General features: G+C 31.2%; 4 non-coding genes across 4 annotated transcripts; 3 read left to right on the top strand and 1 right to left on the bottom strand.

The window, feature by feature from the left end:
• Nucleotides 1-23,888: 23,888 nt before the first annotated feature.
• On the top strand, nucleotides 23,889-23,961 carry TRNAA-AGC (transfer RNA alanine (anticodon AGC)). The gene has a single exon. It is a non-coding gene; the product is annotated as a tRNA-Ala (tRNA).
• Nucleotides 23,962-51,003: 27,042 nt separating this feature from the next.
• Nucleotides 51,004-51,076, top strand: TRNAA-AGC (transfer RNA alanine (anticodon AGC)). The gene has a single exon. It is a non-coding gene; the product is annotated as a tRNA-Ala (tRNA).
• A 5,426-nt stretch (nucleotides 51,077-56,502) lies between these two features.
• On the bottom strand, nucleotides 56,503-56,575 carry TRNAA-AGC (transfer RNA alanine (anticodon AGC)). The gene has a single exon. It is a non-coding gene; the product is annotated as a tRNA-Ala (tRNA).
• A 6,563-nt stretch (nucleotides 56,576-63,138) lies between these two features.
• Nucleotides 63,139-63,211, top strand: TRNAA-AGC (transfer RNA alanine (anticodon AGC)). The gene has a single exon. It is a non-coding gene; the product is annotated as a tRNA-Ala (tRNA).
• The last annotated feature ends 8,878 nt before the right edge of the window (nucleotides 63,212-72,089 follow it).

Below are 72,089 nucleotides of genomic sequence, written 5' to 3'. Positions count from 1 at the left end.
TAAAACTAATAAAACCATCGTGGCCAGTGAGGATTTGAGTCAGTTCGCAGCCAACTTGCTGGACAATGGGCTATCAAAGCCTCGTATTTACAAAGTAATAGTGAGGATTATTTAACTTCATTTAGTAGATATTATATTTTGTCAATTAGTTCGGTAGGTTGGCAATTCTAATATAAATGTATGTAAAATTAATCGTTGGAGAAAGGTCAAAACGATCAAGTGACATGTAGCCATCTTTTCACTAGAGCAAAATCAGTTTTTTTTTTAAATTATAAAAAACTTTAATGGCGCGATAATAACGAAATTGAAGTAAAAATGCAAAATATGATTAAATTTTTCTTATTCAGATTACAAAGTAATATAAGTATACAATATTACTAGTGAATACATTTTTTATATAAATAAAGTACATATATTTATATTAACGTTTCCCATTACGTAAAAGAAAAAAAACAATTCTTGTGTACATAATGGGGAGTGACGTCTTACAATAGTTTGTTTATTCAATTAAAATTATTTTTATTTTTAGGATTACACATAAATTACAAAAAATATATATAAACAGTGTTTTTAATCAGTGCTACACAAAGAAGAATTATAAATATAACTTTTCACTTATTTCTTAAATATATTGTATTCTTGACTGTACCTTTTGTTTTCTTTGTTCACATATATATTTTATGTATTAAATAAAAAACTTTGATTGGCTCTTCTGTGAAGATGGCTACACGTTTGCCTTTAGTACTTATTGCCTTTCCACCGTCAATATTACATTATTCTAAAAAATATCGTCTGCAGTTTCCCGCAATGGTTTTTGCTACTTGCATAATTTAATGGGGTAAGTTTTACATCCCCTTTCTTCCCTGCGGCTGTAAAGCTACCCCAATGGGCATTTTCACAAAATTTATTTCACTAGAAACAAAAACATTTTATAATATGAAAATTACGAAGGTACCTTTTAAGATCATGTATTCGGATGGCAGAGACGGGGAACATTTTCAAGACGGTTATATTGATTTTTAGTCATTTACTCGGCTTTTATTTTGTAAATTTACTTTGTAATAAACACAGGGAAGAATGCAAGAAATACGGATGTTCAAACGTAGAGAATGTGGAGAACATGAGCAGACAAAAGACCTGTTGGAAGGTTCCAACAAAGATGGGCCGACGACATTTTATCGATAGCCGATAGAACATGATTGAAAAAAGCGAGGGCTAGAAGGGAGTGGAAACGTTTGGAAGCGAGAGAAATAAAAAAAAACATGGAAAAAATTTAGTTTATTTTATTTTAAGTAAAATTATTACACGACAGGTCATTATAAATGTATAAATGCCCAGACATCCATTTTCCCCTTTCCAAACGGTTTCCCATTTATGGTATTAGACTACTACAAATACTTAAATAGAAATATAATTATTTAAATTCTACGATGAAGTTCAGTGATTTTTAAAAATCAAATTAAGCCAAAAAAAGAACATATTTGTGTATCGTATTATCAGCTCCATGATTTTTTTTTAAAATTTTAAAATTACTCAGCGTGTGCCGTCACAAGTGCTCTTTAGTGAGTTCTGCTTATTGCTGAATTGGCTTTTCGTAAATCGGAAATCTTTCATACTCTTCTATCATTGGTTGATTCGGAAGAACAAGTGTCATCGATCAAAGTCATTTGCATGCTAGATATTTAAGCTATCTGACAAAATATGATCTTTTGACACCGAAATTATTTGGATTCTATAAAGTTTGTTATTATTTTTGAAAGTTTTATACTTCACGTACGTCGATTCATTCGCCATAACTGCAGAGTACTGCCATCTAGTGACCAAAAGTATAACTAAACGATTGCTCCCTTAGCAAAAAAAACTTAGGTAGGGTGCCTAAGGCTATACATTATATTGAATACTTATTGTATTATATACTCGGTACATTGCGGTGAAAATTTTCAAACATTTATGGGACTCAATTTTAATTAAACTGTTTTGTTAATCAATGATTCACTGTAGTTGGTTAGTTATTAATTTATTCTACCTCATGTTCTGAAGGTATATTATCTTTAAATATTACACTTTTTGCGGAGAAAATATTTCGAGGTGAATCGAAAGCTTTTTTAAAGCCATCGAAAGTCAAAGATAAAAAAATTATATCAAATTGAAATTTAAGAAACTTTGGTTATCAAGTTATCAACTTAATTAAATTTATTTTTTATTTTTATTTATTTATTTACACCTTTTATAAAAAATACAATTTAAAGTTCAATTTGCCCAGCTAACAAGGGTACATACCCCGTTCCAAGCTAGGCAATTACATTATAATGTATGATAATAGTTAACAAATTAATAGAGAGCACAGACTAATAAAATATAAACTTACTCGTATACACATTTTGATACATATACATTCACACATACACATATATACACACATACATACACATGTACATACACACACACGTACATACACCCATGCGCATACACATACATACATTCATAAAACAAAGACAATTTATTTAAAATGCGAAACTTCATGGTTACCATCTGTATATATATTTTTTAAAATTATTCTTTATTTTCATATTTTATTTTCGACTTCCAGTAAGAATCTCCAATCCGTGGCATGCATCAACTTTTCTGACTCCCTACGACCAATGTCGTGAAAGAGCGAGGTCAACACCTTCCTCAACTTGACAACACTCCCGTCTTTCTACGATTCTGGCAAAAGGTTATGGACCTTTTAGACTACGTAATAGTGTTGTCTCGATGCCAGAACAGTGTTGACCCCTTAATTTATTTATTAGATACGTTTATGTACATTACAAAATATAAAAATACAAAATGTCATAAAAAGAAATAAGGATATGCGTATCAATAGTAAGATCAGCATATACAAGACACGTGTAAGACCCGTCATGACGTATGCCGTGGAAGCGAGGGCTGACACTGTTCGTACCAAAGGACTACTCACAACTGCTGAAATGAAGGTTTTTAGGTCCATTACTGAAAAAACGCTCTGAGACCGAACCTGTAATACTATAATTGGAGATATGTGTGAAATAGAGAGTATTGTAGGTGCAATTGGGCAGATCCAGACGAAGATACAGGAGGGACTATGCGGATAGAATAAACAATGACAGACTTGTGTACACTGGAGTCAATGAAATCCCATCTGGGCAACTTCCACCTTGAAGACCATCCAAGAGATGGAGAAACAGAAAGACTACATCATCTCAGGAAAACAACTAGTTTTGAAACTCTTAAGAGGTGAAGGAGAAAGAAGAAAAATAAGTCAAAATCTAGATCTCAAAAAAAAACGCCGAAGAAGATGGCTTCCCGGAAACCAAAAATTCACCACAGCAAGATAACAACGCTTCACGAACCTGTGACGTTTCAAAGTTTTCCAAACGATTTTCATATTTTTTTTCAAGGGTTTTTGAGAAAATTATTATTAATTATTTTCATCATTTCTATTTTCATAATAATCACTAGAGTCAAGTTTTGTTTGTACTGTTTTTTAATAATGTTGTAAATATTTTTGTTGATGTCAAAATACTTATGTTTGCCGACGATCTGAAGATTTACTGAACTATTCCCTGCTGAGTTTGTGTGCCTAATGATGTGTGCCTATGTAAGAATTACTAACCGAAAATTTGTTTTTTTCTACTTTTTTCTATACTTTTATTTAACATTACTTTTATCGAGTTTAACCATAAGAATTAACTATGTTTTCTTTCTATTATATAACTTTGTATTCAACTTCAATTTTGTACGAATTGGCCACGGCCGTTAGTTATTGTTAGATTGAGACTGTTAGTTGCCATTTTTTAAAAATTATTTGTAAATTTTATTTTATTTATTTGTTAGTTATATAAATTACATATATTTTTTTAAGTAGTTTTTTTTTCATACATATGGGTATTCAATTTTTATAGTTTCTACAATTTTATTAAAATTCAGTTTATTATAATAATATATTATTAATGTGTATATATTTATTGCTTTAGAACAGGTATTTTTGTATCTAGTGAAGCTGATAGGAATATTTTTTTCTAATTTTTACCTGTCAAATTTTTTTTTAAAAATATTTTGTCTTGCAAATATGTTCATCAATTCTTTTGCCAATAAACGCAGTATTACGGCACTGAACTGAACTTTGGCGTGCACTTAAATGCTCTAATTTTTACTGCATGGACGATAACTTTTTCGTCCTCATTAGTGTCCTGATGAAACCGGTAGACACAGAAAAGTCAACAAGTGGTTTTATTAAAATATTTACTAACATTTATAGTTTATCGTTCAAATTAGTTATACGCAATCACACTCACACAAACTTGTATTACTTGTATGATTCGAGACCCCAAGAATGGTTCATAATCGCATTCTCAAATGCATTTGTGGCTACGAAAATTGAATTTCAATTGTGGGGAATAAAATGTATTTCCAATCTGTGCTATTTAGGATCTCAGTAAGGGATGAATATTGGGGAAATCTAAATTATTTAAGCCTAGATTGGGGTGAATTCTACCCCGTGGAGCGGGTGCGGTAATTTCGTTTTATATTTTTTTGATTAAATGCATCCATATATGAAAAATGCTGATTTTATATACATTTTACTAAAAAAAAATGCAAATAAAATTATGCCAATTTTTCACTGCATTCAAATATTTGTAAACACATACATTAATTAAAATTCCAATGTTTTATAAACATTCAAAGGCAAGTAAAGCAAAAATTTTTTAAAAAATTATTGCGACCCAGGAAAATAATATTTTTGAGAAGGAATTATGGAAGTTAACACATTTACAGGGCTTACGTTATAAACATAAAAAAATGTTATCTATTTCTATTGCAACCAATGTCAACATTTTTAACTCCCTAGAGGGCGAAAGCTAGTCTAGTCTACAAAGTAAGTCTACATTTGGACATCGTCATCATCTAACGCTTATCCGCAGATAATGGTGCATAGGGCACTGCATTTTTAAAACAAATTTAGCGTATCTTGATCATATATTACCGGAAGGTAAGGTGATCAGTCTTATGCGTTAGGTGTCAGACAGGAACAATGAAATATTGCAGTTTAAACAATCTTTAAAATTAAAATTTAAGTCTACCTTGCCAGGAGTCGAGCCCGAACCTTAAACATGGTAGGGAAATGCACCAAACACTAGTTTTTTACTTGAGAGGAACCATCGCGTGAAAACATTCGTCCAGGATTCTGATTCACATACACCCTAAACTGTATTCTATATCCACCCGGAAACAAATTTAAATTGACAATTAAACTTACCTACTCAAAATTTTGATCATAAAATGAATATTAAAAGCACTGAATTTGTGATTTTCTAAGCCAAATTATTTAAATGCGCGCATATTTTTTTTGTTTAATATCACTTAAATAAAATGGTTGACCGATTTTTGATTTGGTAAAAGAATTGACATGATTTAAAATTATGACAGGTCATAAGCCCTGTAAATGCCTAGACTTCCATATTCCCTTCTCAAAACGTTTTCCCTCTCTGTTGAAATAAATTTAAATATGAACAACTCCCTAGGGAGAAAATCCAGCCAGTCTGCAAGCATTTGGACATACTCAAAAATTGTTGAATTACTACCTGGTAAAAGAAGAAGTATAAAAATTGGAAAATTGTTTTCAGGCGTTGCCTAGTAGGTGATTTGGTTCAGCCAGATGAATCTCACCAACATCATAAAGGTTTCAGCTCTTTTACTTCACAAAAGTTAACAGATGGAAGAGTTGAGGAAATGTGGATGTTCAAACATGGGCAGAATGGTGAATGTTACACAGTGTGTAAAGTGGCCACTTCAACCAGCCAATGACAGGTCATAAGCCCTGTAAATGCCTAGACTTCCATATTCCCTTCTCAAAACGTTTTCCCTCTCTGTTGAAATAAATTTAAAGATTAGTTTCAGTTTATTTATTTGGCGGCCTCCGTGGTGTAGTGGTCAAGACGCTTGATTCACAGACGGAAGGTTCCGGGTTCGATTCCCGGTGAGAACACAAAAATTAAATGTGATTTTTCTCAAGCCTGGGTGTTCTGTGATGTAATTCACCGCTGTAATTGGGCCTCCTGGCCTGTTGTGGTGCAAAAATAAAATTAAAAAAAAAAAAAATTGTATTTGTTAAAACCTACAAGATTTGACGCAACGCATGTGGATTATAAGGGAGCTTCTACAAAATGTATTTATTACACAATGAATATATAAAGTAACAGATATATTACGGCACTGCAGATTGAACAAAAACTTTTCTAGAATGAACCTTTCCGAAACTTTTAGATGTAGGTTCTGCAAAGCAGATGAGGAAACATTTATACACATTATATGTGAATGTGATGCTTTACATCATAAAAGGAGCCTCATCCTTTGGGGACCACCGATTAAACCTGAGGATGTAAAGAGCTCGCCTCTTACCTAATAACCCGATACTTTATGGATCTGGGCTTGGAGGGGGAGATTTAGCAAAATGTAAGCTCTCACCTTCCACACAGCAGCCAAGTTCTTTATAGACCTGGGCTTGGAGGGCGAGAACTATTCACGGGGACCCGTCACAATAGATCGTCACAGGTCGCAGTGATATCAGGAGCATGAATAGCACTGACTTCTACCTCTAAGAATAACAAAGATAGTAACTGTGTAGACGTGTGTTAAATAACTGTTTACTGAACTAGACTACATGTTGTAACTGACTAAGGCTTTCCGAACTATGTACATGTTGTTACTAAGTATGTTATCATTTAAATATTGTCCAGTGTTCATTTTATTTATGATGAGAATTTGAGGTCATGTACTGATTCCGTGTTTCTCAGCGATTTTACATCCGCTCGTTTTGGCAGTTTGTTAATAGTTAATTGAATGTTCTGATAAATTATTGTTTTCACAGAGGAGGTTTGTGATTTGGTTTTTGCGCTGCCCTTAATGCGATAGTAGGTAGACAAATATCATTAATTTACAGGTGACTTTTGCATTTCAAAATATATATAATGAACAATATTAGTTAATTTCAAGACTGGGTTCCACCCTCTAAGATAAAGAAGATTGCTTTATATCACAAAAGTCATCAGATTGTTCAAACTTACGCACAATGGTGAATTTTACTAAATGTTTAAAGTGGTTACTAACCTAACGAATAATAAGTCATAAGCCCTGTAAATTCTCTTCTTAAAACATAATTGAAACCGGTACCAGGTAGGAGAACGCGAACCTTTACACAAAAAGGCGGACTTATCTCTAATCGATTACCTTATTCAGGATTTTTATCTGAGAGCAGCCATGGAGTCGAAAACACTCGTCCAGGGTTTTGGTTCAGTGTAACATACATAAGTGCATTTTTCATCCGCCTGGACTCTAAGCAAACCGGAAAAGTGAACCAAAACAGTTGCATTTAATTTCGGTGCAAATATTCACAAAAAAAGAACAATAAAATCATGTTAAACTGTAAATATTCTAACTTATCGTGATAAATTCGTATTATAAATAACAACTATTATGATCGTCTAGAGTACTTTCATATCTTCAGTTTAGCTTTCAGAAGGATTTTAGCTGGTTTGATATTCTTGCACAAATTAATATCTAATAATATCGATAATCGATAAACCTTAATGTACCTCGCCGTAACTTGCGTACCAATCCTGTCTTTGCTGTGCGAAATTATAAAACTAAGATCGGATTCTTTTCCCCTCTGCCAAGGATCCTCAGAACAGGGAACGAAATTTAAACGTTGGTTAAAATCGGGTTTTGGTCCCGTGGCTAGTGTCTCAGACTCACAGACCAAAGGTCCGTGGTTCGAATCCCACTCTACCCCAACTTGATTCCATTTTCTAATAGTGAGTTATTTACAACTCATTGAAAATGGCCCTCAAAATTAAATATTTGGGTAAATCATAAGAACGCAAATATTTATTTTTTTAAAAAAAATAAAAAAAATCTCACTAAACAGTACTGTCGATGTGTTCCTACAGCAAGGGCAGGCATTTAAGAAGCAAGCGGTTTTGTCTCTCCTGATTCGCAATGTCACACTTGCAATTTACGCCTAGATTATGCTATTTACAAACTTTTTGTTAATTTAAGTAGATTTTAAGAATGTTTAGATTAATTATACTCATTAATGCCAATCTATTAGGGCTAACTTAAGCCTGTTGATTGACTTAAAAAATAAATATATATTACTTCGAGAACCTTTTTCGAGAATTCTTTGAAATTCGACGCAAATGTTTAAAAAAATAATAAGGAAAATGTAACATTGTACCACAAATGACTTATTGTGATATATTTGTAATACGAATCCCATCAAAGTTTTACTCTGAGAACCGTAAAAGTTTGATGCAAATATTCGCGTTAAAATCTGCTTCGCCATCCATTTCCATTTCATAGAATGCCAACTGATTCCCTTGTATCGACCATATTTGTAATTGAATTTGCGTAAACCTCTCCGATTTGTTATAATTCAATATGGCAGTCCCGATTTCCCGCCAAAATGGCCGTGCGCATCACTTGCTCGGTAAATTGTTTCATAACCTGATTACAGGCCGCGAAAGGGTGGTTCGTGTTTCGAGGTTCATCCCCTGTTGGAAAGAACACCCCGTCGAGAAATACTCAACCGTTTTAGCATTCAGTATTGTTAAGAACTAATTTTTATTTTATCGGGTTTTAACACAAGTTGTGTCCATTTTTTCCCAAATTCAAAAATGAGTACCAAAAGTGAAATAAAATGGTAAAGGTCATACGTCATTGGAAAGGAGATTTTCTGCATTACAAGATATTGTGTTTGTTTCAAATTACATTTATTTCTTTGTTTAATTATAAGCCTTCAAAATGAAATGTCAAGAAGACGAAAGCAACACATATGTATAAGAAAATGGTGAGCAGGTGGACAAAATGTAGAGCTTTTATTATCTTGTAAACTGATTCTTTGATATAATATTTTGTTTTTATTCTTCTTCACGTGTCATGTCGGGTCCCCTCGACGTTGACGATCACTTGGGAGAAAGCTTCCCTATCCCGAGCAGAGGAAAACAGCACCTACACAGTTCTAATCCTGGTCCATGCTCGGATGTTTCGAAGCCAGGAAAGCTGTTTTCTTCCGACCCCTCTACGTCCCTCGATCTTCCCCATAATGACAAGCTAAAGTATGGCATATTTATCACCTCTCAACACATGGCCAAAATATGAAATTTTACGGAGCTTAACAGTGGTGAATAGTTCTCTATTAGTATTGGCTCTACGTAATACTTCATTGTTAGTTATCATATTGGTCCAAGATATTCTTACCATTCTACGGTGGATCCACATTTCAAATACTTCAAGGCGGTTTATAATATTAACTTTTAGAGTCCACGCCTCTTCACCGTACAGCAAGACAGACAATATATAACATTTGACCATTCACTGTCTCAGCTTAAGGTTTATATTATCGTCACAAAAAAGATTTTTCATTTTGTTAAATCCTGTTCGGGCTGCTTCTATTTTGCATTTTATCTCAATGTCGGGGTCTAGATTTTCTGTGATGATACTGTCTAAGTACCTAAACTGTTTCACTCTCTCAATATTGATACCTTTAAGTTGAAGATTAACATTTAGATGACTCTTTCGGCTAAAAACCATAAGTTTAGTTTTGTTTCTTTTAATATTTAAACCAAAACGTTCACCGACAGAGTTAATCTTATCAAGTAGTTCTTGAAGGTCTTGTATATTGTCACAATTAGAACGGTGTCATCTTCATATCTAATATTATTGATAGCTACACTGTTTACTTTCACACCGAGACTTGTACTAATCAGAGCTTCTTTGAAGACCAAGTCAGAGTACAGGTTAAACAAACTAGGCGAGAGAACAAAACCCTGTCGGAGTCCCTTCGCTGAATGGGAATACTTTCTGAAGTATTTCCATTTTTCAATTTAGTAATAGCACTCTGGTTCCAATACAGGTTTTTCATTATTCTCACATCCTTTTTGTCTATACCGCAGCTAAGTAGCATTTTCATCAAAATTGAGTGTTTTACTCTGTCAAATACTTTTTCGTAACCAATAAAACAAGCGTTGATGTCTTTTCTTTGGTCAAAACAGTTTTGCAGCAATATATTTATTGTTGTAAGCGCTTCCCGGGTACCAAAGCCATTTCTGAACCCAAACTGAGTGTCATCTAAATCTCGCTCGCACCTTAGTCTTATTCTGGCCTGTATTATTTTAAGAAAAAATTTCAATATATGGCTCATAGGACTTATAAGGCGATAATCATTACATTTTTTTTGGTGTTGTTTTTTAGGCAATGTAATTAATGTTCGTATTAATGTTTATCTCGTTTTTATATTTCGTTGTTTATATTTCTTAATCCATTTAGATTATAATTTAAGTTATTTTATTACCGAAATTATTAAGATTTAAATTGTTTTAGCATCTTCCATTGACAAAATGAATGTAACAAAAAAGACCCTGCCCTAACACAAGTTTTTTTGAGAGATGACACTTTTAAATATCAATCGATTTAAAGCAATTTTTTTAAAAATGTAAATTTTTTTCTCAACTGTAATTTATTAGAAAACCAGTATGTATGTTTTTTTCTATACTATGTTTTTCCAAATGCATCCTCAGACACAACGTTATTGCTTAGAATTAATACCGTTTTTTTTTAAACGTTATGTCGTTTTTTGTTCTGAAATATTTATTTACAGCTTTTTGTTTTAATTTAAATGGTTCAAAATTTATTAATTATTTATTTATTCATACAAAGACACATATTACAAAAAAATAATAACGTATTACTAACACTATGAGGCCAAGAATCTGGTATTGAGTTGAATAAAACATAATGCAAAGTGGAAACATGGATGATTAAGAATACTAAAAATAAAAATTATTACGGAAAAATAAATATTAATAAACATTTGGCAAACGCGCTTAAAGTATATAAATCTATGTTTTGTCTCGGAGCAGTCTTCTACAATGGTGTCTTCCCTGAGACTTAATCAAAACTTGTGCACTTCTCCTGAACATGACTTTTGTTGTGGAGAAATAAATATGTTCATCCAGGACATTGAATAATCTTGGGGCCACAAAAGATTAATTTCACGAAGCAAAATTCGTACGTGTTATTGGTATTAAATAATTTTAATTACAGCATAACCTCGTTAGAGCATTCTGCTAGGATATTATCTTGTAACCACATGACCAGAAATGTTTAAGTTATTATTTTTTTTAATGGTCTAATATCCAGTATTTTTATAAATTAAAACCATGTCTCAGATGAGAAAGTAAGGAGACATCGAAGCATCGTTCCTTGTAATAATTTTTGCACATTAATCAAGGGTTAAATAAAAGATGCCATGCCATTTTCATTAGACATTGGTATATTAACTAATTTATGTGTCATTGAATGAAAAATCGACAATTTGTTCGACAAATGATGGCGTGAATAGGCATGTATAATATTATCGCTAAAAGTGGGTTTTCTATAAATGCTAAAGTCAAATATATTGTTAATTATTGGTATGTTTAATATAAAAAGTTAATTTTATTTCCTCCATATTCCATCGTAAATTTAATTGTATCACTTAAGTTATTTAATTAATTGAAAAATGTATCTAACTGTCTTTTTGTTCCTATCCAAAGACAAGTGACGTCATCAACAAATCTAAAATAAAATTGCACATTTTCGAATAATTTTGATTCTAATGCCCGTATGCAGAAACAAAACTTAAGGTAGGGAAAGTACATTCTAATTTCAAATGCAGAGAATAACCCGAAGGTGAAGACAATAGAATGTACTGTCCTCACCTTAAGGTTTGTCTCTGGGTATAAGTAGTCTAAATGTTCTAATAGTATAAAAATTGTAAACGTTGTAAACAACTCACCAGTCTTGAAGATGCCTACTTAGGTGAAAGCGCTCGTTGGTCAAAATAATAAAAAGTAAAACTAAACCAAGATGTTTCGTTGATAAGTTTATTTATAATTTTATCATAATCATTAACAAACATTTTAATTAAGTTACAAATAAGACCTCCGTATCCTGTTTAGCTGCGCTAAATTTCAGCCGAATTTTCTCCCTATCAGCCGTTATCTGGCAAATCATCTATAACACGTGACTGCCGAGTGAGTAAGGACGAAGGATTATCCTTCAGGAACGAGTGACCCTACTTTTTTACATAATAATTAAAACATCCATTACAACTTGCCCCTATTTTGGGTGCGACAACTTAATCCTTTAACAATTGAGTCGCGTGCTGCTTTCGAACGACTAGTGACTAAAAAGACACCCTTCGCTCGTTAGAAATTATTTTTAGTTAGTTGAAAATACGTATACTTTTAGTTTACTAACGAACTAATATTAGTATATTTCATCCCCGCGAAGATTGACATTCAATGATTTTTTTTTATCAATACACATTTACCATAAAGTAAAATAGTGAGTTCGCGTATATGTAGACACTGCCACAAAAACAACGCTTTAAATGTCAATTGAAGGGTTTTTTAAAAATAAAAACTGTATAATTGATATTGGAATCTTTTCACATTAACTGCAAAACTGTAAAAACGTATTTTGCGATATTACGCTCAAAATAATCCGAATGTTTCATTAATTTTTAATACGTAATGTTTTTTTGCAGTCAAGGAGAAAATATAAAATTTCAGTTACGATATTAAAAAATAACAAATACAAAAAGCTCGCAACCGGTCTGGACATTGTTGGAACAATTTTCTGCACAATGTGTGCCGTTTTTAATTCTTTTTTAAACTGGGTCAAATCCAAATGGCAACTATTCAACTCTCGTGTAGCCAGTACTTATATTTGGGTGAAAATCCTGGTATCTTATCAAATTTCAAAACACCGAGCTTCTGAGTAAAAGCTTGAAGAGAATATTGGGTACATGATGATTTTATTTTTAAAAAAACATTTTTTCTAGAAAATAGACGCAGAAGCTACCTTTAACTAGTGTCTTAAGGGTGCAATCATAAACCTGTCTCGGAGACGTGCGGCTGATGCCTTCGGAGAGCCTTAGTCCAAGTTGACCCATCTTAATATTAACATATTACAACAGAGATAAAAAACATTTTAGAGAAGATAATATAGAAGTCTAGGCATCTACAGGGCTTATGACCTGTCATTGGCCGGCTTAAGATCGGGTTGTGGTCCCGTGGCTAGTGTCTCGGACTCACGGACCAAAGGTCCGTAGTTCTAATCCCACTCTACCCCAACTTGATTCCATTTTCTAATAGTGAGTTATTTACAACTCGTTGAAAATGGCCCTCAAAATTAAATATTTGGGTAAATCATAAACGCAAATATTTATTTTTTCTGATAATTTTTTTTTTAAAGTGGCCACTTACACTCTGTGTAACATTCACCATTCTGCTCATATTTGAGCATCTATATTCCTTCGATTCTTTCATCCGTGGATGTTTGTGAAGTTAAAGAGCTGAAAATTTATTCATGCGGGTAAGATTCATCTAATTTAATTATTTCACCAACATACTAGGCAACGCCTGAAAATGTTTTTTTTTTTTATTTTATTACTTTTTCATAGACCAGGTGGATTTATCAACAATATTTATAACAGTCTAGCTGATTCGTCCCAGCTCCTAAATAAAATTCAAATGAACTGTCCATCACGTGCCTTACGAAATCACCCAACCTTTCGAATACCTAGCGTCAATACGAACAATTGTCAGAATTTGATTTTACATAGATCGTGTTCCACTTTTAACAGATTCCTTAACCACATAGATATCTATCATACAGGATAACAATTATTTAAAAATAGTGTATTAAATACTTATGAATAAAACTCCTGTTGATCCCCTTTTCTCTTACGCCACTTCACATTACATACATTAATATTGTTTTTTTAATAAAACTTCTCAACTGAAGTTTGTATTACTGCTAAAATCGCTTTAATGAAATTTTATCAATCACCTTTGGTTTAAAATCTTCTCCTTATATTGCTTTTTCAAATTTTAAAGATTACTTTCTATACTTGTTATTCTTTTTTTTATGTCTGCTGCATTTCGTGTTTTTATACTTTTAAACTACTTTTAATTACTTATATTGCATATGTTTATAAAATCAATTTATTGCTGCTCTTACTATAATGTGTCAGTAATTCTGAAGATGTTTTTTAAATTGACATAAAATTATTGTCTTATATTTCATTTAAAGATTCTTCTTCATCGTTTCTTTGAATCCCATAAAAAATGTATGTTTATTGTGTATATTTATGTTATTTTTTTATTTTTTTTACATCTGAGCATGTTTTTCATTCTTAATTTTAATTCTTATATATTAATTACTTTTACAAAACAAATATATTCATTTTTAATGTTACTTCCATTTGTATATGCTATATTCAAGCTTTTAAATAACTTTTTTTTCAACATTAATTAAAAATTTTAAAGAACTTCTTTTCGACTTTTTTTTCCTTCTCTTTTTTGTACTTTCATTGATAACCTTACGTTTAACTATTATATGATATGGAAAATTCACTGGTCTATTAGAGTTAAGTCTAACTGTGTAAAATATAAAACTATGTAACCGTATTGTATGTTTCCTGAATAAAAAAAAATAAAAAAATAAAAAAATTAAAAATTAAAAAAATATATATATATTTTGAGTTTGTCTGAATTTTTGTTGAAAAGGACTGGATTCGACTCCCTATATATTACCTTCTCTAAAATGTTCTTCATCTCTCTTGTTATATGTTAATAAAAACATTGCATTAAAATATGTCGGCATTAATTGATTCTTTGTGTACCTATTCTTCCTAATATCAAACTACGCTGCATTTAGTTTACTAATGCAGTGCCCTATCCACTATTGGATGCGGTAAGAGGGATAATTATGACGTAAGCCCACGATAGGAAATAATATAATGGAAAAAACAAACTACTCTTCTATTATAGGAAGTTTTTTATACACCGGAAATATTTATATTAAATTTGTTTCAAAGGAAGACTACGTAAAGAATTTAGTTATATTATTAATTATCAAGACAGATTTCAATGATTTTAATTGCATTTTCTAACGTTCACCCACAAAATAAATCAATATCTGTAAAACTTGTTCTTTAAATCAATGATTTTCGTACAGATCCGTAATAAATTATCTACAAAAAAAAAAAAAAATTAATCATTCTGGACAAAAAAACTTCGAAAAAAGTGTATTTCTCATTATGTCAAAGTCTTATTGAGTATGGTAATATTGCGTGGGGTGGGGCCAGGAAAATGCTATTCAAGCATTAGAAATTGCACAAAAGTGTGTTCTCAAGGCTCTACTCGGGGTCCCTATCAGCACACCTACAGCTGAGGTGTTTGAACGAGCAGGTGTTCTGAACATCAGACAACTGTATGCTAAGACACTTCTCGTTTACACTCATAAACACGGTGGAAATAAAATTTACAATACTAACATTGAAACGCGTCTTAAAAGAAAACAGCTATAGATGGCACCTAAAATGACAACATCAAAGGTCAAAGGAGTCAAATATACCTTGGACCATGAATATAAAACAATATACCATTTGCCACAAAAGCAGATAAAAAATTTGAGCAATTTAAACTATTTGTAAAAAAATGGCTAGTTGATTTGGGTCCCGAGAACTGTCTCGAAATGGTCACCACACCATAGCAGTAAACTTGTTAATTTATAATTATTTTTGCATTTCGTGTTTTGTATTTGTATCCACACAGTGTCTCTATGAATGTATGTCACATACTCGAATATTTGGCATTTGTGCGGATGTTGGGCCACCGGGAGCTGACAGTAGCTTGTTACTCGACCTAATGTCTGCACAGTAGTTAAATTTGTGAGCTGTACTAATAATAATAATAATAATATTGTTTTCTTTATCTTTCTTTTTATTTTTTTTTTTCTCTCTTACTATTATATATGTATGTATATCTGTGAGGATTTAATGTGAATATGTAATATTTTATATTTATTTTATAAATATTTTTTAGTCACTTTAAGTATAATATATTGAATCATGTAAATGAATGTCTCGACACGGGTTGTGCCCAGTGAGGTATTCATATTTTTTAAAAAAGTTTTATGTAAAACGTGAAATAATAAATAAATATAATACGATACTTCAGAACTACTTGTCAAAAAAGCAAATATGTTGCGAACGGGCATTTTTTATGAAAATCATAACACCAATAATAGTCGTAATATCTCAACTTCCGATCCGCCGTTCGATCCACGTGCCTCTTTGTCGGGCGTTAAGCATTACTAAAGGGCGGACGTCATCTACCCCCGAATGTCATTGTTGATATAAATATAACCAGTAACAATATAATAGTGTTATTAAAATAATAATTTGATGTGTCAATTGCAATGACTTATCGTGCTTTGTAATGTGATATGAAATTGCATTACGCAATAAAAATATTACGCAGTAAAGAGGGGATATGTTGTGAGAATTTTATATTCAAACTGATTACGTTGACTCAGTTGTGTTTCGTAACACAAATCGACTCAATAAAAAATGGAAATTGATGCAAAATGGATATTCAAACATATGATAAATGTTACATGGTACGTAAAGTGATTGTAATGCAGGGTACATTGATGTCGGTAGCTTAGAAGTGAGAACCCCAGATTTGATATGATATTATATACTAGTTTATTGTGAAACATTGACTTTGGGAGACTCTTGAAATGCTGTTGCCAAGATATGTGAGTAAGCAGATACTGTAGTATGTTGTTGTTGCCAATCAATATACCCACACCTATTATAGTTATCATATAAACCAGCCCATTGGGGGTCATAAGCTCTGTATACGCCTTCTTGTTTTTAAAATTAAAAACGTGCTTTTTTAATATTCTCGTTGATTAATGTTTCGAGTTTTTATTTTAACCTAAATATTTCAATTTTAGACTATTTTCTAAACGTCGTAAGTAATTTGGGATAAAAAGGTGGGAATCTAGTTGTGATAGAGTGGGATTTGAGCGTCGAGCCTTTATTTCGCACTTAAGGAAAACAACTGAATCGGGTTGTGGTCCCGTGGCTAGTGTCTCGGACTCACGGATCAAAGATCCGTGGTTCGAATCCCGCTCTACCCCAACTTGGTTCCCATTTTCTAATGTAAGTTATTTACAACTCGTTGAAAATGGCCCTCAAAATTAAATATTTGCGTAAATTATAAGAACGCAAATATTCATTTTCAAAAAAAAACAAAAAAAAAAAAACTCGGCTTGCTGACATGATTGTTTTTATATATTTTTTAATTTAACATAGTTTCATAAACGATACATGTTTTTTTTCTGATTCAATATTTTTTTACATATTAAGTTAATATTATAAATATAACTTATAAAAATAGAGACTATCTCTTGTACTTGGATAGTGACTTAAACTAATATACTTATTTAGTAATTTGAAGTTATATAATTTAAAATATATACGAGAAAAAAAATATATTAAATAAGAGGCGGCCTCCGTGGTGTAGTGGTTAAGACGCTTGACTCACGCACGGAAGGTTCCGGGTTCGATTCCCGGTGAGAACACAAAAATTAAAATGTGATTTTTCTCAAGCCTGGATGTTCACCACTGTAATTGGGCCTCCTGGCCTGTTGTGGTGCAAAAAAAAAAAAAAAAGAAAAGCAGAAAATAATACTACGGCAATTCTAATTAAAAAAGAATTCTGTTTTTACTCGGGTTCAAAATTAAAAAAAAAATACTTTTAATTTATTTACTGAAAACAACACTATTTTGACCATGAATTGAGTGGAATTATAGAATTTAAATAAAATTTTAGTACCTGAGGAATTTACTTATTCATCTCAAATTTATTTATTTTTCCTTTTTTATAAATTTGTATGACATAATAAAATAAATAAAAATAAGTTTGTTTTTAACCACTTTTTTTCGACCGACCGGTTTCAAATCTATTCAAGCTTCTTTATCAAGGTATAATTAATAATTCTTATCTTAATTATTCTTGTTATTCTTTCTTATTTTATTAAGTCAATGTTTACTTTAGATTGTGCTGCGTATGGAGCTAATAAATCAAGTATTTTTGGATGTTGCGTGATGTAAGTGGATAAGATCATTGAAACAAGAACAAAAAAAGTGGTTGATAACAAAGTTTGTTTTATTTACTTTATTATAATGAATAACCACAAAGTAAGTGCTTCAAATACAAAATTTAAATCATTGTATAACAGAATTTATTTTGTTAATAGTGTCTACTATATGAACATAAAATAATTTATATTGATTTTCCGTATTGAGTGTTGAGGGTTTCTTTAAAATTACTTTGAAAATAATGAATATTTGTACTATTTTAAGAGGGTTAAATGTATTGGCATGACCACCCATATATATGTCTTGGGTAAAAAGTATATGTTTGTAAGAATATTTTATCTTAAATTCATATCTTATGAATTTAAAGTTTTTTAATGTGTTTGAAATTAGAATTCTAAAAAATGTGTTATTCATTTTTATTTTGCATATTTTAATGATATTATTCACTCATTTTTAGTTCCATTAAAATAAATTAACTTTTTAAAATTAGTAGTTTTTAAAATTTTCAAAAAATAAATACAATGATAATATATGTAATATTGTTCTTAATTCTTATGGGGAAAAAACGAAACTTTATCAATTGTGTGATGTTTTGATACTAAAAAAATTAAGTATGAATGCATAGAATTAAGACTAGTCCAGAAACCGCATACGCACATCAAACAGGAGGCGATTCAACTACACATAAATGAGTAGGTTTACGTTTTGACACATTAGTTTCTTTGTAGACGTCGCTCAGTACGCAACTCCTGATTCGAATTTAACCATGCCGTGTTGTGTCCTTTTAAAGTGAAGAAATACTGCAAGGATCTTAAAGAAACAAGATGCAATTACATTTCATCTGTAATTATCAAATGAATGTGTTTGTCACAAATGCATTACTTAAAAATCGAATTATTTTTCCATCTGTCAGATTGTCGAAGAAACAAAATGGAAATTTCGTTAGTGTTGCCAGAGTAGTAAATTTTTTTATCCTACTTTGCTCATATAATAAAAGAAAGAATGAAAAATTGTACCTCGGATTAAATACCGCCGTGGTGGACATTTTGCTGACATTATCTTTAAAACAAAAAAATATTATTTAACGTGATATAAAAATATTCGTTTTATGTAAAATAAAATTTGTTTTATATTTTAAGTTCAAAGTTCATTATTTCAATTACTCTTATTGGATGACCCTTTTTTTATCTACTCTTTTGTATCAATAAATGTTTCCGAGTGAACAATACAACTATATAAAAATTAACAAATTGTTTTTTTTTTACCTTACATTTGTGTTATGGTTATATTCTTCGCGATCTGGCAATATTACTCGGTTACTTCAAATATGCGCGCGGTGAAAGTGTGTCTAACTGGGGGAATTATTGGACACAGTCCGATGTATTCAAATATGATTCTACGCTCCTTCTGAACTATTCTTAATTCTATGTATGAATGTTTAGTTTACACTCACAAATCTTTGTTCGATTAAAATCACAAAAATAATTTTGTTTTGTAGAAGTGTTTTGAAAATTGTACTGTATTATACATGTATTCTGTTTGTATTATAAATCTACTATTAATGGAACATAGAAGATAGTATGCAAACGCACTTTATGCTTTTTACTACGAGTAATTTAATAAATGCAATACTAATAAAAAATCTATTTGTAATTGAATTCCGCAAAAACCACTGCCGAATTTTAAAATTGTATTTTCTACACCGCTTCATATTACCCCGTTTTACCCGCCGTTATCCACCAGTCGACCAATCACAGCCTCCCGCCGGAGCTGTCGTATTCCGCAGTGAGATCGCGTGGCGATTGAGCGCCTTAATATTCCTCCCACGTGACGCGCACGTGACGATCACGTGTCGCGCGATTCAACTGTTTTTTAGCGATTCCGCCATTCTTTACCCGCCACCCTCGTCTATTGGACGTGGCCTTTTCGGCCCGCCGCACGCGCCGCTCTGTGCGGTCTGACCCCAACTATATTTGGGCACGATGTGTGCAAACTAGACTTGTGCCGTCACTGACTGGTGTTGATAGAATTGCCAATAAAACAGCTCACGTGTGGAAGGTCCTTTACAAACAATTTGACAGCTCGATAAACGCGAAAAAAATCGACGATATTTTAAGACAGTTAGAGAATTTTAAAGAAAAAGAAGGTGGAAGTAAGGCATTTACAGGGTTATGACTTGAGATTGTGTCATTTGAGAACACGAAGGTTCTATGTCAACAGTAAAAAACTGAGATACCAAGAGTAAATTATTCCTTATTCGAAATAGGTTTTTAAAAATATATAAATATTTGCGATTTTATCATTTACGCAAATATTTCAATTTTGAGGGCAATCATATTTATTTATTTCGTACACAAATAATAAAAAATAAAATTTAAAATGCAGAAATATTATAATTAAAAGAACACATCTTATTTTTTATCCATTACATGTAAACACTAATAAAATTCACATTCAAATAAAATTATTAAAATTAAAATTAAATTGTTGTAAAAATTAATTTATTAAATTAAATCACATATTTTATTCACATTAAACACAAACAAAATACACATTTAAATGATAAAAATTGTCGAAATTAAATTTTATTTAAATAAGATTAATTAATATACAAGATGTTAACACTAATGGAATACATACTTAAAACTAGAAATGGAAATAATCAAAATTAAATTATTGTTAAAATTCATTTACCAATATAAAAACAATTAAAAAAATTAAATACTTAAAAATTAAATTATACAAATAAACCCTCAAATACCATTATAAAATTGTAAAATTTGCTAATAATATTCATTTAAAATCTATATTTCATACTAATTTATTTGAATTATTTAATTTTGTTTTGCGTCAAGGGCAAAAGTTGAATATTTTTGTTTTTTTATTTCTTTTTGTTGAAGCGTTATTATATGTGAATCTTGTTTTTCCTTGACTTGTTTTTGAATTACATTCGCGGCGATCATGTTATATGTGAGTGGCTATTAGTATTTTTTGTCATATTCATTTTTTTTAAAATTCATGTGAGTTTCTCTAATCGATATAGTTAAGGTGTATTAAATTGTTCTGTCTTTTTATATATAGTATTTTTAATGTTGGAGTAAATCCTCAGAATAATAAGGCGCTACTGCTGTAGAGCCGTCCATGCGGACAAACATCGTTCTAGGATTATCAATAACGAAGTCAGCTATAGTTTACAGCAAAATTATTGGGTGTAGGTACTCAGGTTTAGAATTGCAAGCGCAGCGTGGAACCTCCTGTAATACGTCTGCTGATAAAATAACAATTTGAAACGCTTTTGTTCTATGTTATAATGCCGTCTTTATGTATGTCAGATAACAATTTTGTTTTGATGGCGTTGTAATATATTTATATCTCCTTGATTTCCTGAACGCCATTATAATCAATAATTCTCTATTAGGAAATGGTAATCATGTTGTGGTAGAGTGGGGTATGAACATCGGATTTCTGAATGGTGACTCCGCGACACTAGCCAAAGGACCACAACCCGTTTGGTTGTATTTTGAATGATCAGGAATCAGAATATTCGTTACATTCAAATGACTATACTTTGACATTATTTTGTAAGTTGTAGGTAGTTTTTGTAATTGAGCCAGTTGTAGCCATTTTCAAAAAACAAAGCTAACGGTGAAATTTTGTTAGTTGGAACCCTTTTACTATCAGACGACGACTGGTTGGCTTTAAAAAAGTCTCGATTTTGTCAATATGTTGGGTATGTTTAGCGGGATTGACATAACATTTTTTTTTAAACCGTGATGAAACTGAATAGGTGTGTAGTTTTTCACGATCACTGCTATCAATATGTTTCTTTTTTGGATGATCCTGTGTAAATTGGATTCGTTCCGACGTTTCAGCTACCACTGCAGGAGCCATCTTCAGGGTAAACTCTGTATTTTGTAGAAAAAAAAATGTGTTTATGGACTAATAATTTACACCGTGTCGCAATCGGCAGTTCCTACATTCCATGTCATTTTTGTATTGCGTGGTGCCAAAAACACAGTTGAGCTTAATTTCAGCCCGTCGTCTTTGTTTATTTATTTATTTGTGTATTTCAATTGCCTCTTTAATTATTTGTTCACTGAAATTTCTAGGTTTAAGCAAAATCTTTGGTTCGAAAACACACAAGTAAAGATGTCTCCTGCAATGATAGCCGAAACGTCGGAACAAACCCAACTTACACGAGATCACCCAAAAAATATACATACATATATAGATGAAGCTGTTGAGAAAACTTATCCCTTCCAGGAATAAATGCCGCTGGTTTTCTCCATACCCTCATTTTCCATAGAGGGCCGACACTCACGCGAATGTAATATTCAAACCATGCATGTATAGGGATGCGAAAAATTAATGCAGAAATAAATTATTACTTATAACCAGAAAAGTGAGTGTATATAACTTATTAGGATACATTTCATAAATATTTTTCAAACGGCGCTCAATTAGGCAGTAAAATAATGTGACCAATTTTCCATAATCAGTTAGCTGATGTGATGACGAACCGAAACGAAGGCTGACGAAGTCTGACGATGTCAGCCGTGTGCGGGAACGTGTGTCAGGATTAAATAAAAATTCGTTACAATGGTGGACAATTTCGCGGATTTAAGTCCGAAAAAGGGGAGCAAAAATAAACAAAAGTAAAATACTGTGACACGGACGGCATAAAGAATATTTTTCCAAATGTTATTAAATATTGTATATAACCACTTACCGACTTTTCAATGTCTACCGGTTTCGAGACGTACCCGTCTCTTCGTCAGGACAACAATTAAACCAACATGCAAACCAACATGCAAAACCCACTATGTTTATAAATCATGATTTTAATAAAACTACTGGAGTTAAAATCTTACATTCAAATAATAAAAAACTAACTCCCTATGGAAGAAATATGAAATCGGAAAAACTTAAAACATTTTTGAGAGGGGAATATGAAAATCTAGGCATTTACAGGGCTTATGACCTGTCATTGGCTGGTTTAAGTGGTCACTCTACAAACTGTGTAACATTCAGTAACTCAAAAATGTTTTCCCTCTCTGTTGCAACAAATTTAAATATGAATAACTCCCTATGAAGGAAATCCAGCCAGTCTGCAAGCATTTGGAAAAACTCAAAACATTGTTAAAAAAATATTTTGTTTTAAACTAATCCGTTTTTACTCCATTTTGTTGCGAATTTGAAGGAACAACGTTTTAAAATTACAAAATCGTATAATTTCCTTACTTTTTATAAGATAAGGGATAAAAGGTTTTTTTAAAAAGAAAACTGAACTCTTTCAACTAGAATGTTTAAAATTTATTCATAAATTAGCTGCTGATCTAATTGTAGACGAAGAACTAAAACTTGTAAAAAATTGTAGTAAACATGTACACAATACGAAAATATCATATCATATTCAACATTCTAAAACGAGACAAGGACAATCGAGACCAGGGACTGAAATTATACAGTAAACTACCAGACAAAACTAAACAAAAGACTCAGACAACCTTTCCAAAAGATATATTTTTTTAAGTTATTGTTGTAATTAATTTAAGCGGGGTACGCTGCATTTGAAGTGCCAATGTAGTGCCTTATGCATCTCCATATACGAAAAAAGGTATGTTTAAGATGAATAATGTAAAATATAGTATATAGAAAATATTTGTTGGACACCGATACGACTCGACGTGCCATTAAAAAGATAAAGTGGTTTTAATACAATTAATTTGTATGCACGTAGGTAAAATAGGAACGTAGGTTTGCCTCGATTACTAGTTTACTGCACTGGGACTGGTAGGTACAAGAAAATCTAGACCACTGTCATAAAATTAATATGTAGTATTGTTTTTAGTAGTGGCAGTCAACCGGGGGCGTAGCTCAGATGGTAGAGCGCTCGCTTAGCATGTGAGAGGTACCGGGATCGATACCCGGCGCCTCCAAAACCTTTATTTTTTTTTCAATTCAGTATTATTTCAAACAAAATAGCTATTTATTACATTTATGTTTATGCATAAATGTTTTTTGAAAAATATCATTTAATAACTTTTTTTTATTATTGTTCACCGGGTTTGCCTACCACGCTAGAGATTTCTAGTTCAATTCCCGACACGATTGACATAAACTATTTACAAACAAAGAGTTCTTACATTAAAATATTTTTTAGACCCTGACAAGCACAATTTTTATTATCACATGGACTATCTCTTCGTTCGAGTAATGAAAGAACCGTTTGAATACCCATTCACTCCTCTATTTTTTTTTTCCCCTATTTCACAGTAGTAGCTGCTCGATTGTGGAATAATCTACCAACTAATGTTAGAGACGCCCCTTCTTTATTTACATTGAAATCAAGTTTAAAATGTTACTTTCTAAATGTTTGAGTTGATCCCTTTACCTTTTTCTTTCCTTCCCTTCCCCTCTACACTCTTTATAGTTTAATGTAGATTTTTAGTTAAATTTTGTACAAAATTATAATATTCTGTATAACCTACCTGGAATATGTCTAAGTGTTTGTAATTTACTCAAACTGAACGGTTTGGATAAGTCAATATGCACTCCCCTATATGTATATAAAGTGTATTTTTTAATATTTTTTTTTATTAAAATTGAAAACCTATTATACATAATTTTATATAATATTCCAATAAGTTTTTATAAAAAACTTAAAGGATATGCAGATAACAATATTTATTTACAGACGTTTTTATATTTTAAACTAAAACATTATTTACAAAAGCAGAATAGAAATACACTACAAATTAAAAGGCTGTGGAAAAGTTTTAAAAAAAAACAAAATATACATAACACAAGGGATGGAAATGAATTCAATATGATATATACCTGCATATTTTTTTTTAACAGTATGTAATTATGTGTATATTTATATTAGTTACCAAAGTAGTAGATTTAAATAATAATACATGTAATATAAAAAAGAAAAATCTTCGTTTAGTGTTATTCAAAATGGTTTTAATATTTTAATTATTTTTTTTATTAATATGTGTTGCTTTCTTATTTTTTCTTTTCTTTATTTTTTTACAGGTTCAAAATATTTCTATCACGAAACATTGAATTTTTCAAGTATTTTTATAACTAGTAATATTATTTTTAAACCGTGTATCTTTTTTTTTGACTCCTTAATTTGCAAATAACTGTTTAGTAATAATTTCTTTAAAATACTATATTTTACTTATTTCACTTACATGTATGTATTTTATTGTATGCAACTTATATGTAAAAGGCACTACGTGCCGTTTATTTCAATAAAATAAAAAATAAAAAAGACCGAAAGAAAAAAAAAAGAAAATAATTGAAATGTTTAAAAATTATAATATAATTATAATAAATTAATTATATGCATGCAAGCTGAACGAGTATGATAGTGCAAATGTCAAAAAAACACAAGAATATATATTTTTTTTAAATCAACTATGTATATGTACCCAATACAGGTTAAAAAAGAACGAAAAGCGTATTAAAATTACATGTTCATAATACAAGCTAAAACGGTTTAATATTTAAAATTATATGTTCAAGATTCGCATTCTCTGGATCAACTAACGTTATTTATTCGAAGTACTTCTGGAATAAATAATTCTTCTAATTTGAATTTTGTACTTTAAAATTTTGTGGCAATTTATTTAATTCCTTGAAACCTACGTAATGTAAAAATCTAGTACTTAACTTCGTAAAATTCACAGATCCAATATAAATGTTATGTTTATTATGTAAATACTATGTACATTTAGTGTTAAATAAATAAATAAGCACCTTAGATGTAAGACTGATCATTTGAACTTCATGTAACAAAAAAAATATCAAAATACGCTGAAATGTGGTACAAATTTACTGATCCATCCACCATTGACGCAATAAGAGGAATAGTGATGAGTATGTACTTTTATTTTGTGCTTCCTAATATTTTCTTACAATACATATTTAAACATTAATCATAATACACAAAACAAAACAATTACAATGTATTATCTAGTTGTTGTAGTTGAAACGTTTGTAGACAAGTTATGGATTTTATCAATTTATTCCCCAGAGACTTACCGGAATTAATATAATATGTTTTAACATAGATGAAAAACATTTTAAAGAAGAATCATGGAAGGCATTAACTGTGCGTGTTTAATATGAAAAATATCTTAAAACCCAGTTACTACATCAAAGACCTTTTGATAGGGCATTGCTACCCCAAGGAACGTAGGTATTTCAATCAAGGAAACGCATCCACGGGCAATATCAATAAGTGTCAAAGTAGCGCTGGTTGGTTAAGTTACCCCGCAGAACTCCACACCATTTCATACAAAGGCGCAGTCACGTGACCGAGCCAATATTGGCCGGATAGGAAAGAAAATAAGGGTTGAGCGGTGGGAGAGGGGTGCAATTGAGGTATTTTTCAAATTAAAATTTGATTAGAGTTTTAGGGCTTTTTTATTAAAACAGAATGTTTGGATGTATCATAACTTAAAATGAAAATAACACGCACTCATATAAATCGGCCATAAAAAATAGATACTTAAAAACAACATTGCAATGCAATAAATACCTTTATGTTTTAAGTTAATTTTACTGATGTTTAATAAAATAGGCATGTATTTTTGATGATCAGCAAAATGGTGAATATTTAACACTTTAAATACAAATATAATTTATATTCATATAAGGACAGGCATTTAGCTTTGAAGAAATTTCTTCCTACGTTCCCTTATTGTTCAGTTTGAGAAAAATATAGGAACATGGATACCCCAGCGTCAAGTTATTTGAGGAATTTGAGATCTTAGATATAAGGCAATTATATATTTTTAGAATAATAACGTTTGTGAAAGCAAATTATTCTACCAAATCCCAAAAGGAACACTCCCACACTACCATTAGTCAAACTAGAGGGTGAGTCATGAGGTCTATCACAAACTCTAAATTCGGGCAAAAAAAAATCAGGTTTATGGGCCTCATAATATTTTATATGTTACCCATAAATTGCAAAACCGTGACCTGGATTCAATTAAATAAATTTGCAAAAAATTGGTTACTGGGTTTAAGTCGAGTAAAATCGAAAAATTTACTCAAAATACATTCTTAAATAATAAATAGTATAAATTAATATGGTAAAACTGTATAGTCAATTAACCAGTTGGTAGTAATGTTAATGTTTATTTTTAATAAAAATGTCTGTCTTAAAACAGGCTGTACCTGGTTAGGTAGACTAGACATGGTCCAGAGAAATCTATTACCTAATTGTGTATGTAGTAGATAAAGTAATTGATATTTTTGTGAATAAACCATGATTATTATTATTATTATTCTAGATAATTGTGCAGAATCTTATAATTTTTTACAAAAAATAAAACAAATATTAACTAAAAATTTACATTTGACTCTAAAAAGAGGAAAGGGGAGATAACTAAAACAATTGTACCGAACAAGCTGATTTCAATTTCAATTTATTTATTTTAAAAACGTTTATGTACATTTCAAAATATTTCAATTCATACATAAAACGAAAAAAAATAATACTAAGATTTAAATATACAAAAATGGTAAAATAAAAATACCCAACAATTATAGAGAAAGAATGCTTTCCTCTCTGAACTTTTTTTCACTAATATGAAAGATGTCAATATCCGAAGAGATACGTCTGAGGAAAGACATTGCTCTTCCTACTGGCATTACCATCGGCAGGTTGGTTCTGCAAGCAGGAAGATAAAACAGCTTAAGATGACTATGTCGAAGGTAGTCATTAGGAACATAAAGAAAAATACTCTCCGTTACACCTATGTTGATCGTAATACCACGGATCAATCGGAAAAATACATAAGCAAGTATGCATTTCTTCTTTTCTCCAAACTATTGTAGACAAGCATTCCCAGTATGAAGTCAAACGGGTACAACCACGGATAACATCCGCACTCCCTTAAGTAAAGATACATAAAAAAATTCTTCTAAACCATCTCCAGCATAAGAGAGTACTTCAATTCGTGGGGTGCCCAGATCAGAGATCCGCACTCAAGTCTGCTTCGCACCAATGAGTTATAAAGAAGCCTTAGAACACGAGTATTCAAGAACACCTTAGCTGTTTGGAGAACAAATCTCTACATTTTGCGCGCATTGTCACAGACAGTGCTTATGTGAGTATGAAATTTCTGATGGCATAACATTAACCAAAAATGCTAACATACACAAATATAATAACAAATAACAACATCACCACATCAAAAAAGTAAAGACAAACGTAGGACTGTACTATTGTACTGATAGGAAAAATTACTGAAGACAAATTAAAATCAACCTATGTAAAAAAACACATGCTGACTATACTAGTCAGATGAGACTCAACATGACTAGACCATATGATAATATTTCTTATGTCTCTAACGGGTTTTTGAAAATAATAAGTTAATACAAAAAAAAGTTCATTTCTGAAATGGTATGTATTTCCACAACTAAAAAACCTAATCTTCAGTTGGTATTTCTAAGGTGAGGTCCGGCTATTTGCTTGAAAGCACTCGGCTTACAATGACACCTCCAATAATACAGAAATACAAACGTGCCTATTTAATTTTCATTCCCATCAATGCACGGTCAAATGAACACATCCTTAGGACAAATCTTGGACGAGTCCTACTGACCAAAACACTATCGACGCTAGTCCTTCGTTTGATCTCAGCGGCATCTCTTTGGGTCAGATATGTCACATTGTAGGGTGGCAGCGGCACCTTTGTGGGTCAAATGTGGTACGGCTTGACGGGCGGCAAAGTATAAACCATGTGTTTGGGAATAATTGAGATTTGTTTATGTGTTTGGACAATATAGGGTGGATTACACGGACATAGGTGGTATTTATAAGGGTTGGATCTAGAAAATGAAATATTTTGAAACTAAATATAATTTTAATTTACATTTTTTTGTTACTTTTTTTGTTCTGTTCCATTACAATAAAGAGTTAATTCAGAATTTTTAAAACACGATTACATTTTTAATGCGTTTTTGTTACAATTTATGCTTAAAAATCTCCCTTTGCAACTATTTATTTCTTCATTTCATACATGTTAAATATTTAAAAATGCGTTGAATATGTCCAAATCTTCGTAGACAGGCTGGATTTCATCCTTAGGGAGTTAATTAGATAACTAGGAAGGATAGTTAAACAGAAGGAAAAAAATTTAAAACTTTTTAAAAATTTTATTGTGGCAATGTTTTTACGGCTAGATGCTCTTATATGTTAATAGGATAGTATCTAGCCGTTTGGATTCAAAATTGACAGTTATGTTAGAATTTAATTCGACTTCAAAATTAACTTATTTCTCTCTCGTTACTGGCCACCTCAGAACGATTAAAAACATAACGGTGGGGTGCGGTAGTGTATCTTTCCAATCGCATGGAAGAATTCATCTTCAACTGTGATGTCATAATGAAGGTACCTATGTCACTAAGTGCGTAGATATATGTACTGTGGCGTACGCGTCCCCCTGTTACATATTTATATACCTACCTTAAACATGAGAGCAATGTCTATTTATCAACCGACTATAGCCGAGGTCTAAATCAATACGGAGAGTTCGATGATTATGAGGATCTTAAGACAACTACATAGACTGCCCGATTATATCTGATGAGGATCGAGGGACCTACCAAAGTAAGACAACACGGTATAGAAAGGTAATTGTACAACATACAATCCTTCGTAACTTACTGGATTGGTACGAACAGTGTGAATTTGGCTAATTACAACAATTAGGTGCTGATAAGAGGAATAAAAAAAAAGAAAAAAAAGTAGGTAATGCTCTTTGGGAAGATGCAACGAAAAAAAATGCCAAAGAATTCAAAAAATATATTCAGCAGTAGATAAGACAAGACTCAAGTACTGATTACATTATAATAAAAATAATAAAAACCACTCTTTTGAAAACTACTTATTTATTAGTAATTAAGAATTTAATAAAAAGCATTCAACAATGTTTCGAGTATATCCAAATGTTTGCAGACTGGCTGGATTTCCATCCTAGGGAGTTATTGAGATCTAAATTTATTGCAACAGAAAGCGAAAATATTTTTAAGAAAAAGATCTAATCTAGATCTAATATAAATATTTTTTATAATGTTAGTTTTATTATTAATATTTAAAGCATTAACTTTGTGGTCAAACATTTTACTAAATGCTATTAAATATTCGCAGATAACCACTTACCGACATTTCCATGTCTACTTTTCGGTGTCCTGACGAAGAGACGGGTACGTCTCGAAACCGGTAGACGTAGAAAAGTCTTTAGTAAAATGTTATTTTTTTCCATTTATTTACATTTTTGTATATAATGTTGATTGTATTTATTACCGAATGGTAATTTCTTCCAACCAATCAATAAAATAAAAAATGTGTTTTTATAATTAAAGTTACAGAACATATTCAATGGAAAATAAAAATAAAAAAGCTTAAAATATGAAAATATTATATTTGTAATTAAATAAAACTTTATTTTTTATGTGTTGATTAAGTTTAAAAGGCGCCAAAAATAGTTTATTCGGTCCTGCTGAAGATGTATTTTTGAGTGTAGGCTAGCGCCTTCTTAGGTGCTCGGTAACTATAGATGCACTTTATTTACATGGGTGCATACTTAACATAACAGCTCCCAAATTACGCTTTGAAATAAGCCCACCGAACCATCCTTTGTCATTGTACATACTACTGTTATTGTTTGTGTTGTATTGTATGCGTGTACAGATATACACCCACTATTAGTAAGGTCCATTGCACCGGAAAATCAACCTGAGGAATGTGAAAGATTTAAATTATGGAGAAAAAAGTCATTTGACAGACGTTTTATCAGAGTGGAAGAAATACTTGATTGAAAATATTGGTCCAAGGGGAGTCGGAGAAGTTGATAAATTCGTTGCAATCGCAGTGGTAGTTTCTAGAAAAGTAATTACTTCATGTAATAAAACGCTCATGTCCATGTCGCCACCAAATAATTAAATTAGCCGCTTATCTGGGCAGTTAGGCTGTTTATTAAATGCCGGAATCCAACTGAATAGCAAGGCCGTTCGTTGAATGAATTACGATAGCTCAACGTTCAACGCGTTAACTGGTTGAGAGCTAGCCTTTTGGAAATCGCCAAACCAAAAGCCGCCGGGTTAGGTTAAGATAGGTTGGATTAAGTTTACTAATTTAAAAAAATGTTTTATTACTTATTAAACTGAAACCAAAGTACAAGTTTTGCCAAAAAGAAAATGAGAAGCGAAACTCTTAAGCTCTGAAACGATCGGTATTTAAGTGAAACTACTGGACAGGCAACTAAAATATTTATATCCAACAATCTTTCCTGTGATTTCAGGAAAACGCAGTTATTTGGCTACGGACTGACTCAAAGCCTCACAGGCCACGAAGGTTTTATGAGCTATCTTCACCGTTTTAAGCTCTCAAAAATCAAAAGCTGTCAATGTGATGACGAGACACCCCAAGATGTCCCTCATTTGTTGATGCATTGTCCAATTTTTGGCTTAGAGCGAATGCAGCTCGAGGCGCGATGCAAAAGTCTGGATGAGGACCTAGAAGATATCGTAACAGTAATAAGTCATAAGGACTTATCGCATGAGGTAATATCATGCATGGTAAGAATAGTAAAGGTAATTGTTGAAATAAATAAAAATAGGACACAATATGTCGAACGCCCTCAAAGTGGAACGGAAGGTCTGTTAATGCCTGTCAATAGTCCAGCTTTGGTGGTTTCCTCTTCTGAAAGCAAATGCGGAGAAGTTCCTTAACAAGGCCACAGCCAATTATTCCACTAGATCGTCACACAAGTTAAGAGTCATTAAAACAAACACACCTTTTGCAGTTAATATAGGCCATTTTTTCCCCTTCAATCCGTCAGCGCTTAGAATCTTCTTGGGTTATCCCCGATCACTGGACTACGCAGTTTTTATCAAGTCATGGTAAATTTAATCAAAAATTATTTGTTTTTAATATTGTTGACTCCCCTTCGTGCTGCTGCGGATATCCTAACCAACATCCTGTGGTCTTGTCCCTTTCCCCTTCTCTATGATTACCGAATGGAGCTTCTCGCTACTATCCGTGGCCCTGTTATAGGTCCTGTCGGATATACTAATCTGGTTGCTTCTAAAAAGAATTTCAAGGCTTTGAAAAAGTTTTGTAATCATTTCGGCGAATTGATCATGTCCAATCAATTTAATCCCAGTCAGTGAAGAATCCACTTCCCTCTCTTCTCAATCCAATGAAGTACATATTAGGTACTTCTGGATTACTTTCTTTCAGCACAAAGATGCTAAGGCTACAAGATTTCAGAGAGCGCCTTTGGGCAGCTTTTCTCGTTTGACAACGAGCAAATTTTCCGTGTATGTGGGCACCGCCAAGGAGACTTATGTCCTCAGATGCGGTGTGCGGTATGTGGTGGGTAAGCCTGTTAATATAGGCCTTGTACATAATAAGCAAAGCAAAAAATAAGCAACTGATTAAGATATTTTATTTTTTTAAAACAAAGTATCGAGCTGCATTCGCTCTAAGTTAATAATGTTTGTGAAAACAAATTGTTCTACCAAATCCTAAAAGGAACACTCCTACAGTACCAGAAGTCAAACTAGAGGATAAGTCATGGGGTCTATCACAAACTCTGAATTCGGGCAAAGAAATTTCAGGTTTCGAACATTGTAAAACCATGACCCGGATTTAATTTCTAAAAATTGTAAAAAATTGGATACTGAGTTAAGGTCAAGAAAAATCGAAGAGTTTACTCAAAATACATTCTTAAATAATAAATGGTACAGATTTATTTTGTATAATTGGTTAGTAAATTAACTAGTAGGTAGTAATGTTATTGTTTATTTTTGCATAAAAATGTCTGCCTTAAAACAGGTTATACCTAGTTAGGCAGACTAGACATGATCCAGAGAAATCTATTACTTAAGCGTGTATCTAGTAGATAAAGTTATTGTTATTTTGTTAATAAACTATGATTATTATTATTTTTTTATTTTATTTTATTTTATTCAGAAAAACATACAGTCATACAAAATAAGTATTAAAAACAAAAATTTTTAACATAAAAAGACCAATTAAGTTTTCATAAATTAAAAAGATATAAACATTAAATGTGAAAATAAATAAGAATTTTAAGTGAGAAAAGTATAAATTGTTGACATTTGCGTTTTCCATGGAGGTAATAAATTAAAATAAATAAAAATACCGAATGTACACTCCGATCCATCGACGCACACACATGAACGCACATATAAAACATACACAAACATATACATTACATCCGGCACATATACATAGCATAAACCACTCAAGATGCACATTCAGCAACTATCCCAAATAATCGACCCCATGAAGAATTTTCTGTACAAATGCAACGTGCAGTTAAAAATGTCTACATCAATACTGAGTCCGTTATAATTTCTACAGGTACGTCTAATGAATGAATTTGAGGTATAATTGTTTTTACAAGTTGGTACATAAAAAAGGGAATTTAATCTAGTATAGCAAAGAGGACAGCGGAAACCAATATTTTGTAAAAGATACGGCAAATCAACTATATTATTGAGAATTTTGAAAATAAAAATTAAATCGATCTAAGGCGCCTTTTTTGTAGTGATTCTATTTTAAAATTGATCAAAGATGCGCCGTAATCATTTTCAATGTTCCCAAAACGATATTCCAGGCTCCTTATAAATTTCTTTTGAATGTTTTCAATTTGATTAATATATACATTATATTGAGGGAACTATACTAATACTAATACTAATGAAGCGAATTCGAGTGAATTATTATTAGTATCCTTACCTTACCTTACTTTACATAATAAAGTAAATATTTGTAATAATAAAATCTCATACGTACGTATTATTTTGGCGTAATTCCTACATATTTTAAATAAAAATTTAAAATACGAGATTCTTTATTAATAAAAAGATTTTTTTTTTATTTTGGCTCTTCTGTAAAGTTGCTACAGGTCGCTTGGCATTTTTTTCCTTTCCAGCGTCGATATGTCCATTCATCTTCAAAAAGCAGAGTATAATGGGCCGAAATTCACGCCCAAAGGCGCCGCGCCGCAAGTGTTGAAGTGAAATATACAAACGTGGATCTATTACCAGCTTTTAAACGCATTTTTGCATCTTATCAATGCATTAAGCATGCAATTTAAAGGTGTGCATTGCAAAGGCGTCCGATTTGAAAGGCCTTATTGATCGAAGGTTCTAGATGTTATAGGGATTTTAAGCGATAGTGTTTTTACGGTCTAATAAATGGAGAAAAGCTTGAAAGATGTCTTCTGTGATTGCCATTCTTTAATAGATTCCAGTACGTAAAATGAATAAAGTAAGTGAAATTAAATATTTAGGTGTACTGATGGTTTTCAAACTTACAGTTCATCAAATTACTAAGATATCAAACCGTGAAAGTTTAAACAAACTAACCATGTTACAAAACAAAGCTTTACAAATTATTTTGATGAAAAAAACCGATCCGCAAGTGTAAATTAGATGTAAAAAGAATTTAAAGTATAGCTAAAGTACAATAATACATAAGCAAATGATCATTTTCAATATTAACATATTACAACAGAGATGAAGATCATTTAAGAGAAGGTAATATAGAAGTCTAGGCATCTACAGGGCTTATGACCTGTCAATGGCTGGTTTAAGTGGCCACTTTACACACTGTGTAACATTCACCATTCTGCCTATATTTGAACATCTTTATTCCTTCAATTCTTTCATCTGTTGATGTTTGTGAAGTTAATATAAACAGCTCCCCAGGGAGTTGAATCCAGTTCTTGTCTACAAAAATTTGGACAAACTCAAAATATTGTTGATTTTAAATATGATGATGTTTGTGTAAAAAAAAGAATTTTGGATTTTTTTATCAAAAACAACATGAACATTATTACAATACTAGAGAAAAGGTAAAAATCAGACTCCCATTTAGAAAAAGGGCGAAGTCACAAAATCCTATTTTATATAAGGTATTATAAAATATTATGAAATGGGAAAAAATATTTGTAAAATTGAAAAAAAATCAAAGTTCAAACTAAAGGTTAAGAATAACCTAACCTAACCTAACCCATCAGACTTTGTCCTACCCGAACGTTGGCTTCCCTGCTTGGAAAAAGACTTTTCATTGATAAGTAGGTACCTAACTACTTGTTTGTGATTAAATTCCAAAACTTAAAATTGATTATATTATAATATTTCATTTAAATATGTACCTAGGTACTTGTTTACAGTTGAATTCCAAATCAAAAAATTAATTTTTTTTCAAATATAGCATTCTTTTTGCAAACGTCAAACTCCGGTCGTCTCACCAACAAAGCGGTGTACTTATGTAGGAATACGATTTTAATGCATTGAATTTAATATTATTTTGATGTTACCAAAAATCCAATAAAAAGAAACCATTGGGTATAAATTATAAGGAATTTAAGGACAGAATCTGATTGAGATCCACAAAAAACAATTGCTGTTTGTAAACATTCAAAAATAAACTTTTTTTTTATACAAAAAAAAACAACATCTTTCCATTTTTTTGCAAATGCATTCTCCTCGAATGCAACCCCGGTAGATCGATGAATTAAACATTTATGCTCCTAACTTTTTTTTTACATATTCAATTGAAAATTACAACTTGTAAATGCCTGATCGATCTAATTTATCTGTTCTTTGTTTAGTGTTTTTGAGTATACTTCCTTTATTATTGGTTGTATAAAATGCTGTTTTTATGTCATCCGGTAAATCTTTTAAAGTTTTTAATTAACCCTGAAGAAGGCATAGTATTGCCGAAACTAGTTGGTTGTCAAATTATAAAAAATATAAGTGGTACATAAAAATAAAGTGATCTTATTTTATTTTAATGTATTAAATAATAATGTTCCACAAAGTAAGTGCGTCAAACATCAAAAACACAAAAGCTTTTATTTTTTGCTGTGCATAATTGAACAGCACATTGACATTTGAATTAAGGCAATTTACAGTGTTGCCTCATTTTTTCCCTACATTATTTGAGACCTAAGTCCCAACTCCATGGGACTAAAAGTCAAAAACAGTAAACTAAAATATTCGGAAAATCATCAAGGAGTTGATTCATATACAATCTATTGACTCGTTTTATCTTTGTGCACTTCCGATGGAGGAACCAGAGCTATTAGACCTTCACGCCTCTTTTGTACAATCTTGGCTATTTATTTCATTCTCAACACCACAGAATTATTTGTTTTAGGTCATTTTATGGTCATTTTTGTGGTACGTATCAAACTTCATACACCATGCAACTAAGAGTTAAAAGCAGTTTTTTCGTATGGATTGATGCAGTTTAAAAAAAAAACACCGAAAATTATTTTTCAAAGTGTGAGAATTTTATTTATCTTTATTCTTTCTATGCGGATTCCTTTCAAAAACATTTTGTCAAAGTGAAATATCCGCCAAGGATAATCCTATGTCTGTACAATGGCTAGGGTATCCTGATCTTGCCGCAATACGAAGTTTGCCGCCCGACAATAGGGCGGCAAACGAGGACAACAGAAATGATTTACCTACCGGAGAGATTTAAAACTAATTTAACTTGCATCGATTTTATATTTCTGAAATTTATTTATTTTAATAAACATTTTTGCGTTTAAGTTTGTTTATCTAAATTAAATTAACAAATATCGGTATCTTTCGACGTCCTGAGGGTAAAGAATAGAATTTGGAAGACTGTGGAATCATCTCCCATCCACTGTCAAAGATGTTACTATAGTTTGTAAAATCACGTCTGAAGAAACAAGTTTTTCTCTTCTTTAATAAATCATATTTTCCTCTTCCCTTTTTATTCCTTTTTCCATTGATCAAAAGTATTGATTTAAGTTAATTTGTATACAATTCAGTTTTTTCGAATGAAATTTTTATATTTGAAGCACTAACTAAGTGGTTATTCATGATAATAAAATAAATAAAAACAGCTTTGTTTTTAACCTCTTATATTTTTAATCGCTTCACAATTAGAAAAAAAAAAGAACCAAATGAACAATATTTCCTTTAGTCCACTCCTTTCTAGTTTTGAGCGTATACATCTCACATTACCATAATTACAAGACAAAAATACTTGACTTATTAGTTCCAAACACAACATAATGAGATAAAATAAAATAGGATAGAATTCATAAGTTAAGTATATCTTGATAAAAAAACTTGTATAGTTAAACCGGTGCGTTTATAAACAGTTGTTTTCATTTATTTTATAACAGTTATTTTTAAACATGTTTCGAAATTTGAATTATATATTTGAAACTTTTATATTATTAGTGCGAGAAAGTTCGAAAAAAGTCGGTCATTGTCCCCTGAAGTAGCGTCTGAACCATGCGACTAAACTGAAGTGGATTTTCATCGCTAAATGGCGCTTTATAAATTATCCCAAATAAATAAACAAATGATCGAGATAAGCTGCATTTGGTTGATCAATATAGTGCCCTATGGGTTAATGATGTTAACTTTCATTATGAAGGTGATGTTAGGATTACGACAACAAACTAAATAAATATAATACCTACTATTTCGGAACACATTTTCAAGTTAATCTAAAAAGTTCTCATAACAATGGAGGGTAGAATTGGAATTCACATCTTGTGTATTTCCGACAATGGCGCACAATGCTCGGGACCGCAATCAATTTTCGTTTTGCGAAACGCAATGTTGGGATTACTCGTACCTATAATAATACTTTTGTAAAATAATATCCGAGGCGAAATCATCTTTTTTCATACACTCTGATTTCGGCTATTGTCTGCAGATGCGGTATCTCGAAACCTTTTTAAAAGAAATGAATAAAAATGTGTCTTTAAGGAAGGGGTTTTGAACCAAAAATCGCAATTGAGATATTAAACAACGGTCAATCCAGCAATGTTTTGAGTCTGAGCAAATGTTTGTAGACAGGTTGGATTTTCTCCCTCTCCCTCCCGGAAAGGAAAAACATTTTCGAGTAGGGAATCCGGAAGTCTAGGCACATACAGTAGGGTAGGCCGATATTTCTTTTTTCCGAATTTCGAAATGAAAGGGGTCTAAAAAGTTACCTTTTAGATTACTCGGAATGCAAAAAATATTGAATAAAATATTTGATACTATTTTTGGCCCTCAGCCAGAGCTTGAAATTTTCGAAAACGTGAATTTTTTTAGCTTAACTGGCTGTTATTTCGTATTGATGTAAGAAAATCAGTCCAATCAAATTATTTAATGTGCATCAGACCTTATTAAATAATCGTCTAAGAGCGTATGTTTCACTTTGTTTTGTGATAAATAGGTATAATTGTTTTAATTGGCCATTTTTTCCGTCAATATTAGCTAGGCACTTAATGGAATCAGTTCCGCGGAGTGCATGCCTTTTGCATTTCGGTAGTTTTAAAACGTGTTCGAATTTGTAATGTGATTAAATTATTTCTTTACTTACAGAAAAATAATTTTATCAATATTGATAAAAAACGAAATGTTCAGACAGTAACAAACTTCAAACCTCGGTTGAGGGCCAAAAGAAGTATGGAATATTTATAAAATAATATTTACGTTCAATGTAAAACAAAATGTAACTTTTTAAATATCTTTCACTTTGATGTCTGAAAAAAAAACTTTATACATCATCGGCCCACTCTAATATACCTGGCTGGTTTAAATGGCCACTTTACACACTGTGTGACATTCACTGTTAAATTAACTAACTGGTATAAGAAGTATAAAATTTGGCGAATTGGTTTCAGGCGTTGCCGAGTAGGTGAATTGTTTCATCCAGATTGATCTCACCAACATACTCAAAAGTTTCAGCTCCTTTACTTCAAAAGTCAACAGATGGAAGAGTTGAGGAAATGTGAATGCTTGAACTTGGGCAGAATGGTGAATGTTACACACTTAAACCAGCCAACGACAGGTCGTTAACCCTGTAAATACCTAGACTTCTATATTCCCTTCTCAACAATGTTTTTACTCTCTGTTGCAATAAATTTAGATCTAATTAACTCCCTAGGAAGGAAATACAGCCTGTCTACAAGCATATGGGCGTTTAATATAAATTGATAATAATTTTTTGAAATACTGTGTTACCCTGTGAAACTAAACGAATAAATTTTATTGATAATTTTATTGTCAATTTTATGATTTTCAAAAAACTTCATTGTAATTAAAATTGTGTTTCAAATATTATATTCGACTTTTATTTATCATATTACTGATAAAACTAAATAAATAGAAATAAATCGAAGGGTCCGAGTTCGATTCCCGGTGAGAACACAAAAAATATATATATAATTTTTCTCAAGCCCAGGCCTCCTGGCCTATTGTGGTGCAAAAAATAAACATTTTTGTTTAACAAATGTGTACTTTTAATACCTCTGGATAACGCATAGAAATTTTCATTTCATGTACCTTCCTACGTTATTTATCCCTTCTCCCACAATTCGACCCCCACCACCGACCACGTATTGTGCTCCGCATATAATGATATATTTTGGTGGGATTTAAAGAAACGACCACGCATGCGCTTCGATAGTTTCCGTTTTTCTTTACAAGCCAGTTTTTTAATCGACTTATACAGCGTTGTTCCCACGTTTCAATGTCGTAGTTAAGTAGCGAAATAAAAATATTTACAAAACTATCATAGTACAAAAAACATATGAAAATAAACAATAAAACGTTGGCTGAAACGCGCTTCTTAAAAAAATAGCTGAAAACATGATAATAATGATTACGCTTTAAAAACGTAACCATTTCCTTTCGCACCTAATGTTGCAAAGGACACCAATCGCAGCGCATCTTGATCATTTTTTGTTACAAGAATATAAGATGATCAGTCTTATGATTCTGATGCCAGTCCAGGGACAATGAAATATTATATTGTAAAAATATATTTTAAAATAAATAGTTTACCATGTCAGGAATTGAACACGATACCTTTGCATGGTAAGTAAATGTTTTGACCACTACAATGACGAGCCTGACTTAAAAAAACACAGTATAACAATTTGGGTTGCGCGGGGAAAGGAAATAGGAAAAACAAGGAACGTTTTTTTTTTTAATTGTACGTTTACAAAACCATCTAAAAAGTTCACTATTTTTTTTATTGACAAAGTGTATACCCACTACTCACTATAGTAAAATTACGTTTGTATGAAGAAAAGTCAGACAACGTTTTCTCTTAATGCTAAACCGTAGATTTTTTATTGGCCTTATTAATGACGGTTAGCCGAGGCTGAAATAAATAAAAAAGAAATATGTATATATTGTTAAACTTTTTATTTCTGATGCCATTTTTTTGGCAGAAATAAACGCAGTGTTGAAAAACTGGCCGAAAGGAGAACAGGATATAACAATAGAAGTAATGGTAGAGATTATTGGAGCGAACATTTTAATCTCGGGTGATCGTAGCGGGCGTTATAGGTATTATGTAGGTATGTATTGTGGTTAGCAGGGCTGACTTTTGTACAACCCTTACCGCAATTCCAGACGGTTATTATCTGTAGCAACTTATACGAATCTGCGCATCTGACGTCAACGATATAAAAAACAGAGACATTTTAAAATCAAAATAAATAAAGTATATGGTCTAGGCATTTATCTAATTTTTCTTCCTGGCACTGTCCCAACTCATTGCCTAGTTTAGCTGTTAGGGTCGGCTCTTCTCGTTCTCATGCTGTACTCGTATATTTTTCGTTTCTGAGTGCCGCTTGCATCTAGGCCGTTTTTCTGGATAATTTTGGAGCATTGGCTTATCTAGACGTTTTTCATTTTTCCTGATTCTGTCCTAACTATTGGTACTAACTCCTGCCTTGGTCTATTGCCTAGTTGGGTTCGGCTTTTCTCATTCGCAGGGTGCGGATACTTTTTTTCTGCGTGTCACTTTGATTTAGGCCGTTTCTTTGCTAAGTTTTGCAGCGTTGAGTTATCCAGATTTTTTAAAATTCTTTTTGACACTGTCACAACCCATTGCCAAGTTGGGTTCGGTTCTTTTCGTTCTCATGGTGTATGTTATTTGTTTCAGGGTGTCGGTTTCATCTAGCCCATTTCTTTGTAAAATTTTTTCTTTTTTCTGCCTGATACTATTCCAACTCATGACCGAAGTCTGCCTTGTTGGAGTCGGGTTTTTTTGTTCTCATGCTTTATATTTTTGGTTCCGAGTAGCGTATTTAACTAGACCGTTTCTCTGCAAAGTTTTGGAGCATTGCATTATCCAGACATTCTTTAATCTTTCCTGGATGAATGTCGAAGAATAGGCCTTTAAATATCTCAAAATATCAAATTAATATGCTTCATTAGGCAGTAACACGGCTTATTATAAATGCTACAATACATTTAAAGTTGTAAGAGTTTTGAGTCAATTACTCGTACAAATAAACCGCCCAGAAAATTATAATAATGAATGAAGAGTGATAATTAAATAATAATTTTGGCTTTTTGTCAAAATTGACCAAATTGGCTCCACAAATGAGTATTTTACTAGTGCTTAGATGTAACTGGTCGAACATATTTATTTTTTTAAATTTTGTTGATATTTATTTGGCTTGAATTAATTTAATTATTATTATTATTATTTATTTTTTTCGTTATAAACAACGATTAATTATTAAAGTAATGTGACCTTACTGGAGTTACCCATGTCGAGGACACTTATCAATATACTGAGAGAGATCGAATGAGAATAAACAAAGAAGACATAATATACAGAGATAATTAACAAAATGTTCAGACAGTTTTAAACACAACATATTTAAGTTTATATATAATTTATGTACAACTGTATTATTTATACTGAAAACTCACAATAAAAGAACAAAAACATAACAAAAACCATACATTTGTGAAGCAATTGATTCAATATTGGTTTAGGCGAAACCAAATAAATGAATAAATTTAAAAAGTAAGCTAAAACCACTAATTTCAGCTTAAATTTTTTTTCATCATATTATTTTGAGATCAGCAATGCCATTCCGAACGCTACCTAGTGGGTAAAGAAAGCATTACCAACACAAAATGGAAACAAACAAATAATTAGTATTTCTTATAAATCATTGCCACCATTTGTATTTTTCTCCAAATATAAATAAACATATTAATGAAGCTCGCCCAGCGCCAGCAATGAGCTAATGAACTAGCCGATTACTATACTTTATTTCCTCATACAAATAAATGTACTTTATTTTGAAAATCTTAAACCCAGTGGCCGGATTGAACTCCTAGAGTAAACGTGAAGATTACACAAATTCTTTGAAAGTTATTGATTTGGAATACAGTATTTTAAACATTATTTCTTAAAGACAATTTTTCCTTGAGATGATACTTTTGACATAAGACTCGCAACACATATGGCGCTTAAAGCGGCCGTTTTTAGCATTATTCATTTCTAGAACGAATCGGCTAGTTGACATTTTATTAAGAATACCTGAGAATACTGACTGAATCCATTCATTCACTGTATTTCTTATGAACTTTTATATAAATTTTGTGTTAAATTAATGGATAATAAAGCTACACAAAATAATATATCACAATGTTACGTCGTTTGAGTTAATTTTACAGATGAAAGTTGTTGTATCACACGGAACCACAGAAAAAATAGCAATTAAGCGCCGGTAGGCATAGTAATAATAATTCAGAATTGATCTCTACCGAGAGCTGCCTGACTATCAGAGGGAATAAAAATTATGTTATATTGCCATTTCCTGCTTTGAGAATTCATCTTTACACTATTTGTAGAGATAAGTATTCTCTAAAAATCTCTACTTAAAAGGGTTAAAAATGATAATGAAATTTATCATCTGCTCTCTTACAAATCCATTTTAGAATAAAACCTACACATTGTATCTAAATAGAAAATCTCTACATAAAATAAGTTCCTATTGATACTGTCTGAAGACGAAAGAATCCTTAAGGTAGTATTTTATAAGCTTTTTTCAAGGGTCCTTCAGAAGGTTTTAGCTAGGGGAACATATTGCAGGCTTATTTCCTTTGAAACCCATCGCGGCGTAAATTTGAAAAACAATCCGTTATTTTATTTATAAAAAAAGGTTGTGCAGACCTCTTTACTTGCATAATAAAATGTATGCTACTTCTTTTTATTTATAAACGCATTTACTAATTTCAAAATATTGACTAAACTTTAATAGTTACCCAATTGATTCAATCTCGGTATTGGAGAATTTATTTATTCATTTTACAAACACAAAATTTACATGTATTGAGGCACAAGTCTATGTATGTATGAATAAAATAGTTGAAATACAATTTTTTTCACTGAAATTGACCCACTACAAAATGGCGGTGAGAAAAAAATGAAATCTGTCATTGTCGCTTCTAGATCCAAGCCACATCTTTTAAAATAATACTCGTATAGTACCTACATTGAGAATAAAGGTATCTAAATATATACGTATTTATATTTTTAATTTATTAATATATTTTATAAATGGTAGATGTTTTTTTATACTCTATACAAATCTACTTTTATACATTTAGTAAATGCTATAACTGTAACTCTCCAAAAAAGAGACTTACTCTTGTGTTTGGAGAGTGACTTACACTATTATAGTTATTTATTAGAATATACACAATTTTGAATAAACGAGTACACGAGAAAAAAAAAACTTATAGAATATAAAAGGAAAAACTGAAATATAATTAATCATCATTGAATACTTATGATTTTAGTGATTTTAGTATCATTATTATGTGTCCTGGTAGATGAAGAAAACACTTCTGAAATAAAACCAGAATCCTGGAAGTGTTATCAATTTAATGAGTACGCCTTGCAGTGGAGTGATTGGCACGTTCGCTTATCGTGTTTGAGGTTTTGGCAAAGTTGACATGAAAGGTTAGTTTATGGTGTGATTTTACACTTTTTTTCCCTCAGCCTAGTTCTCTCCACTGCTGAATAAAGGCCTCTTCCAAAACATGTTTTACCAGCTATCGAGGCAATGTCATTAACCTATCTTTTTCGTGGACTTCCAACATTTTTTTGTTGGCCCATGGTCTCAACTTTATTATTCTGGGTGTCCAACTGTCATTTTAATTTTGCTGCACAATCCATGATATCGACTCCAGTTTGGCGCCTATTTATTTATTCCTTAGACATGCACTGATCATGTGTCTTTTTTCAATTTATCCATATAAAGACTAACTTTATGAGGCCAAGAGCCCTGTGTTGAATTTAGATACAACAAAACAGAGAATGGAAGTATGCATATCATTAAAGAATACTAAAAATAAATAATACATGAGCATAAATTTCAGTAATCATCTATACATAACGCTGGATAGTTCCATGTATAAATCTATGCAATATCTCGCAGCAGTCTCTTGCAATGGTCTCTTTGCTTAGACAAAACCCTTACTTGTACACTTCTCTTGAAAATGGCCTTTGGAAAAATCTTTGTGTGCATTTTAGTTTCTGGCTACTTTTGTGTGTCACAGATATGTTTTTTAGTCCGCATGTCGACACCGGCTAATGTAGACAATTCTGACCGGTTTTTTAAAACATACTGGAATAATTGTCAAATATGTACCTTAGCTTGCCTTTTGCTTGTGATTTTACACTGCAATATTTCAATTCAAGATGGATTATAGTCCCGTGGGTAGTGTTGTAGACTTCGAATCAGGAGAACCGAGGTTCGATCCCGTACTGCCGTAACTTGTTATTCATTTTCTAACAAGTTATAAAATCACCCTCAATTTGAAATATTTGCGTAAATCATAATAACGCAAATATTTATGGCAAAGCGGACTGGAACCCGAGGCACAGGAGCAAATTCCTCGCCCTTCTGTAAAATATTATTGAGATACTCTGCATTTACTTTACTAAAGCAGTACCCTATACACCAGAATGGTGATGGTATAAATATTTCTAAGATAAAAATAGTAAAAACAAGAAAGCCTTTGGTTCATAAATTTATTTTATAGCGGAAATATTCTAATAAAATGGGGTGACCATTTTCATTTCGCATCAAAACCTTTTGTTATAAAAATTAACATAATGTTTTCTTGAACTTTTAACATTTTGGTAACTAACCCCCTAATAGTAGGGAAATAGTTTAAAGCGGAGATATTTGAATTTAGAACGGAAACGCCGGAAACAGGAAGGGCCTCAACAGAGGAAGGTTTAAAAAACTCTGTAAATTTTAATGTTCATTTTTAGGAGCAACATTTTAATGTCCAAAGTTGTTTTACGTTTATATATTTAATGCATTTCAACACATTCATAGGCAATAATAGTAAGGGTTAAACTTTTTATTTATAAGTGAAAGATTATTAAGACAAAGGAAAACAAAAATTAACTTTGAAAAAACATGATTTTATCGCTTTTGAAGTATTTTAATAATTCAGAAAAAGACTACTATTTAAAAATAAGTTGTTTGCGCACTGATTGAATATTGTATCAGGACACACAATAAAAAAGTGTCTTTATTTTTTGATTTAGATATAACAATTGAAAACAAACACGGATGATGAAACTGATGAATGTTACTCAGTGTGTAATGTGACTACTCAAACCGGCCAATGACAGGTCACAAGCCCTGTAAATGCTTAGACTTCAATATTCTCTTTTTTTAAATGTTGTCTATCTCAGAAGTGACTGGTTTTTCAAATTTAAATATTATTTTAAACAAACATATTTTATATTTTTATTCATATCCCTACAGAGATGAGGTAGAATTTTTTCAAATTCAAGATTCAGGATAATGGATATTCGAGCGTTTACAGGGCTTATGACCTGTCATTGGCTGGGTTAAGTGGCCACTTTATGTAGGTACTACAACATTCCCCATTACGCTTATTTTAGCGAATATCCACACCAGGTAACATTTTTGGTTTTTGTATATATGCTACGAATCAAGAACCCATCCACAAGCGAGTTGGAAGCGCCATCTATGCATTGATATTGAAGTTAAGTATTTTAATTAGCAGATTACTTTATTTTATGTAGTTAAGACTCATCAGCCGAGTTAAATTAAGTACACGAACCAAAAAAAAAAAACATATTTTAAACCAATAAAAGCATTAGATATATGTATATTTTAATTACAAGACTCACCAAAGCAACTAATATGGCTTATTGGTGAAGATCATTTTCATAAAATCATATAATAACATATAATATCAACTGCTAACTTAACTATAAAGAGCTAGTTTTTTTTTAACTCGTGTGTTGCTGTCGTACAACACTAGTCTTCATAGGATACAAGTCTTGATATATCTCTCTAATTTATTTAAATGATGAAGTTGTATTTTTTATAATCTTCAAATGGATTGGATTTGGAGAGCAAAATTTGTAAGAATATGCTGAATATTCATACAAAAAATAATTATACGAGTGAGAGTTATGCCAATACAACAATAAATCGGTTTTATTGTTTAAAAAAGAGTATGAGAATAGAACTTATAACAAGGAAGACAGATACGCTGTATTGTGGCCGGTGTTTGTGTGAACGAGACAAAAACAAAAGGGGAAATTCGTTCAATCAGTCGGATATTGGCAGTAAACGAGTGTTCGCTAGTTTTACGACTGGCGTAATTATGTTATTAAAATTTACTTTTCTTCAACATGCCTAAATTACATTATTATTTCTTTAAATGAAGGAAAAACATTATAGAACAGTATGTCTCCGTGTTTTTTTTTCTAATGTTTGAATTTCAGAATATTCTATCTTTTGTTTGAGGTAACACGATGTTACATCACCGCGTATAAAGAAATTTTATTGAACAGCTTTTTTAGAATTAAACAAATACACGATCTGTCAATTTAATCCGAGTCTCTGTGAATTCAAATCAACTCTTCGTAAATATTTTATGATGTTTTATAGTAACGATTAAAGAATTATTTGCAAAAGCTACTTATGCTTACGATCTGGTGTTGACTCATTTTATATTCACAATAACCCGACTTTTTTATATCTTTTGTATGCGGACATACATACTCGTACATGTAATCTCGATAAATATATTTTTATTTTTCTTTTAATAACCATGTTTTAACATTGTTTTTATATTTTTGTATACCTAACTAACTCGTTATATTGTTATATTTTACATTGTAAAAGGCACTTTTGAAAATCAGGAATATCAGAATTTAAAATAGATTAGAAAATAGGCATGAAGTTTTTCAGTATGTAGTACAAGAGAAAATCAAGTAAATATTTTATGTTTTTGAAGGCAAGCCTTTGTGTTAAATTTTTAATTTACACCAACCTCATAAAGAATCATTAAACACGCAACCTCCCGTATAGGAGTCAAACGCGTTAACTATAACACCACAGACTTACAAAATAGTGCAATGTTGTGGCCAATTTTTTCGCATTTCATTAAGTTTGACTAGGTATTCAAATTTGGTCGTTATTTCCCCAATGACTTCCTGGAGTTTGCGACTTTCGAACAAAGTTGCAGGAACAGGAGCGGTGTAAGGGTTATATTCCGCATTTTACGACCTCATCCCTCGTTAAGTCACCCCGTGTACTTTCTTTTACTACCTTATATAACGATCCCAAGGAGGCTATATCATTATAATAAATATACTCGTGCATACTTACAATGTGTTTTAAAATGAGACCACTAATCTGCAAGGAAATATTTAAGCAATCATAAAAAAATATAAAAACTTTAAAGCAATTAGGTATTTTTAAAGTGTTTAACACGCTTTGAGGTGATAGATAATAAAATATCTAATGCTGGGAGATTGTAAGCATTTAAAAAATAATTTCATCAAATTGACAAAAAATAGTTAATAACCCTAGAAAGTCTTTTTTTTGCACCGCAAAGGGCTAGGAGGCTCGCTTACAGTACGGAACACCCGGTTTGAGAAAATTCACATTTAAATTTTTATGTTCTTACCAGAAACCCAACCAGGAACCTTCCGCGTGTGATTCAAGCATCGTAACTACTAATTACCCATACCTATTAAACACTTAGCCTCACCCTTAACCATCGGTTTTTCCCTCAATTATGATTAATGTACATGCTATAGTTTATAAGATTATTTTTATTTTCTACTTAAGTACCTTGAATTATATAACTATATAAGGACATTCAATCCAAATAATCTTCACATTCGTTTGAAAATGCCCTAATAAGGCGAAACAATTGTCACGAAGTTTTTATTTTCATATGTTTATATTTGTAAAAATAAAATAAAGTGTTCAGTAGACTCAAATCAGTGTTTGATTTCTAATAATAAGTGTAACTACTAAACTGTGGCAGTGGCGAATGGTGATTTTATTTACAGGTAAACTATAAAAAAATATCATATATTTGTGTCGACATAGAAGGTACATAATATAATGTCAGTAATATATACTATAAATTGATATTTTTCTGTGGTTCTGTGTGATACAACAACTCTCATTCATGAAATCAACTCAAACGACGGAATTTCGTGATATATTATATTATATAGATATACTTTCCATTACTTTAACATATAACTCATTAAAAAATACGACTATGAATTCAGTATACACAAATGATCAATATACGACAAAATGCCCCTTTACAACCCCATGGAGGCCGCCAATTAATGAGTTATTAACATGACTCTTTAACTTCACAAATATTACACATATGAAAGAATTGAAGAAACGTAGAAGTTCAAACTAAGGCACAATGACAAATATTACCTATTGCGTAAAGTGGCAAATTAATTAGCCGATGACAGTTCCTAAGACCTTTAAATGTCTAGACTGCCACATTTCCTTTTTTTGAATGTTCACCATCTTTGATGTGAAATATGTATATAAAACAAGTTCAGTGCTATGAGAAAAAAGTTTTCTTCCACGTGATAAAAATTAAAGCATTTAATTGTAACGCGAAGTTTAAGTAAAATACAAAAAAAAGCTATGTGGCGTTTTTGTCAAAGTATGTACAACGTGTGGATATTAATGATTTTTTCTACTTAATTTTCTTACCCACACACATTGGTGCATAAGGCACTGCATTGGTGTTAAATTAAAGGGTATCTCGATCATTTTTTTTAAATTGAAGTTGAAGGTGATACCATTTATATACAACAATACAAAAACGTAATAATTAATCTCACTTGAAATTTTTTTACAACAACTTTTTCATAACAACTGGCTCTGAATCTTAAGTTTTCACATTTTTGTTAATTTTTTTTATTCTCTTCAACCAAAAAAAAAATACTTTGACAGCCAAAGACGTATAATAAAACAGACGCGTTACAATCGATGACTAGAAAAAAGTTATTATAATTAACAATTCAAAATTTCAAATACTTTATTTGTTTTAATATGTAGGTTTTATAACATTTCTTTGTTGATTTACGTTTGTTTTTTGGATAAATCAGTTTTTTCGATAGTATCCGATAAATCGAGTGATGTCAGGAAAAGAGCAGGTGAACAATTTCATACGGACTGTATTGTGCCAACAATGAAACATCCTACATCTATCATGGTATGGCCCTCTATTAACTACCAGGGCACTGGAAGACTTCAAATAGTCAAAGGAACAATGAGGCAAGACCCATACCGAAAAATTTTCCAAGATATACTGTTGCCACAGTTATCACAATGGTTCCCTAATGGCGAAAATTAAATTTTTATGGATGATGAAGCACCATGCCATAAGGCCAAGTCCATAACAAAAATTTTACTCGACAAAAAAAATGTTTTGGATTGGGCTGGATATTCTCAGGATATGAATTCCATAGAGAATGTTTGGGGGCTTCTAAAAAGAGAAATGTGTAAAAATGTAATAAATACCAAGCAACAATTAAAAGAAAGATTATTATTCGTTTGAAACTAAAGCGAAGAGCTGCAAAACACGGTAAAAAGCTGTATTTTGAGCATGCCGCGACGAATACAAGCCGTAATGAGGAAGTTCAGTGGTTTTTATTTATTTTTTATTTGTTAATAGACTGTTAAACTAAGTCAATTTTTATTTTTTTATTTTTATATATCGTATTATCGGCGCTACGATTTTTCAAAGTTTTGTATTTCTGAAATAACTCCGCGTGTAACGTCAGAGGTTCATTTCCGCTTATTCTCATTCAGTTCTTCCCATTGGTCCAGAAGCGACAAGCAGACCGGAAATCTTCCATAGCTCTTAGATTATAGGTTGATTCACACGAACCAGTGACGTCATTTAAAGTAGTACGGTTTTATGGAAAAATTTATTATTATTTTTTCTGTACATTTTCAAGAAACTTTGCCGTACAATTTAATGCTCTAATTTTTACCCCGCGTAAGAAAACATTTTTATATCCAATTTCCCGTAGGGCTGAAGTTCCTAATTGCAGCAAAAGGTCGTCATACAAAATATTAAAAATATAATTTAATTTTGATTACTTTTATTTGATGAGTTTTAAATACGTTTATTTATATAAAAAAAAAACTATGTATATTATTTATCCAAGCTCCAAATATAAAAAAAACCCATAAACGTAGAAAAATAATCCACAAAAAATCAATTGTATGAAGAATTCTTGATTTTTCCACGTTAAGTCTAATAATATGGCAAGCCACTGTATGTTCCCTAGATCTCATGCACTCTTTTACACACCCAGAAGCCGTACAAACGCGAGTCAGAATTTACCCGTTAACAGGGCAATTTTAATGCTGAATACGGCTTCTGTGAATAATGTGGATCTATTTTTCTGTAAATATCGGCAGTTTAGCAGCTATCTGACTTCTATTCATTAATTTCTAACTTATGTTTATTGTCTGCATTACTTGATGGGTTTAACAGCCCGTAAAGTAATGTAGACTACAATTGTCAAATAAATACTAAAAAGTGTCATATCTCCGGATACGACTTTTGTAAATAACTACCTTTTTCTTGTAACGGCAGTATGCGTCAATGGCAATAATTTAAATTATCACCTCGACCAGTTTAGTTGCAACTTAAAGATAATTTGATAAAGAAACCAGTTAAGCCGTGCCTTGGCAATCGTCCAGGTAACTTGACCTAGTTGGAGTCGAAAGTGTTTGGTTTATAACTAACGGTGTTCACTCGGGGGCGTAGCTCAGATGGTAGAGCGCTCGCTTAGCATGTGAGAGGTACCGGGATCGATACCCGGCGCCTCCAAACCTCTTTTTATTTTACAAAAAAAAAAAAAAAATTTTTACTTTCATCCTTTATTTTGAGTGCAGTCTGACATAATATGATTCATAAAATACAACCAAGCATTATTTTTTTCCAGACTTTTTTTTTCGGAATTTGGCCTAAGAGTTGGCATCGAGTAAAAAATACTCGTCTCCGATTCCGGATTCGTTTCACACACAGAACTGTATTCTCCATTCGACTGGACATGGGCACGGACAGACTTGTAATTAGTAGTGACCGAGTGAAACAAGTTTTTCAGTTGAAACCGAAACTAAATAAATAAATAAAATTTAGAATCACTTAAAAAAGCATAAAATTATACGTTTTCTAATTGTTAAACAAGTTCATTAAAATAAGTGTGAAATAAAATATACAATAAAATAAACGGTATAAATTAAATGGTTCATTGTTATGTCATACATATAACTTACATATATGTAACAGTTCGTCATTGTACGCAATAGGAACATTAACTTATTCAATACAAAATAATGACGAAAGTATAAACATAAAAGATCTTAGATCTTAAGGGTTACTAGCCATAAAATGTATCCGAGTACAGCCGAACGTAATTTGACACATCCCGACCGCAGGTTTCGCCTGAGCCGAAGTTTCGGCTATTTTAGGCAGAAACCTAAACCAAGCCAAAAATGGTTTTATTGGTCAGTCACTAGTAATAAGCTTTTCAATTAACTTTTTTATTTCATAATAGTGAGTTATTTACAACTCGTTGAAAATGGCCCTCAAAATTAAATATTTGGGTAAATCATAAGAACACAAATATTTCTTTTAATTTAAAAAAAAAAAATTTTTTTTTTCAAATAATTCCCGTTGATACTGACGGTAAGGTTTTTTGATAATTCTATCTCAACAAAAACATATATCTCCCTTTGCTTGTGTAAATTTCACACTAGAAAGACTTAATTTACTTACGCTAAGCTAATGTTTGCACTTCGTTTGTTGCAGGAGTTTGGTAGAAATAACATACCATCTGCTACTGATTTTATGAGAGCTTTATAATAATTTCTTAGTAATTCTCGTCGAGGCAGTCAAAAATATTATATTTCTTTATTTCAACAATCCAACAACAAAACAAACTAATTAAAAAAATATTTGTTAATTTACAATTCACATTTTTAGTGGCTTCCATTGGCCCCATAAACGCATTTTATGTTTTACATAAATTAATTTAAGAACTCTAAAACATTTAAGATAATATACGGCGCAAAGTTTTTCTGTCACTCTCTTGCAAATGCTTTCTCGATACTGTGTGATTATGCCTAGCTAAAATGGAAAAAAATCAACGTTTCACAGCCCCATTTTCTGCATTTCAAAACTGAACCATTTTTTGTTTTTTTAGAAAGAGTATGAGAATATATTTTTTTTAGGACAGCAATTAAAGCCGGGTGCTTTTACAGGTTTTTTTATGGTTCTGGCTTCATTCATACTACTACTACCATCACGCTATTTCCCCGTAAGGGTAGGCAGAGAGAATGGACCGCCACACACGTCTGTCCTGGCATACATTCCTAGCTTCTTCCACATACATCTTGACATACATGCCCTTTGGTTCAATCTGCTTTTGACATGACCAGACTTAAGATTTTAGTTTATCTAATCATGCCACGTCTTCCTTGGTTGTCCTCCTCTCAAGTTACCGTTCATTTTCCCCATATATACTCGTTTTACCATTTTTTCACCGTCCATTCGTTCTACATGACCAAACCATCTCAGAGACCCTTTCTTGATTTTATCAATTATACTTGACTCAGATTTACATTCTCGTCTAATTTCATAATTCGTAACCTTATTAAACATTGATTTCCCACACATTCGTCGAGGAGATCGCATTTTAACCGCGTTCACTCGGCTTTCATCCTTCCTCTGCCAGTTCCATGTTTCACTTCCATACATAGTGTTGGGACTAAAACTCCGTTGTGCACGGCCAGTTTAGCTTCAAGCAGTTAGGTTTCAATCATTGACAACCTTAATCTTACAAAACTGTAAGATTTCGGCTGTTGATGATTGGAGCTCCTATTCTAGTTTAAGGTAGACAGAAAACACGATGTTGGTATTCTAAGGTATATTCCTTACATGGCGAATAAATTAATGGAACTTTTACGGGACATGAGAGTAATGGCAATGATGAGTGAACTGGCTGCCTTTGAACTACGTACTGAAACTGAGTGACTGCGTTGAACTGACTTGGTTGGGCTGATTCTTTGGACTGACTTGCTTAGGCTGACTGGTTGAGCTGATTTGGTTGGGTTGATTTATTAGACTGTCTTGCTTGGGCTGACTGGCTGAGCTGACTGACGTCACCACGCCCTGTGGTCTCTTTACGTTCCGCGTTCCTTTGTTCTTCGTGTCTTCATGATAGGAACAAAGTGAATGTACTGAAGAACGTTGCTGTTATGTAGACTGATCTTTTATGTGTAAAACTGTTAGTCTTTCAGAATATTTTGTATTATACTCAATATATAATGATGACTTGCTTCATTATTTCAGGTGAAAACATTGCGTGTGTGTGTCATCGATCAATGAACTATGGACCCCACAAAACAACAAAGACACGCTTTGCCAATGGAAAATATCTAGAGAGTTAAAAAATCATTGTTCTAATACCATAATCCAGGGCGAAAGTAAGGGACATTTGTATGAAGAAAAGTTAGACTGCGTGTCCTCTTAAGTTTGTTAGTAAAAGTTATTGGCGATAGTTTATTGTAATGTATTATAGAAGAAGGATACACTACTACACGTGTTTTATTTCTAAAATCCAATAAGAATTCTCCTTTAAACTTTTGCTGACCAAATTTGGAAACATAATTCCTTGAAATATGAGTTTTACGAAAATGTTTAGTTTTGATTTCACTTTTTATTCTGAGTGTAAAACAAACGCAAAATCCTGGGTCCGTATTACAATGGGATGTTGAAAGATTTATTTTCAATTGTCTGTAAAGTAAAATAAAATTTTCTGTAAAAAAAATGATATGATTAATACGAAATTATTTTTGAAACGTGTTTAATTACATGTTACTGACGAGAGTACCTAAATTTTTCATACAAATATACACATTTTTGAACAGGAAAATTGATTTTACTTTAGAGGCGATTGAAAGTATTTTTGTAAACTTATAAATAAAATATTGAATGAATGAGGAAATCCAGTCGAGAAAAGGGAGCTTCGTAGTATAGTGGTTTCCATGTTTTTCGACTTAGCTAAAGGTCCCAGGTTCGATTCTTGAAGGATCAAAATAAAAAGAAAGATTTTATCGTGGAATTACACTGCAACATTTCACTGTTCCCGGACTGGTACCCAAAACGTAATACTGATCACCTTACCTTTCTGAAGGTGGAGATTTATTTATTTAAAGTACTAACAGATGTACAGGTTTTATGCATTATCTGGAATGGATATTTATGATGATGATTTTAAAAACTATGAAAGATCACAAAATATTAAAAATTACAGAAAACCCGGAAGAAGTCGTAAATAATAATTACATATTTTAATTTCTTATGAATGAAATTAAATAACAGAGAAAAATTAATACAGCCGCTTGTTTGTAAAGGCTTTGAAAATAGATAGGGTTACAAAATTAGTTCGCTTTTCAGCTAAATTATTCGAGTGGATTAAGAGATTTCAGTATGAATTTAAATACAAATCTTTTTGTTTTCATTAATTATAAGCCTCTGTTTAGGAAATATTTCAGATGTTCGTTTATTTACATTCCTTTAAGGTTCATAATCTTAGCGTAAAAACCACAAAATTATTACAGAGGGATGAACACTCCGAAATTTATAATATTCAGTTTGAATTATTTTAAATGACGTGATTTTAAACCATACGCCTTAAAAGTTTCAAGCTTTATGTATTATGATTTTTAAAATTTAATCGAATTGAATTTCCACTTTATTTCAATAAGGGCGGTTTTATATACATCCGTTAGTAAACTAGATACAATTTTGATCTAATATTGGTATACCGGCCGATTATTGCGTTTTATAAACGATCCTTGCGTTACGAGTAGTTAAATTAATGTTAACATATTACAATAGACACGGAGAACATTAAAAAGTATAGGCATTTACTGGACTTACAACCTGTCATTGGCTATTTTCACACTGTGACACATTCGCCAATATGTGAATGTTCAAACATCCATTTCTTCAATTTGTTGATTTTTGTAAAGTTAAATAGCTGAAACTTTTATTGATGCAGGTAAGATCTGAATAAATTATTTCACCCCTACATACAAATAAATTTATCATCATTTATCATTTTCCTATCGGCACCCCGTGGTGCAAAGGGCTCTGGATCGGTACTTCAGTGGCGGTGTATTTAGATCATTTTTGCTAGATGGAAATTAATGTAATCAGTCTTACGCTTCAAGTCCAGGGCTCGTAAAATATTGATGTGTTAAACCATAATTTAAACAAATATTTCACGTTGACTCGCCCAAAATCGAACCCGAGACTTTAAAACTGGTAGGCAATTGCGTCAACCACTACACTGCGAGGCCAACTGATCCCCACTGGATTTTATTTTTTAGCATTCATTCCTGAGAGTAGCCATCGAGTCAAAAATGCTCGTCCAGGATTCTGGTTCTATTTCACACACAGAGCTGTATTCTTTATCCGGCGGGACACGGAATATTAAGCGACTAGTGCATAGTAAATGACATGTATCTTAACCACTTTTCTGCAGCATTGAAAGTAAAACAAAAAATATTTAAAATGGTGAATGTTAAATATTGTGTAAAGTGGTGACATAAAACAACCAATTACAGGTCATATGCTTTAAAAATGTCTAGGCACTCATATTCTAAACAGTTTCATCCCTGAAAAATATAATAGTTTTTATCGATCTGGCATGGGTGAAATCCTGAATAAGGAAATATAATTTTTTCTTTTACATTTTGAAGTAATAAAGGTCTATGAAATACTGTCCACTAAAACAAAAATTTGGCTTATTATTAGAAGCATAAAAAATATTTTTTAATTGGCCATTTTGAATTCCCGCAAAAACAGTGATTCCATTGGCCGCGCCCCTAATACGTCACGATTCATGATTATTTGTTCCTGCCATTGAAATTTATGTAGAACAATTTCACTAATCTTGATGTCACAACAACCACGTCGCGGTTTTCAACGAACGTATTTTTATTGAATTTCTTTTTCACGTTTACAAAAAAAAAAATCCATATTGATTTTGAAGGTACAATTAATTATTGTAATCTATTTCATATATTTTTATCGGCATTCGTAGGATGAGATATTTCCTTACTTAAGGCATTTTTTTAAATGTAATATTTTTGGATAACCTATGTAAATGAAATTTCAATACTCAAATAAGTTGAAGTGTCATTAATATGCCTTAAATTATTCAAAACAAAAAATAATAATTTTGGAGGCGCCGGGTATCGATCCCGGTACCTCTCACATGCTAAGCGAGCGCTCTACCATCTGAGCTACGCCCCCGATGGCCAAGTCTTCGAAAAAATCTAATGGGACCTAAAATAATGTCCAACTATATACACATTACTTTCACTAACATAATTAAACATGCTTTTATTATTTCTTAATCTTCGCAGAAAAGACCAAGTGCGTGTAGGTATGTAATTTCATTTTTCTTTTATTAATTAAATAATTAAAATTATTTTTCTAAATGCGCATAAATTATAAGAGTTGAAATATTAATAATAATATTTAAGCAATTTATTTTATAAAATGAATATTTATTTTTGAAGTATTAACATAGGAAGCATTAACACTGCGATTGTCAACAGTAGGGTAAGACTAGTTTAGAAGACCTTTATGTAATAAAAATGATAAATTTCAATTTCAATCACCCAGTGCCCTATGCACCAGATGCATAAAAGGAACAGGATTATTATTATTATTATTATTATTATCATTATTAGGACTATTAATTAATGATATTTTCATTTATCATAAATAGAATACACAAATAGTGAAGTGAGAGATTTTTTAAAAATATATGTCGGTACCATAGAGGTTGGCCGGTACTTATAAATGCATAACTACCCGTGAATAAATGATAAGGTACCTCTATACATTGCGATAGTTTAGTGCTACGGGAAATCGGAAGTAGAAAATCTTTTCTTAAACGCTAAACGCGGGGAAAATTAGATCACTTATTTAAAAGCCAAAGTTTTTCGAAAATACACAAGAAAACTAAAAAATAATAACTACTTTGGACGACGTCACAAGCTCTACTGAATCCATAGATAGTGTTGTGATGTATTTCCGGTTTCCGGAAAAAACAATTCTCAAAACAGGATAACTCCCGAAGAGAACTAGTGACGTCACAAGCGCAGTAATAAAAAATAAAAAAACTTTAAAAAATCAGTGCGATGATAATAGAATACATAAAAATAAATAATATACAAAAAAATATGTAAAAAGCAACTTAACTTCCTCATTGTTTGTAATCCTATGAATTAAAAGTTCAGAATGTTACATAAGTTGTTATTATATTTATTACCATATTATTTATCTTTAAGTGAAATTATTATTTTACGTAAAAAAAACATTTTATAATTTTACATAGTTTATTTATTGTGTATGCGGACAATTGGTAAAATTCCACATTAAATTTGGTAATGTATCCAAAATAAAATAAGTTTATTGGATTATAATTCTACTTTATATTTATAAAATATACAAAGTGTATATTGTGACGCGTTTCGTCTTGTTAGGACATTTTCGAACAAACTTTGATTAAAATTTATGTACCTTAAGAATTTTTCGTCTTTCGAGAGATTCCATGGAAATAAATATTTATTTTTTTATTTTACATTTTTGCTCTTACAAACTATAATCAATAATAAAAAAATGTGACCTCACTGCGATTACCCGAGCCGAGGACACTTAACAATATACTTTTTTTTAAATATTTTTATATTTGAAAATAAACAAAGAAGACTAACTTAATAAACAGAAATAATAAATAAAATGTTTAGACAGTTTTGAACACTACGTATTTATGTTGATAATTAATTTATGTACATCCAAATTGTTTATATTACAAAACCCACAATGAAAGAACAAAAACCTAATATAAGCCAAACACTTTTGGAGCAGTTGATTCAATATTGGTTTAGACGAATAAGACAATCCATTTAACTTCTACCTAGCTCCATTATCCATTTTTTAAAAGCATTTTCAAACATTTTCTTGTTACTATTTGTCATAATAGATAGTGAAAGAAGGTTATAGATTTTAACTGAATAATACTCAAAATCCTTTTGTCCGAAAGTAGTATTAATTTGTGTGTGTTTAAGTTGTCTTTGTGTTGAGGATCTGGTGATTATATTATTTGTTTGTGATGTATTGTAGGGGTTATGACTTTCATTTGGGTGAGAGTAGTTTTGAATCTGTATGTGAGTATTGTTTTAGCGTATAATTGCTTTGGTGTCATAAGTTGTGATTAGTTGAGTATTTCTTCAGTAGATGTCTGTATCGGGACTCTGAGTATTATTTAAATTATGGATTTTTGTGCAACAAATACACTATTTAAAACTGTGTCACTCGCACCACCCCATCCGATTATACCGTACTCTAAAATGGATTGGCACAATGTAAAATAAATCTTTTAAAGTTTCTTTACGTTATTTATTTTTCAAATTGTGTTGAATATATACGTTAGTCTTTTAAGTTTATTTGTTATATTTTCAATCTGTTATTTCCACTTTTATACAGGATGCAATAAATTTATGAATAATTACATTAGATCTCCCAAAATCTCCCAAAATATCAAACTTATAAACTTCAATCTGTTTTCAATGCAGCGGCAAGGCTTATTACGGAAGTAAAAAAATATTCTCACATCTTGCAACATCTTTGAGATTTGCACTGGTTAAAAAGCCCAGAGATAATAAAATACAAAATTTGCTGGACATTATTCACATCCCTTCATGAAATGGCTCCAAAATACCTATCGGACCTTTGTATTAGGAAAAATACATGTCAAAAAAAATCTACTGTTAGGTCAGCATTTGATTCAGGAAGAGGAAAACTTGTCGAAATCCGGCGCTCCCCAAACACTAGATTTGGAGATCGTGCTTTTGCCGCGCCGGCCCCTCTGCCTGGGACCAATTGCCTTCAAACTTACGAATCATCGACAGTCCCAGTCAGTTCAGATCCAGACTAAAATCCCACTTCTTTAGACTATCATACCTCAATTTTAAATCTGGAAATATTTAGTTTAGTTAGAATGTAAGTTTAGGTATACAATTGTAAAGCGCCCTTGAGGTGATTTTTTACAAATATGGCGCTCTATAAATCAGCCAAATATTAATTATTATTAGAATGATACTAATTTCGCATTTTAGAATTTTATCATTGCGAGGGTGAGTTTGAGAAATGTTTGAAGAGGCAAAGAGGAAGTGGAAGAATCCCTGGAAGAGTAGGTACCCAAGTACCTAACCACTTGAAGCGCCACTTAAACCATGTAATATCATAAGGGCTAAGTCATGTATGCATACATAACTAAAAAATAACAAGGCTACGTAAAAACTTATTTATTTTACTTTTTTTTCAGTTTTAGTGCTGTAGAGCAGCGTTTATTTGATTATTAAAAAATATATGAGAATTTGTTACCCACTAAGTCAAAAGACTTTTCAGTGGGACATATTTTTTTTTTATGACAGGTTTATATTACATTAATTTTATTTATATTTTACTAATTTATTTATAAACAGGCACTATAAAGTATCTAGAAGATATTTCTTCAGTTCTTTTTTTTCATTTGAAGATCCTTCATGTTAATAATGGTCTGTGGGAGATCATTGAACAATCTTGTAACAACGAGATTTAATGTTCGCTCGCCGAAGTAATTTGTGATTCGGGGAACAAACAGGGAGCCCTTAGTTTTTAATCTAGTGTTGTGAGTGTGGGGAACTCTTTTTTATATTTCGGATCAACGAAGTGATCTACAATCAATTTGTAGTTACAAAATTGTTTTACCGGCAGGACATTACAGAATTTAAAAACTTTTTTTCCTTAGTTAAACTTATCATTAATTTATTTCATTTACAAATAATCGACTTAGATAGGTATTTATATTTATGTCTACACAAGTCCCAACTCAATGGGACTAACATCCTGTGTTGAGTTGGGATGACCAACAATGTTTTATTGTAATGGTCACCCTATACCTAGTAAATACATACTCCACCCCTAACTCTCGAGTGGCTGTGGTACAACACGAGTCTACATAGGATACAAGACTTGATATATCTCTCTTATTTATTTAAATGACGCAGTTTTTTTTTTGTAATCTTCAAATGAACATATTCACAATGGATTTGGAAAGTAAACTTTGTATTTATATGCTGGATTTGAACACAAAAAATAATTATTCTAACTATGTGAAGAATAATTATACCAATGAAAGTAATGCCAAAACCAGAATAAATTTGTTTTACTTTAAAAGAAAAAGCACGAGAATAGAACTTATAACAAGGAAGACAGAGAGACGCTGTTCTGTGGCCGTTGTTTGTGTGAAAGATATAATAATCCCCCTTAGCCTGTTAATCTGAGTGAACTCTTCCAACCTCTATTACAACATGGACTATCTCTTCGTTTTAGTAACGAGAAAACCCTTTAAAAACCCTTTCATCGCTCTATTTTTTTTGCTCTTTCACAGTAGTAGCTGCTCAATTGTGGAATAATCTACCCACTAATGCTAGAGACGCCCTTTCTTTATTTACGTTAAAATCAATATTAAAATGTCACTATCTAAATACTTGCGTTGTTCCTTTCTCCTTCTTATTTCCATATCATCTCCTTTCTAGAATTAATGTTAATTTTTTAGTAAGTTTTATTAAAATTTTGTATAAAATTATACGATTCGTATTATTTTATTTAATGTCCTGAAGAAGACGCGAGTAGTCCCAAAACTGATAGACAGAAATGTCGGTAAGTGGAAATATACGAATATTATTTACTCACATTTCTTGAAATATTTGACCACAAAGTTTTATTAATATATTTTTTAAACAATCAAATATTTTTGTAAATTCTTTTTGATGAGGTTCTACTTATTTGTTGAAACAGTGTCAAATATTTTATTTCAGCAAAAATGGATATGCAAATGTACACTTTCTGAATGAGATCCTCTTTCCTTCCCTAACCTAAAAAGCTCTTAGGGAGATATGACGAAATAAAAGCACAAACAGACGTAAGTTAGCGCACTCGAAATATGAAGGATATGTACGAGAAGGGGGCTGAAGACTGAAGAGTTTGTGACATCCTTATATTTCTAACATAAAGGGGTTATGAGAAAAAAAGCAATGTTCCCTTAATTCATCATCATATGCTCGCCCAATGATGCACAACGCACTTTATTGATTTGAGATTTCCAACCATTTTATTGGCGTATTTCCTAATTTATTTATTGTTAATTATTTATAAAAATTGTCTTGCAAAACAATAATAAAACTAAAAAGGGTATGTAGATACATAACTAAAAATAACGTTTCTACCCCTCTAATATTGTTAAAAACCGTGTTAAGAGAGGTACTTCGTTTTACGTTATTTTTTATTTCCTAAACAAGTTCCTTAAAATTTGATATTACATTTTAAAAGAAACATAATTTTCTACTGAATAGAGCTCAGCATACAGTGAGTCTCATGTGTTTTGACGGTCCATTTTTTGCACATCAAATAAAAATATTAATTAAAAATGAAAAATTAAGCATTCACTAGACTTGAAACCGGTCACTAGCCGGTAATAATAATCTAAATGGATGTCATTATTTTATGAAAAATACCTTTTTGGAAAAATATTTTTATAACTGAATTTAATAATAGCGACACAATTTGACAAACACATAGTTTTTTTTTTAAACACAGTTTTCTGTCAGTGGGTTTGCCTGCTATACGCGAGGTTTCGTGTTCGATTCCCGACATGGTTGATATAAAACATTAATTTTAAAGGGTGTTTTTACACTAATATATTTCATAGTCCCTGGATTGGTACCTGAAGCGTAAGACTGATCATCTTACCTTCATGTAACAAAAATCTTTAAGATTAGCTGCAATTGGTGTACCGATGCAGTGCCCTATGCACTATTAGGTGCGGAAAGGAAATGATGATGAAGATGAATACAGTTTTTGCAACATTCCTGTTTACAATATGGGCATGAGGAAGAATAAAAATATTCGATAAAATTTTTGAACTGACAGTGAAAAGGGCAACGAAAGCAGTAGAGTTAAATTTGTTTGAAATCACGGTTTATGATTTTTTAGTGTATTTTTTATTGTTTATTGTTATGGCTTAACACGGGCACAGCCTAAAAAGTCTTAATAAATTCATGAATATGTAAACGAATGTAATTTTGAATGAATCAATAAGCAAAAAAAAATAAAAAATAGGCTAAATTTTGTGAATTGTTGAATTGTTTGAGATAGTCGGTAGTTCTAGGATCTTTCAAATTACCATTTTTGTAATTCCTTTATAGTTAACAAATAAAATTTCCTATTACATTCATTGAAGAACTGTTACATAAAAGTTACATGTATAACGTAACATCGAACCAAAAAGCGCTAAAAATAAAAAAATAACAAATTAAATTCATGAATTTTATTTCTTCGTGTGTTTTATTTAAAAATATAATTTTATTAACTCGAACAATTTAACAGTAAAATGCTTAATTTTGGGCGTTTTCAGGTGACTTTAAACTTATCAAATAAGTTTCCGTTTCGGCCAAAACTAGGACCAAAGCCGAAATTTAGTTTCGGCTGGAAATTTTATTTCGGTCAGTCACTACAAATCAGTAAACGTGTTTTGTATTTACAAAAAAAAAAAAACTGCCTTATGGAGAGAATACTCAGAATACATTATCACAGTTAACGCTCTGCATTCATTAAGCGCTGGACACACCTTTAGTGAAAGTGGTTCTACATACATTTCGACATTAAACAAATCACAATAGCCTGTTGGTATTTACGTCACATAACGAGATCAAGGTCACGTTAATACAATAATATCGGATTAATCGAATGTAAGTTCAACCGGGGGCGTAGCTCAGATGGTAGAGCGCTCGCTTAGCATGTGAGAGGTACCGGGATCGATACCCGGCGCCTCCAAACCTCTTTTTATTTTACCAAAAGATAAAGTATTTTTCAATTTTTATCTTTTATTTCGAGTACAGTTTGACATAATATGATTAATTAAATAAAACAATGTTTTTTTTTTTCCACATACTTATTTTTTCGGAATTTGGCCCAAGAGTTGGAACGAGTGAAAAATACTCGTCTGCGATTCTGGATATATTTCAGACACAAAATTAAAAACACACATAAAGAAATATTTTTAACAAATTTCAGTCCGTAATTGCCAAAACGTTGTAATAAAATAACACATATTTAAATTAAATAAAATACTTTTCACAACTTAACTAAAAAAATTAATGTTAAAATTAAGAAATTAAAAAAAACGCTCGTAAAAAACGTAGTTATAAAATAACACATATTTAAATTAAATAAAATACTTTTCACAACTTAATTAAAAAAAATAATGTTAAAATTAAGAAATTAAAAAAAACGCTCCGTTTTTACACAGGAGCATTATTAGTCTTGTATTACCAAAATTTCAAATTTTCCTTTCGCAATATTTTGAATATTTATTAATTCTACTTATTCTATACTTGGATAACCAACTGCTTCAATTACTAAAAAAAAGGCAATCTTAGCTTTCTACAAGTTTTCAAATATCATCATCATCCTTCATTTTCCGCAACTAATGGTGCATAGGGCACTGCATTGGTATACTAATCGCAGCGTATCTTGATCATTTTTGTAACATGAAGGGAAGCCGATCAGTCGCACATTTCAGGTAACAGTCCAGGGGCTGTGAAATGAGTGAAAATACCCTTTTAAGTAAATAACCCGAGACCTTTTAAGCGCTGACGGATTGGCGGAAAAAAAGAAAGGTAACCCTCCCTGGAGGTAATGATTTCCATCGCGATTGCTAAGCATCAAGAAGAGCATTTAAACAAGCATAAAAAAAAAAACGATTGAGAAAGAGTGTTACAGTGTTGTAAAGCGATCACTTAAAACAATCAATACCAGGTCATATGTCCAGTCAATGCCTTACAAATTTACCTGTCAAAAAGGTTTACTACTCCTGTTGAAGTACACAACTAAAAATTTAATAAATCATACCGATTTTGAAAATGCTGTCTATTCTATTATCTCGTTTTTTAGTAATACTTTTTCCAGCCTTTTATCACTGTAGGTTTGATAATGAATCTTGGCGTTTTTGTACTCTACCGCCATCTTATCCTACAATCTGTGTATTAGCAGAACGTGGAATTATTTTGTATTATTATATACCTACCCTTACTATCCTTATTGCGGCGTACCTACGTTATTATTATATTGAAAGGCGTCAATCCCTTCCACTCTCGTGGATAACCATAACCTTTACACCTCCTTTAGGGGTATTCGGTGAAGTGGAACGCACCATCTGCGGCCGCTAGCCGCAAGAAAAAGTTAAATCCAAGGTATTAAAAACCCAAAAAAATAATGCCACTCAAAAACACACTTATTGCCAAAAGTGGGCGGTGATAGCATCTAGATTAAATTCGTTTCTATAAAGGTTTAGACATACTTAAAATAGCGTTGGTCCAAATAATTCCATGTTTTAATTAATTATTAATTTAAAGACTTAAACAGCATATTTAAATGGCTAAAAATTAACAAATTAAAACTTAATGTTAACTATTAAAACTTAATGTTTAAAACTAAATACACGGAAAAAGAAAAAAAATCATGTCTAATGACAAATGTATATTTATATAGATTAAAGATGGCAAAACTATTGAGAAAGTGTAAGGAATGAAGTATTTGGGTAAAATATTTGACTTGAAATTAACTGTGAATTTATTTTGTTATTTATTTTATGTTATTTGTTTCTTCACGGGGTGTCCCGTGCCGAGGGAAACCTTTTTACAAAATGTGAAACATGCCTAAGACTAGCTATTAAACAAAGTTAACATAATAATAACAACAAAAAAAACGGAATTAATCTAATTAACTTATTATCATTTACATAATAAACAATAAGAAACTAAAATAATCATAAAAAACATAATCAATTTATATAGACCAATAAAACAAATTTTATAAACAGTACACGCATTTTACTTATTTGGCTTGATCCTAAATCCCTAAGAATGAAATATGAAAACAATAAGTTTTGTCGACGACACTATTATTCTCATTAATGAAGACACTTGGGAAGAAACTTACCAAACAGCGGAAAAAGCGCTTTTCATGATCAAGGGTTGTTTAGACTCTAATCTTTTGACATTGAATGAAAAAAAAACAACCTAAGTGTGATAAAATATTGATTTATAAATGTAATAAAACTGATCTGGATAGTGACAAATGCACATGTAATTTTATAAACAATGTGAAAAATATAAGATATTTAGAAATCGAAATTAATTGTATCTTGGACTGGACAATTCACATAGAAAATGTTTCAATGTTAACATTTGGATCAATTTTATCTTAGTCGTAAATAAATACCTGGACTTCCTGATTCTGAGTCCGTGGAATTACCATGGGACCACATCCCGTCGTTAATTTATACACAACGTGAGCAAGAAGAAAATTGGGAATGTTCACATAAAGGGGTGTGTATGTTGCATAACTGCATCATTACTGCAGCGTTATTGTACAAATTTGCACATTGCCAAGATCACACACAATATTGTAATGATTTATTGAGAAGCGGGGGGGTAGAAAGGCTTTCTGGGTTGGTAGAGAAGGGTAAAACGCCCTAAAGGGTGCTAGGCCCTCGTTACAACCCTGTCGCTTCACTGACCGGTGCATTGTAGATTGTAGATTGAGGGGTAGTTGTGCGCATTTACAGGGGTGGATAAAATATAAGCTTAATATTTAAAAAATATAGTTCTGTGTGAAATAGAACCTGAACCGATACCTGAAATGGACAAACATTTTCGACTCTGTAGCTACATTCAGGTAAAAATCATAAAAAGGGAAATCGAGTGAATATAAGTCCGCCTCGTAATGTAGTGATTGGCGCATTTGCCTACCGATCTTGTGTTTGTCAGAGAAATATTGGTTTAAGAAACAGTTTTTTACTGCAATTATTCAACTTTCCTTCCAAGTAAAAAGAAAATACCTATAATAATAATAATATTGTATAATTTAAAAAGCGCCATTTTTGTGAAAATCACCTCAAGGGCGCTGTACAATAAATAAATATCCCAACACGTCTTGCAGCTACAGAGCGCATGGACGGTTGGGATTCTAGTTCCTCGTCTCCAATTATGATATACATGAGCTAGATAACAGAACGTCTTGCAGCTACAGAGCGCATGGACAATAAGAAATCTAGCCCCTATTTACATTTGTATTTTTTTATTTTTTATTTGACAATGAAGTTTAGAGTTTAAGTGATATTTTAAAAACTAAATAAAAACCAAATTTATAAAATTAGAAGTTAGATAACAACAAGTCTTGCAGCTACTGATCGCATGGACGGTTGAAATTCTCGACCCCATTTACTAAATTTAGATATTTGATAGTTGATAACATTTACATAATATGATAAAAATAATATGATAGCTATCATCACAAAAAGTCTTGCAGTTTCAAAACGCATCGACAAATGGAATTTCAACAACATGTGAATGATTTTAAAAAGTTGATAATGAAAAATAATTTTAAAAAACGCAATGATAATGCATTGAGCAAAGAACTAGTAAGTATGGCAATTAAGTGAACATGTAACAGCACAAAAAGTGAAATATGTACGCTGTGATTGGAGTGTTGATGTTAGGCCTTATGCATCACTTGGAGCGAATGAGGAAATGATAATAAGAGCTTTAGTCTTTCACCAGTCTAACGATGTCAGCCACAATGCAGCCCGGTCACTGGTGAATATTTAAAATAAAAGTGGCATTAAACCAAATACGTATTTCTATTATTATAATTAAAATTAGAGTGATACGGCGTTTTATCCTCTCGGCCTATCTCTACTAGAAAACGGCGTGTTGGTTTTATTATTTTATTTTGTAATTAAAATTCAGCTCCTCGATTGGAGCATTGTTCAAAATCAACTCCCATTATAAAATCCCCTACTTTTTTTTACATAAAAATAAATCAGCGCATGAAAGAACTGAAGAAATATTGATTCTTCAAATATGGACTGAATGGTAAATTTTGCACAGTGCTTTCGTAATAAATAATGGAATAGTTATTTTCCTTGTAAATAAATCTCACTTAAATTTGTTTAGATGGCAGTATTAAGTATAAGTTAAATAGTGTAATAATGTGTTTTTTTAAAAGATCTCCACCGGTGTCCGATAAGCCGTATAAATTTGATTGGTTAATCTTGTAATTAGTAATATTTATTTCGAAGTTTTAAAATTTACAGAGGTTATCTGTTTCAGGTCCCGAATAGCTAGGAAATTCTTGTGTTTAGGATGGACCTTTTTTTTAAAAATACATCTTTAAAATATTCAAAAAATATAAAAAAATGAAAAGTACATGTAAATTTGAAAACGATCCGATAACAATAAAAATTGAAGCATAAATATGAATTAGAAAATTCAGCATTAATACATAGAAAATGAAACGTAAGTGTAAATAAAAAAACCTACCGAAAAAAAAAAATTAAAGCAAAAATATTAATTAGAATATATATTATAAATATTTTTTTAAAAAATGAAACCCAATTAAAAAACATTAAATTTTTTGTTTGTTAAAAACTTAATTTAAAGCATGTTAGCAAAAATAAATACATAAGAATGCATAAGTATAAAAGCAAAAAACGAAACGAACTATCACCGTAAAAAAGAGGCAACCTCTTGTGCTCGCTGTAGGATTACAATATTAAAAAATTATGTAGAAAGTAATAGTAAAATTCCTGGCATAAATATAAATTAGAAAATTTATCATTTATAATTTTGAAAATTTATCATTATTGTAAATAGTGATAATAAAAAGATAGTCAAATCAAATATAAAAATTATGTATAAATATAAAGAACAAGTAGATAATTGACAATTAAAACCAACAAAATTTTTAGTCATGGAAATAATTTATAGAATTTAATATGTATTAAATATGTACATGTGCGAACGTATATATATAATATTAATGTATGTTTTTTAATTCGGGTTTTTGAACTAGCGAGTCGGGGCAAGTTCACAGGCATGGGTCGTTCTTGGTTGTGTTACTACGAGTATAAGCTGTGTCTCTGTACCCAAAAAATGTCTTTATTATGTTGTATCTATGTAAAACAAAATATAATAATGTTGCTATCACTTAAGCCGGTTCTGTTCACACATCTACACGTGTATCCGTGTACCCACATATAATAATCCCAGCAGAATATGATTGCATATCATCAGGTTTACAAACACGGCCCGATAAGTCGATCCACCTTACATTGATGATGCACAGCTCTGATGTAGGTACTGGACTTCCTTTATTCACATCGATATTATCAATATTACTACAAATTTTACTTATATTTCACATTTCGGATATGCTATTTCACACGCATTACATTTATTTATGATCCAGACTGTGTAAGAATTCCCCGATGACAGTCAGAAACAATTTTGGTAAATGTACATAATAAAGTACCAATTTCAAAATATAGAAACAGGACGTGCGAATTGAAGAATTATTTTTTCCAGAAGTACTTTGAATAAATAATGATAGTTTATCCAGAGAATGCGCATCTTGAACATATATCTTTTAATATTCTACCGTTTTTGCTTGTATATGAAATTTTTAATACTATTTAAATGTTATTTGTGTTTTTTTTATACTTTTTTTAGCTTGTATACATAATTTCAATACGTTTTTTATAAAAAAAATTAACCTGTATTGGGTGAGCGCATATTTTGTTAATTAAAAAAAAATATTTTATTTTGTGCTAGTTCAGTATGTATATATACACACATGAAATTTTTAAACTTTTTCAATTTTCTTTCCCAGATTGCATAATGTAAACATTATTTTGAATTTATTTCCATGCCTAGTATTCTGTTTATTTTGTTATTTTCAAGTATTTTTCACACCCTTTTTAATTTGTAGTATATCATAATTTTAATTTTTCTGCTTTTGTAAATAATACTATAGTTTAAAATGTAAAAACGTCTTTAAATAAATTTGTTATCTGTATGTCCCTAAATGTTTTTTTTTTTAAAAACATCTTGGGAATATTGTATATAATTATGTATAATATGTTTTCAATTTAATAAAAAAAAAATAATAATAATAATAATACATATTACTTACATACACATTTATATGTTATATTTTTAATTAAATATACATATGTAATGTGTGTTAAACCAATAAACACTTCACTAAATTAACCCTTATGAATTGGTATATAAATAGTTATTAACTATGTTTAAAGTATAATTTTTTTTTGTAAATAAGGACTGAATTCAGCCTCCTAGGGAACTGTTAAGATAAAAACATTTGAGAGAAGTCAATATAGACGTCTAGGCACCTACAGGGTTTATGAACTATAATTGGCTGGTTTAAGTGGCCTTTTTACACACTGTATAATATTCACCATTTTGCCTGTATTTGAAAATTCATGTTAGTTCAATTTGAGGATGTTTATGAAGTAAAAGAGCTGAAACCATTATTGATGCCGGTGAGATTCATCTAAATTATTTATTTCCCCTACACACTAGGCCACGCCTAAAAATATTTTTTAATTTTTATACTTCTTGGACCAGGTAGATTTATCAAAAATGTTTTGATTTTGTCCAAATTTTTGTAGACATGGACCAGATTCCACCCCCTAGGGAGCTGCTAATATCAACATATTACAACAGAGATTAGATTTATATCCCACACTTCTATATTTCCTTTTCTAAAATGTTGTTCACCTCTTTTGTTATATGTTAAATAGTTATTAATAATAATTAAATAAACAAACATGTTTTAAAGAATATTAAATCGAAATAAATAATTTATTATGGGAAAAATACTATCCTACAGCGATAAGACATTGTTTTGTCGGTAAGTTTCATCTATAAAAAAATTAGCTTTTTTTGTATAACTGTATGTATTTGCAGTTAGGACTCGTAAAAAGATTTGTTTTTGGATACTTAATTATAAATCCTAAGCATCCTCGATATTGATTACCTATATTTTATGTTTATTAGTGTTCAAGAATATGAATATATTAATTAATGAACATTTCAACGCTTCTCAATTCACGGTTTATCTCTTCGTGCTAATTCTTAAACCACCCTCTTAATACACATCCACAATTGATTTATTGTTTTTTAATTATTATCGTATCATATACATAAAATTATACATTTTCACAAAGTTTAATTAACCAGTCAGAATATTGAAAAAAATAATACATCAAAAAAAATAATTTAAAACCATTATTTTTAGAAAGAAGAAGTTAACATTATACAAGAATAGTAAAAAACATAGATAAATACAAAGTAAAAAATACAGTAAAAAACGTGTTAACATACAAAGTAAAAAACATAGTAAAAAAACATAGTAAAAGACGGTAAAAAAAAAACATCATCTTCCCTTAACACTCTATCCAATATATTTCTATGGTCTCTTTTAAAATCAAGTCTACACGAAACATCTCATTTTTCTTTCCTCTCTTTTCCCATTTCTTATTTTATCGCATTGGGTACTGATATTGATTCAATGAAATTTATGTAAATATTCTGTTATTTTATTTTAGATTTTTTTTTATTTTTTTTTTACTGAATGCGTTTTGGAGCCTAAATTATATTAATAACACTTTTAGTTTAGTAAGAAAATGGTTGTTAAAAATTTCCATTTGCGAATAAGCCCGCCAATGTACAATGTATATTATGTTCAAAAAATAAATATGACAATAAAAATAAAACACATTTATGACAAATCTTCATCATCATTCCCTTTCCGCACCTAATGGTGCACTGGATTGGCACACCAATCGCATCGTATCTTGATCATTTTTGTTACATGAAGGTAAGATGATCAGTCTCACGCTTCAGGTACCAGTCCAGGGACTATAAAATATTTTAAGTGTAAAAACACCCTTCTAAATAAATGTATCATATCAACCATGTCGGAAACGAATCCGAGACCTCTTGCATGGCCTACAAACGCGCTGACCATTGCACCACGAGGCCGACAAAATTCACTTATTTAATATTAAATCAGAAAATTTTGAAATTCGTATGATTTATGTACGTATGTATAAATCTTGTTTGGTTTGTAAGCTATTCCCTTATTTATTTATTTTACTTTAGTTTAAATTTATTTTATTAGTTTTGATTTAATTTTTAATATGTTTTAAATTTATTTTTTAATTGTTTTTTTTAATTTTTTTTATGTGGTGAGTAAAACTAATATTATAATATTGATTCTAGTTGATTATTTGTAATGGTGTCGTTATGATTTCATTATTATAATGACGATTTCATTGTCCGACCTCGAATAATTGTATCAAAAGACATAATAGTACAAATGATTCAGTTTTTTAGTGTGCCCCGGGGCAATTATGTAATGTTTGCATTCGAGGCCAACTAAAAGGGGTGCTAACAGCAACCCTTAGGGGAAATTATCATTCAGTCGTAAAGAGGCACCCACAGACCTACCCCACATTGAGCAACTAGCTTCATTTTTATGGTCATAATACACACATAGTTCATCATCACAATCAAACCCTTATCCACACCGTATGGTGCATAGAGCACTGCATTAATAAAATAAACGCAGCGTATCTCGGTCATCTATTTAAATAAGGTAAGATAATCAGTCTTTGATTTTAGGAAACTGCAACGTGCAGGATATGAGCTTACACAAACCCTGACGGGACATGGTGGAATAATGAGCTACCTGCAAAGATTACAGATATCTGAGATTAACACCTGCCCATTTGATGATGTTATTTTCCAAGATGTAATAAACTAGATGATGTTACTATCCAATA

This window comes from Micrasema longulum, unplaced genomic scaffold (assembly GCF_059751315.1).
Source record: "Micrasema longulum isolate JH-2025_06_02 unplaced genomic scaffold, ASM5975131v1 h1tg001074l, whole genome shotgun sequence".
In the NCBI taxonomy this organism is placed as follows: Eukaryota; Metazoa; Arthropoda; class Insecta; order Trichoptera; family Brachycentridae; genus Micrasema; species Micrasema longulum.
This window is presented reverse-complemented; position numbering and strand designations above follow the sequence as displayed.